The sequence below is a fragment of the Rutidosis leptorrhynchoides genome, chromosome 7 (genome assembly GCF_046630445.1).
Source record: "Rutidosis leptorrhynchoides isolate AG116_Rl617_1_P2 chromosome 7, CSIRO_AGI_Rlap_v1, whole genome shotgun sequence".
NCBI classification, from domain to species: domain Eukaryota; kingdom Viridiplantae; phylum Streptophyta; class Magnoliopsida; order Asterales; family Asteraceae; genus Rutidosis; species Rutidosis leptorrhynchoides.
The window spans coordinates 365,615,542-365,687,630 of record NC_092339.1 but is presented as its reverse complement, the minus strand read 5'-3'; the positions used below and the strand labels follow the sequence as shown (position 1 = coordinate 365,687,630).

At 33.3% G+C, this 72,089-nt stretch overlaps 4 protein-coding genes and 3 long non-coding RNA genes across 10 annotated transcripts; 2 read left to right on the top strand and 5 right to left on the bottom strand.

The window, feature by feature from the left end:
• Positions 1 to 13,116: 13,116 nt before the first annotated feature.
• LOC139858487 (uncharacterized) lies at positions 13,117 to 15,949 on the bottom strand. Its single transcript, XR_011762966.1, has 3 exons — positions 15,782 to 15,949; positions 15,425 to 15,466; positions 13,117 to 15,190 (listed from the first exon to the last, which is right to left on the bottom strand). It is a non-coding gene; the product is annotated as an uncharacterized lncRNA (long non-coding RNA).
• Positions 15,950 to 19,102: 3,153 nt separating this feature from the next.
• On the top strand, positions 19,103 to 21,514 carry LOC139858254 (uncharacterized). 2 transcript variants are annotated; one of them, XR_011762866.1, is made up of 5 exons: positions 19,103 to 19,218; positions 19,300 to 19,416; positions 19,921 to 20,017; positions 20,199 to 21,067; positions 21,274 to 21,514. It is a non-coding gene; the product is annotated as an uncharacterized lncRNA (long non-coding RNA). The 2 variants fall into 2 exon arrangements; XR_011762865.1 differs by having other exon boundaries at positions 19,300 to 20,017.
• A 3,389-nt stretch (positions 21,515 to 24,903) lies between these two features.
• LOC139858281 (uncharacterized) lies at positions 24,904 to 27,841 on the bottom strand. Of its 3 annotated transcripts, XR_011762878.1 has the most exons (5): positions 27,601 to 27,841; positions 27,422 to 27,477; positions 26,598 to 26,648; positions 26,085 to 26,149; positions 24,904 to 25,996 (listed from the first exon to the last, which is right to left on the bottom strand). It is a non-coding gene; the product is annotated as an uncharacterized lncRNA (long non-coding RNA). The 3 variants fall into 3 exon arrangements; XR_011762877.1 differs by lacking the exons at positions 27,422 to 27,477; positions 27,601 to 27,841 and having other exon boundaries at positions 26,598 to 27,307; XR_011762879.1 differs by lacking the exons at positions 27,422 to 27,477; positions 27,601 to 27,841 and having other exon boundaries at positions 24,904 to 25,948; positions 26,598 to 27,307.
• A 9,382-nt stretch (positions 27,842 to 37,223) lies between these two features.
• On the top strand, positions 37,224 to 40,855 carry LOC139857830 (heat shock protein 90-6, mitochondrial-like). The gene is made up of 10 exons (XM_071846668.1): positions 37,224 to 37,239; positions 37,306 to 37,417; positions 38,038 to 38,136; positions 38,258 to 38,331; positions 38,580 to 38,705; positions 38,888 to 38,978; positions 39,112 to 39,180; positions 39,810 to 39,956; positions 40,056 to 40,175; positions 40,390 to 40,855. The coding sequence occupies exons 2-10, from the start codon at positions 37,307 to 37,309 to the stop codon at positions 40,459 to 40,461; spliced, it is 909 nt and encodes a 302-aa protein (XP_071702769.1). The 5' UTR covers positions 37,224 to 37,239; position 37,306; the 3' UTR covers positions 40,462 to 40,855.
• Positions 40,856 to 61,155: 20,300 nt separating this feature from the next.
• LOC139860486 (heat shock protein 90-6, mitochondrial-like) lies at positions 61,156 to 62,672 on the bottom strand. Its single transcript, XM_071849240.1, has 5 exons — positions 62,565 to 62,672; positions 62,201 to 62,293; positions 61,785 to 62,014; positions 61,595 to 61,695; positions 61,156 to 61,367 (listed from the first exon to the last, which is right to left on the bottom strand). The coding sequence occupies exons 1-5, from the start codon at positions 62,670 to 62,672 to the stop codon at positions 61,306 to 61,308; spliced, it is 594 nt and encodes a 197-aa protein (XP_071705341.1). The 3' UTR covers positions 61,156 to 61,305.
• Positions 62,673 to 62,847: 175 nt separating this feature from the next.
• LOC139857451 (heat shock protein 90-6, mitochondrial-like) lies at positions 62,848 to 67,449 on the bottom strand. Its single transcript, XM_071846204.1, has 17 exons — positions 67,321 to 67,449; positions 66,718 to 66,843; positions 66,518 to 66,591; positions 66,134 to 66,259; positions 65,941 to 66,037; positions 65,723 to 65,788; positions 65,485 to 65,631; positions 65,266 to 65,379; positions 65,114 to 65,152; positions 64,958 to 65,038; positions 64,722 to 64,826; positions 64,444 to 64,587; positions 64,220 to 64,312; positions 64,025 to 64,102; positions 63,652 to 63,903; positions 63,199 to 63,304; positions 62,848 to 63,014 (listed from the first exon to the last, which is right to left on the bottom strand). Exons 1-17 carry the CDS (start codon positions 67,432 to 67,434, stop codon positions 62,863 to 62,865), a joined length of 1,914 nt encoding a protein of 637 aa, XP_071702305.1. The 5' UTR covers positions 67,435 to 67,449; the 3' UTR covers positions 62,848 to 62,862.
• Positions 67,450 to 68,536: 1,087 nt separating this feature from the next.
• LOC139860485 (uncharacterized) lies at positions 68,537 to 71,646 on the bottom strand. The gene is made up of 2 exons (XM_071849239.1): positions 71,108 to 71,646; positions 68,537 to 68,684 (listed from the first exon to the last, which is right to left on the bottom strand). Exons 1-2 carry the CDS (start codon positions 71,644 to 71,646, stop codon positions 68,537 to 68,539), a joined length of 687 nt encoding a protein of 228 aa, XP_071705340.1.
• Between the last annotated feature and the right edge of the window lie 443 nt (positions 71,647 to 72,089).

The following is a 72,089-nucleotide window of genomic DNA, read 5'->3' as shown; positions in this document are numbered from 1 at the left end:
GAGGGAAGATGGGTTTCGGTGTAGGAATATAGTTTCTACCTATATGTTGGCAATGAGCTATGATCTGGTTCTGATGAACTTGCCAATCTTCAAATGCTCTCTGTCTAGCATTTTCGTATTCCTGAGAAGCTATAAACCTATGCATTTCTTGCATCTCATTCCCCCCTCCTACATTACCTTGCTGCTGGTTTCTCTCCACCTGTGGATGTCTACCATGGTATCGTACTGCGGCGTTATTTCGTCTCTTCAAAACTTTCGCACCATGGTATACATTTAAACCTATAGTGTCGCGGGGTTCCGGCTCTTCTAGTAATAATCCCCCCCCGACTTATATCCACACCGAGATATTCACCAATCAAAGTAATAAAAATACCACCTCCTATTATGCTATGTGGTCGCATCCCCCGAACCATAGCTGATAAATAATAACCCACACAATATGGTATACTTACAGCGCTTTGTGGGTCTCGAATACACATATGGTAAAACAAATCTTGTTCATTTACTTTTTCTTTGTTCTTACCCCTTTGTGTAATCGAATTAGCTAAAAACCTATGTATCACTCTTAATTCGGCTCTATCTATATCCAAATAAGAGTAATTTCCCCCTTTGAAACGGTGATGGCTTGTCATTTGACTCCACACACCGTGTGTATCAAAATTCTCATCTATCTTTCTACCGTTTAGTATCAATCCTCTACAATCGGCAGATGCTAACTCCTCAGGCGTATATATACGTAAAGCCTGAGCCATGTCCAGTAAAGACATGTGGCGCATCGAACCGCCTAACAAAAATCTAATAAAAGAACGATCGGTTAAACTAGCTACCCGATCATTCAACTCTATACTACATAACAATTCTTCACACCATACTTTATATACAGGTCTACGTATGGTGAATAAACATATCCAGTCATTAAAAGAAGAATTACCATACCTCTGTACAAGTAATTCCCTAATTGGCCCGGCCAATTCTACAGCTTCTAAGGGTCCCCATTCTATGACCCTCGGTACCTCAACAACCTTAGAGTGAAGAGTATGCAAACCTCGTTGATATTTTGGATAATCTATCCAAAGTCTGTCAAATCTCAGGTTCGGGTGCAACTCTTCCAAGTGCATATCGGAAAAGGTCATGACTGGATGAGGTACATCCTGCTTGTAGTAGTTATCCACCTCCTGTTGTTCCAAATTCTCAGCAGGAGCATTGCGGGCTTGGGATGAAGATTCACCCCTTTCATTCTGCAAAACACATCAAACACAAATTTTGTGCATCCAAATATGCATTAGTGTCAGCAAAATCATCAATCAAAATAATTACAATGACATTATCAATTTATATCAAACTTAAGCTCATTTTCACATTTTTATCAAATCTACACTTTTTCAAATAAGCATATACGAAAATGTTCGCCAAGTTCATAAGCATTCAACTCAAATAACATGTCAAAATAATCATTACTAGCAATCAAACAAGTCTCAAATGGCATTATCTTTCAAAAATCAAGTTCATGAATTTTAGACTTGAAAAGGTCCACTTTAATTCTCAAAATCATGTTTAGGCTCAAAGTTTGGATCATTTAACTACCTAGACATGTTACACTACTTAATTTAGCAATAATTCATGACAAAAATCGGCCATAACCTGTTTATATCAAAAAGCCCCAAATTTGCTCAAGAACACAAACCCTAGATTATTCAAAATTTGAAGTTTAAGGCTTCTAATCATGTTAAACAGCATCAATCTAGGTTATACAAGCATAATACATAAACAATTTAAGTCTAATTACACTAAAAAGCATCAAAATCAAATTGGGGAAAAAATGACTCAAGAACACCAAATTTCGAATTAAATGGTGTTTAGGTGTAGAAATTTACCGTTTTTCTTGAGTAATTCTTAGATAGCATCCTTCTCAACATGATTTTAGCAAAAAATTTGGTGATTAACGGTTAAAAATTGGGATTTTTGGGGTTTTTTCTCGGGTTTTTCGGGGTGTTTTTCGCAGTATTTTTTCTGTGTTTTGGGTTTTGGAGTGCACTGATCGTTCAGCTCTTTATATATTTTTTTTTTTTGATTTTCGGTCCCTCCGCGAGTCGCGGAGATTTTCCTTTCAAACTCCGCGAGTCGCGGAGTTTGCTTTTTTTTTTTTTTTTTTTTTTTAATGTTTTTGGCATACTTTAAATCAATAAGATTAAAAATAATGATAATAAAAGTTCTCGTCCCTCCCTCGGGTAAAGCAATTTCGGTTTAAAGACCTAGTCTTCAACTTACGACGAATTTTAAAAATCATATTCTTAACTTAATGAGATAAAGTAAATTTTTGTTTTTAAATTCACACAACTTAAATATGAAATTCAAAATTAATATTAAAAATTCACACCAAACTTAAAATTTGAAATGCATAAAATTAAAAATTTATATTTTAAAAATTAAAAATTCACACCAAACTTAATTTTAAAAATTTATAAATTCATATCAAACTTATATTAATTTTTTCAAATATTTACAATTTTAAATATATTGTTTTTACAAAGTTTACAATATTAATTTAAGATTTAAATATTTATTTTAAAAACATGGTAAAAATAAAATTAAAAATCTTTTTGGCTTTTTATCCCACTTTAATCAATCAAATATTATCAAAAATATGCGCCCCTCTTTTCGGTAAAGTAATTTCGGTTCCAAGACCTAATTTAACTCATGACGAATTTTTGAAATATTTTGGGTTGATTGATTAAAGATATTTATACCTTAAGAATAAACGTTAAATTTCGCAGTGATGTAATAAATTTTTGAATGATATCAATAATTTCGGTCGCCAAACCTAATTTTATTCAATACCAATTTAATACTTTTTAGCGAACAAATTAGCGTTTATTATCAAAAGGTTAAAAATAAAAATAAAAATAAAAACTGTACAGACATACCTGTGAAATAGATTTCTTAGTTATATGATCTATTCCATTCATAAGATAGTCGGTTTAATTGATTTTCCATGGCTACATAGGCGTAACCTCGAGCATTCAGTGTCTTTTCTTCTAAACATATGAACGGTCCGTCTCTGCATAAAGTAACAAATTCGGTATTTGAATAGGTTTGATTATTTGAACATTTACCTCCATGTGACCATTTTCCGCATTTGTGACATCGTTCTAGGTGTCGTGCTCTTCTTTTCGCTGCGGATTTTGATTTTCCTTTACCAAATTGTAACTTATTATCTTCGCATCTGGATTCTTTTCTAACTCCGTCCATTCTTTCTCTGATTACTGATACTATTTCACTCGGTAGTATGTCATTATTACGTTTAGTGATCAAAGCGTGTAGCATTAGACCATGGTTTAGTTCACAGGCAGTCTTCATTTTGTAAAAACCTAAAAAAAATAAAAATTCAGAATGGGGGGAGAAGACTAGTTCTTTAGGGTCTGCTAGGGAAAGACCATACGTGTTCCATTTTCGAGAACTACATGAAAACAGACAATCTAACTCTAACAGAAATACATATTATCCTTTAAAGACTTGATTCTCCCCACACTTAGTTAGTTGTGGTGTCGAAATTGTGATTAACTTCGCTGTCGACTTCCATCGGACCATGTATGTAATGTTTAACTCTGTGACCATTAACTTTAAATTCAATCCCATTTGAATTTATCAATTCTATCGTTCCGTATGGGAAAACTCTTTTGACTATGAATGGTCCAGACCATCTTGATTTCAATTTTCCAGGAAATAGCTTGAATCGTGAATTGAAAAGAAGAACTCTGTCTCCTTCTTTAAATTCTTTTGAACTTCTGATTCTTTTATCATGCCATTTCTTCGTTCTTTCTTTATAGATTAACGAATTTTCGTATGCTTCATGTCTTAATTCTTCTAATTCGTTTAGTTGACTTAATCGTAGACGTCCAGCTTCATATAAATCAAGATTACATGTCTTCAAAGCCCAAAATACTTTGTGTTCAATTTCTACTAGAAGATGACATGCTTTTCCATAAACAAGTCTAAAAGGTTTGGTTCCAATTGGAGTTTTGTAGGATGTTCTAAAAGCCCAGAGTGCATCCTCCAATTTAATGGACCATTCCTTCGAATTTGATCCTACGGTTTTCTCTAGAATACGTTTTAAAGCTCGGTTGGTATTTTCAACTTGTCCACTTGTTTGTGGATGATATGCGGTGGAGATTTTATGAGTTACTCCATATCTTTTAAGAACTTTCTCAAGTTGATTATTACAAAAATGAGTTCCCCGATCACTTATTAAAGCTTTCGGTGTTCCAAACCTTGCAAAAAGACGTTTTAAAAAGTTGACTACAACTCGTGCATCGTTAGTTGGGAGAGCTTGTGCTTCCGCCCATTTAGATACATAATCAATGGCTACGAGTATATATAAATTATTATGAGATTTTGGAAATGGACCCATAAAGTCAATACCCCAAATGTCAAATACTTCACATACTTGGATGACATTTTGTGGCATTTCATCACGTTGACTTATTTTTCCGGCCCTTTGACATGCATCACAGGATTTGCAAAGAAGGTGTGCGTCTTTGTAAATTGTAGGCCAATAGAATCCAGCTTCATAAACTTTTCTTGCTGTTAGTTGAGGCCCATAATGCCCTCCTGTGGGTCCTGTGTGACAATGGTTTAAAATTTTACTAGCTTCATTTCCAAATACACATCGGCGTATTATTCCATCGGGACAACTTTTAAACAGATGTGGATCTTCCCAGAAATAGTGTTTTATATCACTGAAGAATTTCTTTCGTCTTTGGTACGATAATCCTTTTTCAAGGAATCCACAAACTAAGTAGTTTGCATAGTCTGCAAACCATGGGATTTCTTTATAATCTATCTTCAATAGATATTCATCAGGAAAGTTGTCTTGTATGGCCGATTCATTTAGAACTTCTAATTCGGGATTTTCAAGACGTGAAAGATGATCAGCGGCGAGATTTTCTGCTCCTCTTTTATCTCGGATTTCAATATCAAATTCTTGTAAGAGTAAGATCCAACGGATTAATCTTGGTTTAGCATCTTGTTTTGAAAATAGGTATCTAAGAGCAGAATGGTCGGTATAGACCACCGTTTTTGCTAGAACGAGATATGATCGAAATTTGTCAAAAGCAAAGACAATAGCAAGGAGTTCTTTTTCAGTAGTTGTATAGTTCGTTTGTGCTCCTTGTAACGTCTTACTAGCATAATATATAGGTTGAAATCGTTTTTCAATCCTTTGTCCTAAAACGGCTCCCATTGCAAAATCACTTGCATCGCACATTAGTTCAAATGGTAGATTCCAATTTGGTGTTATCATGATCGGCGCATTAGTGAGTTTTTCTTTAAGAATATTAAAAGATTTGATACACTCATCTGAAAAGATGAATGGCGCATCCTTTTCTAGGAGTTTATTCATAGGAGTGGCAATTTTAGAAAAATCTTTTATGAAACGTCGGTAAAAACCGGCATGCCCTAGAAAACTCCTAACTCCTCTAACATTGGTGGGATGTGGAAGTTTAGCAATTACATCTACTTTAGCTCTATCCACTTCAATTCCTTCTTTTGAAATTTTATGTCCAAGAACGATGCCTTCTTTAACCATGAAATGGCATTTCTCCCAATTAAGTACTAGATTTGATTTTTCGCATCTAATTAGCATTCGTTCCAGATTAACTAGACATGATTCAAATGTATCACCGAAGACTGAAAAGTCATCCATGAAAACTTCCATGCATTCTTCTATCATGTCATGAAAAATCGCCATCATACACCTTTGAAAGGTTGCAGGGGCGTTACAAAGTCCAAATGGCATGCGTTTGTAAGCAAAAGTACCATAAGGGCACGTGAATGTGGTTTTCTCTTGATCTTCGGGTGCTATTGGAATTTGAAAATATCCGGAAAATCCATCTAGAAAACAATAGTAACTATTTCCGGCTAATCTTTCCAACATTTGATCTATGAAAGGTAAGGGAAAGTGATCTTTTCTGGTGGCGTCATTTAATTTTCTATAATCAATACATACACGCCATCCTGTTACAGTCCTAGTAGGAATAAGCTTATTTTTCTCATTTGTAATGACAGTCATGCCACCCTTCTTAGGTACGCATTGAACTGGGCTTACCCATGGACTATCAGAAATTGGATAAATTAAACCTGCATCTAGCAGTTTAATAATCTCTTTCTTAACTACATCTTGCATATTAGGATTTAGTCTTCGTTGGCGTTGCACATACGTTTTATGACCTTCTTCCATAAGGATTTTATGTGTGCAATACGAAGGACTTATTCCTTTAATATCATGAATCTTCCATGCAATGGCTGGTTTATGAGCTTTCAACACAGAAATGAGTTGAGATTTTTCATTTTTAGTAAGAGAAGACGATATTATTACAGGTAATTCAGATTCACCATGTAAATACGCGTATTCCAAATGGTTTGGAAGTGGCTTTAACTCTAATTTCGGAGGTTCTTCTATCGATGATTTATATCGATATCTGTCTTCTTCTTTTAGCATTTGAATTTCTTCTGTTATTGGTTCATATCCATTAGCTATAAGTGTAGCTAACATTTCAGCTTCATCAATTGGTTCATTACCTTCTCCTAAAGAACATTCTCCTGTTCCTTGTAATTCTGGAAATTCTTCTAATAATTCTGCATGTGCATCTATAGTTTGAATATAATAACATGTATCATCTGCAGATTGTGGTTGTTGCATTGCTCTATCAACTGAAAAGGTAACACTCTCATCCTCTATACTTAGGGTCAGTTTCTTACCGAACACGTCTATCATTGCTTTAGCCGTGTTTAAGAATGGTCTTCCTAATATGAGAGGAACTTGAGAATCTTCTTCCATGTCCAAAACAACAAAATCTACTGGAAATACTAAAGTACCAACTTTAACTAGCATGTTCTCCATTATCCCTCTAGGATATTTTATTGATCTATCGGCTAGTTGTATACTTATTCTTGTTGGTTTCAATTCTCCAAGGTCTAGTTTAGTGTATAGTGAATACGGCATTAGATTTATACTAGCACCTAAGTCTGCCAATGCTTCTATTGAACTAAGACTACCCAGAAAACATGGAATTGTGAAACTTCCTGGATCAGATAGTTTTTCTGGTATCTTATTCAACAGCACTGCTGAACAATTAGCATTCATAGTAACAGCCGAGAGTTCTTCCATTTTCTTTCTATTTGAGATTAGATCTTTCAAGAATTTAGCATATCTAGGCATTCCTGAAATCACATCAATGAAAGGAAGATTTACATTTATCTGTTTAAACATATCCAAGAATTTGGATTGCTCGGCTTCAAGTTTCTCTTTCTTCATTTTACTCGGGTAAGGAAGTGGTGGTTGGTATGGTTTAACATAAGGTTTATCCTTAACTGTGTTATTTTCATTAACCTTTTCAACTACCGGTTCTTTTTCCTTATCTTGATCAGGTTGTGGTTCTTGTGGAGTAGGAATAGTTTCATCAGAAGTTACAGGTATTTCAAGTGGTTTAAGTGTTGTACCACTTCTTGTGGTAATAGCTTTAGCTGTTTCATTCCGGGGGTTAGCGTTTGTATCACTAGGTAGACTTCCCGGTTTTCTTTCACCTATCAACCTTGCTAGGTTACTTACTTCTTGTTCCAGATTTTGAATAGAAGCTTGTTGATTTCTAAATGCTTGAGCATTTTGTTCATTGGTTTGTTTTTGAGATGTGAAAAACTGCGTTTGAGTTTCAACTAGCTTCGTCATCATATCTTCTAAATTCGGCTTTTTATCATCGGTTTGTTGTGGTGGTTTGTTTTGAAAATTAGGTCTTTGCTGATTGTAAGTATTATTGGATACTTGTTGATTGCTAGGACCTTGTTGGTTGTTGTATGGAATATTTCGGTTATAATTCTGGTTTTGATTGTAAATCGGTCTTGGCGGTTGATAATTATTCTGATAATTATTTCCAGGCCTTTGGTTTATGTATGAAATATTCTCTCTTTGTTCCATTGTTAATTCAATACTGAGACAATCTTTTGTCAAATGTGGTCCTCCACACTGCTCACAACTAATTCGTATTGAGTGAATATCTTTAGTCATCTTTTCCATTCGTCTCTCCACAGCATCTATCTTTGCGGAAATGGAATCTAAGTCATGGCTAGAATCGGCTCTAGCTGCTTTAGATGATCTAATGATATCTTTTTCTTGGTGCCACTCATGTGAGTGGGAAGCAGTATTATCAATAATTTTGTAAGCATCAGTTTCGGTTTTCTTCATAATAGAACCACCAGCTGCTATATCTATGTCTTTTCTTGTAGTGATGTCGCATCCTTGGTAGAATATTTGTACTATTTGACAGGTGTCTAAACCATGTTGCGGACATCCTCTTAACAACTTTCCATATCTAGTCCACGCCTCATATAGAGTTTCATTTGGCTTCTGTGTGAACGTAACAATTTCTGCTTGAAGTCTTACGGCTTTAGATGCAGGAAAGAATTGTTTAAGAAATTTGTCAACTAAAACGTCCCATGTATCGATCGCCCCTTCAGGTAACGATTCCAACCAATCTTTGGCTTCTCCCTTTAAAGTCCAGGGAAATAACATGAGATATATCTGTTCATCCTCCACTTCTCGGATTTTAAATAGTGTGCAGATCCTATTAAAGGTACGTAGATGTTCATTTGGATCTTCCTTCGGTGCACCACTAAATTGGCATTGATTAGTCACCATGTGTAGAATTTGTCCTTTGATTTCATAATCTGGCGCATTAATGTCTGGATGAGTAATTGCGTGACCTTGGCCAGTGCGTTTAGCTCTCATTCGGTCTTCCATACTTAAAGGTTCCAGATTCTCCATAATTGAATTTGTTGAATCGGTATCACTAGATGATTCTGATTTAATGGTTCGTTCCTCAACAATCTCTGTTTGAATGATTGGTGGCTCCGGAGGAAAGTTTAATGGTTCAGGATCTATGAACCGTTCCTGAATATTCTCTGGATTCTCAATTGTGAGGTTGGGTTCAAAAAATGGATTATCGGAAATTTGAACTGAAGTACTTGGTTGACTAGATGACGATTCTAAAGAAAAATCAACGGCGGTTATATTTGCTAAATGTCTTGATCTAGTTACAGGTGGTGAACGTACAAAAGGTGGTGAACGTCTTGCTCGGTGCATTCACTGAATATCTTATTAGTTTTAAAAAGGAAAGAAAAATTATAATAAGTTATCCAATCAATAGACTTTTCTGATTTTGCCCACGTTTCGAATAGCCAAAAGATGCAGCAGAGGGGCAGGATTCGTTTGGTCTCAATATAATTGAGGACTGTTTGGCTCCAATAACCCGGGTCCACGTACAAATCCAACTATTACTACGAACCAGAAAATTTTGATGTCTATTAATTTAACCACTTAAAATAAATTTTCGTAATTTTAAGAAATTTAGATAAGAAGTAGAAAAAAAAATTCTAAGTCCTAAAACTAGAATAGCGAGAAATAAGAAAGAAAAAGAGTTCGTCGCAAAAGGTAGAAAAAAAAAATGGTTGAAAAATAAAAGGTGACGGAAAAATAAAAGAAACTTTAAAAATACTTAACTAACCTAACCTTATTACTACAACTAACTTAAAATTATAATCGCAAATTGAAATTACTAATTGGAATGATAATTGGTACATAGTAAAAGGTGTCTAAAAATATTAGAGCTTACAGGAAAAACTAAATCCCAAATGGAAATAACTTAAAAAGAAACTAAAACTTAAAAAGGCATCGCAAAATTCTAAAGCACCTAAATCTTAGTCTAAAGAAAAAGCACTTAAGGAATTCTACGGCAAAGCCTAAAAATCTAGGAGTAAAAATAACTATGGCAAAAACTAAGTTTAAAATTAAATATGAGCGAAAAAATACAAATATTACGCTACAGCGATTAAAAAGGTACAAAATATAAAAATATACAAAAAGTTGTAAAAAGTACAATTTTTATAAAAATATTATTTTTATATTATTTATTTAATAAAACTACTAATTTTACAAATTAATTAAACTAATTAATACTAAATAAAACAAATTAAATAAAAAGTAAAAATAAAACTAATAATAATAATAATAATAATAATTAGGTTTTAATAATAATTAATTAATAATTAACCGTAATTAATGCTGAATTAGGGCTTCCTGTCGCCTGTCAGAAAGGCTCCGCGAGTCGCGGCAATTAAAGCTTTAAACCCCGCGAGTCGCGGGGTTCAGAAATTCAGTTGACACCTTGCAATATTCGACGCGTTTTTTCTTTATTTATTTATTTTTTTTTTTTATTTTTTTTTTCTGTTTTCTGTTTTTTTTAAATAAATAAAAGATTTTAAAATAAAACTTATATTTTTATAAACTAAAATAAAAATAAAGAGACTTATAAAACTTAAATATTTAACAAAATCTTAAAAATACTTATATTTTTGTTTTTCTTTTTATATTTTTCGAATATTTAAAAAGTATTTTTACAAAACGAATTTTAATAAAAGTAAACTAAAATTTTTTTTTTTTATATTAGCGTTGCGCTTCCGGCTTTTAAGATGATTTCCCCGGCAGCGGCGCCAAAAATAACTTGATGTCGTACGAGGTGTATATAAAATAGTTATTAATTTTAGCAGAAAACACTATTAAATACGATACAATTTTACACAAGATATTTATTTATTTATAGAATGGATATACTTAAACCTTGCTACAACACTTATAGGCAGTGTACCTAATCGTACAGTAGTGTAGTTTTTAGTAAGTCCGGTTCGTTCCACGGGGAAATCTTTAAACAAAGCTCAACGCTATATTAGTTTACTTTTATTAAAAATACAAATATATATATAAGTAATATTATTATTATAAAGGGGGGTTTTTACCGTTTAATGACCGGTTTGTCGATTTTAAAACTTTAGTCGCAGTTAAAACCTAATGTAAAATATAAAATAAATACAAGACTTAAATTAAAGCGTAAAGTAAATAACGATAATGAAATTGCGAATAATAAAAATGCGATAAAATAAAATTGCGATAATTAAAAATGCAATTAAATATAAAATAAAGGAAATTAAATATGAAATAAAAGAATTATGCTTATTTAAACTTCCGTAATCATGATGTTTGACGTGTTGATTTTAGTTTTATGCCCATGGGTTAATTGTCCTTTGTCCTGGATTATTTAATATGTCCGTCTGGTTTTTGTCCATAACAGTCCATCAGTCATAAATATAAATTGCAAGTGTCCTTGTCAAATTATTATTATACCCGAAGTTAAATATTCCAACTAATTGGGGATTCGAATTGTAACAAGGTTTTAATACTTTGTTTAATGAATACACCAGGTTATCGACTGCGTGTAAACCAAGGTTTTACTACTTTGCTAACAATTACACCAATTACCCTTGAATGTAATTTCACCCCTGTTTTAATTATTCTAGTGGCTATTAATCCATTCCCGTGTCCGGTTAAATGAACGATTATTCGTACATATAAATACCCCGCCCATCGTGTCCGATCGAGTGTATATGGTAATTTATAGGGACGCCCAATTGTAAATCTTTATATTAACATTAACAAACTTTCATTTAATTAAACAAATATAAAGCCCATTAATAGCCCATAGTCTAATTTCCACAAGTGTCGTTCTTTTGTCCAAACCCCAATTATGGTACAAAGCCCAATTACCCAATTTTAGTAATTAGCCCAACATCATGATTACTTCGTTTTAAATAAGCATAATAATAACTTAGCTACGAGACATTAATATAAAAAGGTTGAACATAACTTACAATGATTAAAAATAGCGTAGCGTTACACGGACAGAATTTCGACTTACACCCTTACAATATTCGCTAACATACCCTTATTATTAGAATTATAATTAAAATTAAAATATAAATTATAAATATATATATATATTTTACGATATAGATAGAGAAGAGAGAAAATAGATTATGAAAAATGATCAGAATTCGGTTTGCTTTATAGCCAGAGTTGAAATTTGGGGCTCCGCGACTCGCGGCAAAATCCCCTTCAAACTCCGCGAGTCGCGGAGGTTAATTTTACAGCTCAGTCCTTGGAGTTTCTCTGCCGACGGTTTTTTTTATTTATAAATATAATATATATATAATTAATATAATTAATTATATATTATATTATATTTATATACATAGTTAACTTGTAATTTTTAGTCCGTTGCGTCGAGCGTTAAGAGTTGACTCTGGTCCCGGTTCCGGATTTTCGAACGTCCTTGCGTACAATTTAATATCTTGTACTTTGCGTTTTGAATCTTGTACTCTTGTAATTTCGAGACGTTTCTTATCAATAATTGGAACCTTTTTTTATTGTCTTTTGTACTTTTGAGCTTTTTGGTCGTTTGCGTCTTCAATTCGTCGAATCTGTCTTTTGTCTTCACCTTTTATTATTTAAACGAATATCACTTGTAAATAGAACAATTGCAACTAAAAGCTTGTCTTTCTTGAGGAATAATGCTATGAAATATATGTTCGTTTTTAGCATTATCAATATGTTTAATACGAAGAGAATGAAAATACGTTTAGAAATTCTGTAACAGATGCACATTTAAGGTAATTAAATTAGCTACTCTATTCACACTTCATGACAAATCCTAAATTGATTACGTATTTTTGTATTTGATTTTTACGTAATTTTTGCAATTTATGACAAATTATAAATTAATTCAGATTAATGACATCATCATGGTGCTTTAAGAATTTTTAATTTAAAAATATTTATTTATTACATCATCATTTTAGAGATATAATAGAACTTATAGATAGATAGATTATGCTTGGCCTTTAAAAAAAAATAAATAAAATAAAATAAAAACTTGAGGGACTCGGATTGCAATTTTGTCTATAAACGAAGGACCAACGGAGCAAAAAAGTCGAAGAAAAGAGTAAAAAGACGATTTACCCTCACATGCATGGCACATGTCAAGGGTTAACGGCTAATTTAGACGGCAAACTGACGGAGGGACTCGAATTGCAAAATTTTGCAATTTTAAGGACTCGAAAATCAAAAAAAAACTTGAGGGACTCGGATTGCAATTTCGTGTATAATTGAAAGACCAACGAAGTAAAAAAGTCTATTATAAATTAAACCATATAATTGTTAAGTAAAACATCGCTACTAAATTTACAACTATTAGCCATTGAATTCCACCAAGATACGTTCTATAACATAATCTTCTTAAAACTCATGATAATGACATATTTGAAGCATTTCGAGACTCCTCGCCAAGTCCCAATATAGTAACCTTAACAGTATCATGTAAATCCTTAAAGCTTTAACAACCTTGATAAACACTTGGTGGCTTATAATATTAAATCTTATGTAGCAAAAGAAAGAAACTCTGTTACTCAATCTCAAGCAATCTATTGGTAAATATCGGAATTAGTCCATATATAAACCTTCAGCTATGTGAAATGTTAGTATGACCAAAAACCCCTTAACTGAAAGTAGTTTCAAATAGACATACATAATTATACATACTTATAGATCATTAAAATATCAAACTTTCCCCTATTTGAATGAGGTTTAGTATTTGATTGATCAGCACTATTTACAATATCGTCATAAGGCCGAAAGCAAATAATCCACGCAGTGTAAAGATTTTAATTGATAAATGGACATTGAAGAATATCCCGAAAGTTTCTTATAAGGAGAAAAATAAAGCATACCACATTGTTTATGTTTGTCCAAATATCTTTGACACCACGATGAGTCATTTAGAGTTTTTTTTTTTCTTTTTTTTGGCAATACTAATACTTGTTTGACCATAGGGGGATGCAGTCCCTACATTGTGCATATGACCAGCAAGTAAGCTTATTAACGTAGACATGAGTTAAATAATGGTGAGATTAGAGCATGTGCAACACACCTTTATGTTATTAATAATGTTTCCAAACCAACTGGTAGAGAAAAGATGAGCTGCCAAGAAAGCTCGACCGTTTAATATTGAAATTTTTTAATCACATAGCTCTCGAAGCCCTTAGGTAGTGAATCACAAATCAGTCACAGGGTTAAAAATATTGACAATTTCAATTAAATCCAGAGTTTCCTTGTCTAGCCCGAAAGATTGCAAATTATTCAACCTGTATTCACCGAGTTCATTTTAAACAATAAGAAATGGGTCAAATAAGTAGCAGTTGACTTCGGTTGCTTAAAACTTCATATAATGAGATACAAAAAATGCAACCTATATACTGAGATGTAATGGAGTAAAAATGACCCATGTCAACCTATATACTGGGTCAAATAAGTAACAGTTGACTTCCGTAATAGTCTCGGTATATAAACTTTTCCTAAAACTTTATATACTGAGATCTAATAAACACACAAATTTAGTAGACCAGATAATATGTAATGGTGTAAAAAATACCCATGCCCAGCTGCATGAATAATTTAAAACCCATCTCAGATATGCAAATTTTTGACATCAACTGTTGGCACTTTTTTGTAACTTTGAACTACAAAACTATATCATATTAAATTATCAACCATTCAAACCCATTTCAAAAGTACTCATATATAGTCTGTCTATTTTATAATAGAATGTCATACCAACGACCTTAAACCCATGATCAGACTGAATTTGTAGACTGCACTTACATTGATTTATCAATAAAAAACTGGCATGAATACTCTGACCCAAACAAATATGTAGAGGCAAACTTGACCCATTTCTTGAAGACTTCAAAATTGTCGAACCAAATCACTGATATAACATCAAACATCATCCCAGCCGATTTTACAGTAGTAATCTTGACCAAATCATAGATAATATAAATTGTAGATGTATCATTAAAAGTTAATTTTAATAAAATCATAAATCCCAAAAGTAGTAAGAGAAAGGTTAATTGTATAATAAATTCATTCATATAACCTGTTATTAACTTTTACCTTGGTAATAAATTCATTCATATGAGTAATATATATTGATAATATAAACAGAAACCAATCCATCATGAAAGGTGGAAGTGTATATATACCTTATCAAGGTAGAGAAAGGTGGAAATGTAATTAACTGAAGCCGACCATGCGATCTTATTGTTGGTTCTCGAAAAGCTCTCTATTGTGAAGAGCATATTCTTTAAGCTAACCATTCAACCTCAACTCTCGAGCAAATCCATCAACCAAATCCTTTTTACTTGTTATAAAAGTTCAGTATCAATGTGTACTGACCGCAAAGAAAAGAAAACATACCTGAACAAAAGCTTAAACCGTTTCATCAAAAAGACAAAATCTTTCAAATTAAAGGCCCCGAGAATTTAAAACACCAAAAACACAAATTCAAACAAAAAAGTGAAAATCACAATACCAATATAAAACTTTAATAAGAAGCATTAACACACAAAAACTCGAATGAGTTTTCAGTGTCAATAATCAAGCATACAAATTAACATGAAAGAGTGCACGAAATCAGATAAATTGAGTTACCTTGAAGTGTATAAATAAGAATCAACATGAAAAGACGATAACCTGAAAGTGTATGTATACATAAAACATCAGGACAAATTAAAGCCAAAATGTAAATAATTATTTGCAGAGCATTAGTTAAACTCACGTAGCATCCATCTAATCACCAATAACCTTATTTTATTGCATAATCACATGGTAAAAAATGTATTGAAGAAAGACAACAGTTTTCACATAGACATTTAAGTAAACAGTTGGCATACATCAATCGATTGCTCATTTAACTAATATAACATCATTTTAACACAACTATTTGAATCTAAGAAAGGAAAAAAATAAAAATAACTCAGTATATATAAAACCAACTCATAGTCATACCTTATTAGGTCTTCAAAATCCAAAGCCCAACTCAGCAAATATTCATCATCCAATAAGAAAGCAAACATGATTTCCTTTTAGCTAATTCAAAATAAAAATTAAAGACGCATAGGTTGGTAGAAATGAGAAACAAATAAAAATAGATAATGATTAACACCAAACCAGCTGCTAAGTATAGATTTGAAGGAAAAATGAAAAATAAATCCACCAGCATCAGCCTGCAACTCTGTAAGATGAAAACATAATAGTTACGTAGCTTTAAAGTCATGACATAAGGACATAAATTCGAAAAACTACGGATTAGATGAGATTAAATATTTTTGTATTCTTCAACGAACTACCTAAAAACTAAACTAATATCGTGATTTATAATCCATAAAGACCATAAGTTCGATTAGGTATGCGAATTTGATTTAGGTGAAAGAAGAATCGGATCTCAATGCAAGTCGTGTGTTATTTTTCAGAGGAAATTAGCTTTCTCTGTTTTTGGTATTTTTTGTTTAAGAAATTTTGGTTTTGAAGGTTATTAACAATTGAAGGTTAGGATTATGAGGTCATAAGCAATATTAGAAAAAAATTAAGGATCTAGATCATTTATGATTAATTTAATGAATAGTTAAGATTAGTTGAAGCTTTTTTAAAATGATCTATTTTAGCTTTTGTTATTATATATAAATATATAAAACTAGTGAAAATGGCCCGTGGAATTACGAATTTGTTTTAACGAAACAATTTAATGACATGTTTTAGGTATTAAGTAAATGTAAATGCTAAAGTCATTTATTTTAATGACTCGTTCGACTAAGAAACTTGTCGTTGTTTTTACAAATATACAGAGACATGTATTTTCGCATACATATGTAACGTAATTATGTAACGTAATTAATCTCGTAAACAGAATACATATTTGAATATTAATAATACAATAATTATAATTATAATTATTATAATAAAAATAAATAATAATAATAAGAAATTTTGCTAAAAGTTGAGTATTTATATTTTTAATAATAATTATTAGTAATAATAATAAATGCCTTTAGAAATTTTTTTAGAAAAATTAAAATACAATTATTATATTTATATGTTTTAAAATTTATAAATGTGAGATTAGTATTTCCTTTTATAAAAGATTTCCTTAATTATTTAATTTTAAATTAATTAAGAATTATGACATATGTACATGATCTTTAAATTTTTCTTTTTCTTATTTGATTTTTTTAAATGAAAGAAAAAATTTATTTATCATGTTATCATTTTAGGATTTTAATAGAATTTATAGATAGATAGATAGATTTAACAATTTATAGATATGGATGAGTGGCATGACGCGATATTTTAGAAAAATGAAGCATTGATGGAAGAATGAAAAAAATTAATATGAGATTGGTAAATGAAGAAATGGATTATTTGGACCACCAAATCATTTGCTCCATCACGCTTTTTTTCTCATAGCCTCTGGTTCCCTATAGCCTCTGGTTCCCTATAGATATACAAACTCATTTTTTTTCTTTTCTTTTTAGTTGATTATTAAATCAAATTATTAAAAAATAAATTGGTTCATTACCTTCATAGTGGTTAGAGGTCATTTTCCAATGTTACTGGTTGAATGATCTTCTGAATACCTACTCTTTAACTTGGGTTATATAACGAGTCTTTCTACCCTTTGGGTAGAAAAAATGTTTATCATCATATTTCTTTCTCATTCTTTACGTACGCAATATTAAGTATTGTTATTAATGTAAATTAGTTCTTATTCTTATTTTGTTTTAAGATTATAAATACTTAGTCGACTTACATAGTTACATGAGATCAATGAAGAGAGACTTTTGAATGTGAAATTACATGATGTTCTAACTTCTATTTAATGCTACTAGTGGATCTACTACTAGTAGTCACAAAATCACTTACGTAGAAAGGTTGACTCGACTAAAGATGGAGAAAATAAAAAAAATAAAGCTTTGAAGGAATATCGAGAGTGATACGAAAGATGATAGGCCTTCACCGATTTTGATTGGGCGTAATGGTAGGAATTTATTGTGATTGCGAGGATCCCTCGTGTAAGGGTTTTTGCAAGTCGTCTTATAATTTAAAAAGAGAAGTTCCTAGGGATCAATTCGAAGACGTGAAGAAGCGCTCAAGAAGGAACGGCGCTTCCAGTGGCAAATCCAGTGGCGGAATTTGAACCCGACCACAGATGGGGCAGATGCAAAAATTAGTACATTTTTCATTTACATCTGAGGCAAACACTAAAAAAACCTTATGTTTTAGTAATTTTTTTTAGCGCACAGTCTACACTATCCTCCGCCCCAGGGCAAATCATAAATTGACCGACGAGGCATTTGTAGCTTTTGATAATATGATGACGTGTATGGATGAGAGCGAACCAATTACGGTTAATCTAATTAACTCTGGTAAAATCCCGCGTGCGCCGGTTTTGAACAAGAAACACCAAAAGCATAAGCAAAAAGTGGTTTAAGGTGCGGAATGACAAAGTTTGGCATGCTCATTAAGGATATTTGAGCTCTTTTTATAGGTTTCATGTCTCGTCATAATCTTTTGTACTCGTAATACGTTGTATTCGTTTGCTTTTAGTTTCTTGGTTTTGTTTCGGTTTAGGATATGTGAGGCCCGGTGTAGATAGCTCGTTAGTTAGCGGTTTTGTAGGTACGAGCCTCATCGAAAACCTCGTTTGTACTTCTTGTTGAATTCGTTTTCTTCTCGAGAACATTTTTCGTTTTCATAAAGTTTTTGTTAATTTCGGCAAAAAAAAAGGTAGTCACATAATCAAATATAGTTGTCTGGTTGGGATGCAACTAGAAATATAGATAATAGTTGGCATTACTAGCGGTGTAAACGAGGCGATCCGCATCAAATATGTCTTTAATGTGATGTATATATAGTAGGAACTTTTATGTAATATGAGAGATGATATTTCTAATAGTGATTTTGATAGATTCAATTAAATTATTAAATTATTAACTTACCTTAAGGGGATGATTCTCACACACACTTTTTTGATCCTCACACACCTATTTTAACATTTTGCTCTTCTAATAATACTCAATTGGTGTGTGAGGATCAAAAAAGTGTGTGTGAGAATCATCCCCTTACCCCTTACCTTAATGATGCGTGTGCACAAATCTTTTATTTGTATCTACCGGAGAGTATTTCAACATTACCCTATATACTAATTAGCTTAATTTTATCTATAATTTTATTGTCCGAACACCATCAATTCCACTGTCATACTGTGACGGGTGTGTTTTTTTTTTTTTTTTTTTTTTAAAAAATAAAACCCCCCCGCCCTTCTGGTATCTTCTTCCCTATATCACATGATCGACTGTTTCTGCTTGCGCACTTCCTCACAATGTATTTAACACAATGGACCGTCGCCGCCACCACCGCCGCTCATCTCTGATGACTTAATTGATTCTGTAAGTGTTGATATGTTTATAATTTGAGACTTTAGATTTAGGTGTTGTAATTTGTTTTTTTTTCTCCCTTTTTTGTTTCAGCGTAATTTTTCCGACTTCTAATGATGTTGTTTGAAGGTTTTAGACGGATGTGTACAAAGATCTAACCTGCTAACTTAAATTTTTGCTGGTAAAATCTCTGATGTTAAGAGCTACAAGGTATATAATTTATATTTTGACTTATGAATAATAGAAGTCGCCTTAGATGATAGAAATTGTTGATAATTTCTGTAACTTTTACACTTCAGCAGGATGGTATGCATCTTTTGATTCCTGTTTTTATTTGTTATTATTAAGTCACTATGTATTTTTTTTGTAGAACCTTATAAATCATTATGAAGAGGAGCAAAGTTTTGATTTTTGTTAATTTATAAACTGAAAGATTGAAATCTTTTCTCTGTATGGTGGGAATGGGTGAAGAAAAAACAAAGTGTTTGTCAACTATTTTTGTAACTGCAAAACATTGGCAATGGGTTAAGTAGTCAAAACATGCTTATTGGGTCATGTAGTCATGTGTACTCTTAGATCCTTAGCAATAAGTTACCTATAATGTCATTGAATTGAAACAAATTATATGAAATACCCAACTATTTACAATAAAAATATAGTTTATAAAGAGTTGCAAAGTACGGAGTAGCATAACTTTTGTAAATGACTATGCAGTTCTTATACAAAAATCCAAATCAACATTAACTTACTGAGTTACTACAAGTTCAAACCAGTTGCAGCAGAACGATTATCAGAACGTACTTTTCACTCTGTAAGTTTTAACAAAGTTATTACAGTATCGCATCTATTACACTGAACATGTAGTATGTTCAATATTGTTTTGTATCAAAAATTTAGCTTCAAAACATATTACTTTGTAATATGTTTCTCCATTGTACTAGTAGACTTTTTATTTGTCATAGATAGACGACTTATCCCACTATTATTTGCAGCTAAAACGTATGCTGTTGTGGAGTTTCTCAACGCTCTGTAGTTGCTGGACTTTAAATTTTGTGTGTGTGTGTGTGTGTGTGTGTGAAGGTATTTATAACTTACTACATCCCTAACATGTTAACTAACAAAATGTAGTATTTTGTGGAGTTGATGGTTAAATAAAAGTGTTAAACACGGTTTCAATCTTTCGACCACAAATTATAATAGCCGCTGCTTTTATATCAGGTTGAACTCTTTGTTTGTTTTGCCTTTTAAAAAAGGTAAATCTATGGGTTTATGTATCACATCTAGAATATAAGATATTGCAATAGTATGCTTGATTGTATAGCATTTTTTTTACTATCCCCCTATATTACCTTGAACCTGTTTTTTTGGCTCATCCATATATTTCTATTCTCAGACAAGAGCTACTACTCCCTCCGGCCCTATATTATTGTCCACTATACTATTTTGGGACGTCCCATTTTAATTGTTCACTTAGTATTCCAACCAATTAAAAGAGGTTATAGTGGAGAGAGAAGACATTTTATTGGTGTAGAATGAAGTTAGTGGGATTTTCTAAAACTGTGTGTTTTTTGTCTGGTGACAATTAAATAGGGACGGAGGGAGTATATAGTTTCTTTAAGTACAGTAGTTATCAGTATATTAAGATATTTTGTATTGTAATATTTTTCTTAATAAATTAATTTCTATAATGCTAAACACAGGTACATGACATGTAGCAATAATCAACAGAAAAAAACTGGGTTCATGGTTGAATATGGTCTGACCCGCCCATTGGGTATTGGATGATCACTTCCGGTAACGAGTTCTGTACTGCTGATCCAGTTAAGACCTCGCCTCTCATGCTGGTCCTATAACTGTCTCTGTAAGTACACATGCTAGACATTTCTTCAAACTATTCTTATCTTGAGTTGATGAACTGATTCGGGTTGTGTATCCAAATGTTGTATTAATGAATCCGATTTAAGTAGTTTAGTATATATGAATAGCAAACTTATTATCCCGAGTACGTCGTATATGATGCCTGCACCTCTATAGTATTAGTTTACATTATGTGAATGTGAACTGCAGATTAGATTGAGGAAAGGAGAATTGAGAGGGAGGGCTAAAGTTGTACCAATTCACTTGACCAGGTGACTATATTCATAATTTTGGCCTTTGTTGAAGTTATAATTGTAAAAGTGCACCCAATGTCAGATTATGTTAATAGTTTATACTGTGGTTAGAGACAAATGTTTTTTTTAAGTTTCGATGAGTGTGAAACCGAAAACTCTGTACATATTTTCACTTTTCATCTTTCACAATTTCATTAATAGTGTAAGTAAAGTTTCCATTTTTTTAATCAGTTTCTTTCTTCCAAATTTAGTAGCAAACATCAAGTCTTTCAAATATGTACAACAAGATTTAGTAACATACTGCTTATAATAATTAACATTAGTCGCAAAATGCCGCCGCAACGCGCGGCCCATTACACATAATTGTTGTGGACCTATCAAAACAGAAAGTGAAAATATCACCTCTTGTAATATATACTCCGTATATTTTATTTTTATTTTTTTTGGAAAGGGAAGGCCCCACCTAAAGTATAATAATTGTAATTATCTATATAGACTAATACACAAAACACTAATCAAGGTTTTATCACTTAAGAGCTAGTAATTGTATAAGCTAAACAAATGGTGTGGGTTTTGAAATTTGAAGTTGAAAGTAGTTTATACTTTATGATGGTCACGTGCATTAACATCATAAATCAATAACTAATTTCTATTGAGTTCGATCTAATAAAAAGGGCCTAATAAAATCCAACTTAACCCATTTCCTGTATCTCAAAACTGACAACTCAAAGGGATAACTTCAATAATTTTTACTCACAACTATAAAGGGATAACTTCAATAGTTAGTCAATCGCTCGAAGAAGTTAACGCTCGACTGGAACCAATGGCTCTTTAAACCAAGTGTTTACGATGATCATGGTTAATATGAAGGAAGCTGTTATTTACATGATATCCTCGAGTTTGTTTTTATGACAGGACAATTTCTTAGTTATAGGGCCTTGTTATTTTCATTGAGTCGCTGCTGTTGTAAGCATATCTCCTATATGCTTGACTTGTATCTCCTTTGTTTTAATATATATAATTTCTTGCCTTTAAAAAAAAATAGTTTGTATAAAATATTAACTAGTTTATAACCCGCGCATTCGCAGGTATTTGATCATAGATGATTTTAAAAATATATTCTTAATAACTTATTTATTTTGATATTTTTTTTAATAATATATTCTATATAGAATATATATGAATAATAGTACAAATAAAGTTCAAATATAATATATAATGTGATGTGATTTTAAAAATATATTCTTAATAACTTATTTATGTTGATATTTTTTTTAATAATATATTCTATATAGAATATATATGAATAATAGTACAAACAAAGTTCAAATATAATATATAATGTACAAAATTGTAATTGTCAATCATATAAAAAGACCACTTTAGATACTTCCTAAAACTTGCAATTTATTGACACATCAAACAGGAGTGATAAATGACTGGAAAAGGCAACCGTCTCAGATATCCATGTACAACTTATATCGTTGATTAAAATGAAAAGCTTCTTCATGACCTGCATTAGAATTGCATTGATGATGGGATCACTTATAATTGAACAAAAGTTAGACAATTAAACACATGAATAACCTTCTTTATAACGTAATGTGACACGAGACAAATTTATTACCTTCTAAAAAGATATACATTTATAATGTAACAGGTTCTATTGTTTCAACATGTCAAACGGGTTTAATACATATATGCATTGGTTGCCAGTAACAACTTTGTCGTAAGGTCATTAATTGTCATAAATTACTAATGCAAGTAACTATCCAAGTTTGTAATAGGAGTAAAAACCCTTATACAGGATTAAAGATTAAAGGTTAAGAAAACTTACAATCACTCCAGCTAGTGCACATGTTTGAAGTATTTAATTAAAATGACTTTCTTAGTGTTATCTATTCTTCTTTATTTAACTATCAACAAATATAATATACCCACATAAGTCATATAAGATATAATTAAAAACACCTTATTTAAATATCGATAACTAACATTAGTTCTAGTCACGTTGACTTTGTAATGTTATTCTAATGTTGAGAAAAATTTTAGTTAAGGTACATGATTCAAGTATAACAATTACACATACATACTTTTATGAGATTTCGTCATCAAATTTAAAATTTTTGATGACGAAACACATGAAACTGAATGTAATTTAGTTCTAACAACATACCGAAAAACCCGGTTTTCGCTCAACAATGTGATACAGACGACCAGGGGCATAAAGTCTCATACAATCTTTGATATTTCGGTCTTCGGATGTGAAAGTGTCTTTTATGCATCTTAAACATAACAAACATGGTAAACTGTTGAAGTAAATATCACGATCAAGCACATAATCAGAATAACGATAAAAAGTTAAATACCAAATCATGGTTTTCATACATCAAATCAAATTATACTATTACCAGAAAAGCGATTTGAAAATGTCTTCCAAAGGTGTGCCTGTTCGAGGCAAGAAATCAACAAACTTCAACCAACCTTGTGGTCCAGTGTTTCACCCCAATACTTTGGTGTTGGGAGGGGGGAAAGGTCTCAAGTTCCCCTTTCTTTAATAATACCCAGGGAATATATCTAGATAAGCCGGTTTGCCCCATGGTAGGTTTTACCAACCATATTCAAGATCCAGATCCGACCCGCATGACCTTCGGGATGGTTTAAGCTTCGGATCCCTGTAATATGGTTCGGGTTTCCGCCCGAAAGCGCGTGTGTGCGTGGCAAATGTGAGTATTCGATGCCAATTATTGCCATATATATATATATATATATATATATATATATATATATATATATATATATATATATATATATATATATATATATATATATATATATATAGTGTGTAGGATCAAGTGGGAAGTAACCAATCGGTGGAAAGCGGGGGGAAGCAAAAAAAATTTTTTCGTTTTTTTTTAAAAACTTTGTTCACGAACATTATAGATCGGATGAAAATATGAACATTTACTAAAGACACTTTGTGATAAATGTTTTTATTTTGGCGGAAAAACGCTCGAAGAAGTAATATATAACAATTATCGTGTTTTTCGAGCGTATGTTCCGGTTTTAGATATTAGGGTTTAGATATTAGGGTTTAGAAATTTAGGGTTTAGGGTTTAGATTTAGGATTTAGATTGAGTTTTTAACACGAACGGTTTTTAGTTTAGGGTTTGGTGTTTTGGGTTTACCCTAAACTCTAAATCAGGCTAAATTTTACTTCACAAAACATGAAAAAAAAAATGTTCACATTCTTCACGAACAATATTATCTTGAATGTTATTTTTGTCGATCGTTTTCCCGCCTAAACAATAACATTCATCACGAAGTGTCTCTTCTAAATGTTCATATTTTTGTGTGATCTTGATGCCGGAAAAAAAAATTCCAAAAAAAACGAAAAAAAAAAGTTTGCTTCCCCCCGATTGGTTACTTCCCCATTGATCATGCCCCTATATATATATATATATATATATATATATATATATATATATATATATATATATATATATATATATACATGATCAATGGGGAAGTAACCAATCGGGGGGAAGCAAATTTTTTTTTTTTTTCGTTTTTTGAAAAAGCTTTGTTCACGAACATTATAGATGAGATGAAAATATGAACATTTAGTAGAGACACTTTGTGATAAATGTTTTTATTTTGGCGGGAAAACGCTCGAAGAAGTAATATATAACAATTATCGTGTTTTTCGAGCGTATTTTGAGGTTTTAGCTATTGGGGTTTAGATATTAGGGTTTAGATATTAGGATTTATAGGGTTTAGATATTAGGGTTTAGAAATTTAGGGTTTAGGGTTTAGATTTAGGGTTTAGATTTAGGATTTAGATTGAGTTTTTAACACGAACGGTTTAGAGTTTAGGGTTTAGGGTTTGGTGTTTTGGGTTTATTGGGCTAAATTTTACTTCACAAAACATGAAGAAAAAAAAAACGTTCATATTCTTCACGAACAATATTATCTTGAATGTTATTTTTGTCGATCGTTTTCCCGCCTAAATAATAACATTCATCACGAAGTGTCTTCTAAATGTTCATATTTTCGTGTGATCTTGATGCCGGAAAAAAAAATTTCAAAAAAAACGAAGAAAAAAAAAATTTTGCTTCCCCCCGCTTCCCCCCGATTGGTTACTTCCCCATTGATCCTGCCCCTATATATATATATATATATATATATATATATATATATCAACGTTTAAAAAACCATCTTATCGGATTCAACTTCAAACTAAACAATAAAAAAACGACTTACCTGAAGCACAACATAATGATCAATTTTTAGAACCAATATCTAAAAAAATTCATTGAAAAAAGTACAGTTAAAAGATACAGCGGCATATAACATTCAAATAGTTTAATAACTTACCTGTATCAATTGAAGGTATCTGAATATTCCTTTCACATTTCTTTCCACGCTGATCACCTATCGATGCTTTAGGCATAACTGGACTTACTCATTAAGTGGGTAGATAAATGCTTTGTACAAGGGAAAATACATCCGAAAATTGTAGACTATTAAAACTGAGAAATCTATAAAAGTAAACTGACCATAGTAAAGTGTAAGTTGATGCTACATATAGGATGAGACATCTGTAATATACACGCTTTCCACTTCCATACCTTCCATCTCAATACAAAAACTATGAGACATCCAAAAGAGTAAACTAACTGCATTGTATGATATTCAGGTAAAGTTATTATAAAGTATCCAACAAAGAAATATACAAACCAATAAATAAAAATATACAGTTCTTACAAAGCTTAAAGCAGCAGAATCCAAGTTTCTTTATGCTTGTTAATCGAAATACCCCTGTCTTGATACTGCCATCATTTGATAATGCCATCAAAACTAAGTCATCACAAGTCATTAAAGTCAAAGAAGTTTTATTTTACATACTTTTCATCATATTTACCATGCATATAAAACAATACAGTTGGATTAAAGGAGAAAAATAATATTTTCTACTGTCGTGGCTTATGCTTTTGACCAAGTTAAAGAGTTGATGATTATAATTACATCACTTTACAATAAAAAAGGATCAACATTAAATTTTGCAATATAATTTGCTTATACCGAAACATGTAATCAACAGTGCGGCAGTGCCATTTTAACAAAGTACCAACACAATGTAATACATAGTAATCAATTCAATTACATTCATCATTGTTCAAATCCAGATATAATTCATGATATTGTTACTTATAAACGTCACCAAAGATTCAACAAATGTATAATTCAGAATGAGAGTAATTAGGTTTCAGTACAAACCTTCAAGATAACTATAACTGCAAGAATTACCAGCTAAGATAAACCATAGACCTGTAATCAATGAAGAAATTTTTTAATCAGTTTATAATAAAATATACGTTTTGATGGAAAATACAGAGTTGGTAGAGGCGTCAAATGGATGGGCAATTGGTTGAAATATCGGGTCAAAATGGGGTTTTCTTGGTACAGGTTGGGTTAACAAACGCAGAAAGTATTATCTACTGTTACCCTTGATACATCATAAGACCGGAGATGGAAATTGCTACCCGAAAATCCACAATAAAAAGATATCAAGACCGGGAAAAAAAATTCATTAGTAAACATCAGCCACTTCTTCTGTCAGGTCTGGACATAAATATTACCGAAAAAATATAAGAAATCAACACTTCAAACAATTTCATACAAACTTAAACCCAAATCTCAAGTTAATCAAAGTAATTAATAAACCATATATCCACATAATTGTTTGAAACACGTTACCTGAACACGATAAGCACAATACACCCATCCCTCTTTTAAAGAACAACAGACATTTAGAAACTCAATTTTGAGTTTCCAAAAACCCAAGGACCACAAATAACATAACATTGCAAACTCAGAAAATACATTACTGGATAAATTGACATTTTAAAATAACTATTTCAAAATCTGTATCATAAGCCCTATTTTAAAATCAACACTTCAAACAATTATATTACTTGAACTTTAACTTGAAGTTAATCATTGTAATAAATATACCATAAATTCAGAAAAAACTGACCTGAATATTCCTACTTCTCAAACACCAAATAACTGTACTTAAACGATGAAAATGTTTGATATACCATGCCATAATGTTTGACATGGGCCATGACTTCATTCCCAACGATGAAACAACGACCTGATATGTTGAATTGAAGAGGGAAGATCATAAATTTAAGCAAATATGGTTATTTTAAATCGAAAGTAACAGACTTGAAGGTCTTTTGCTGATAGGTCAACCTAATCGACAATCGTGACTTACATATTACAGATCGATTATCGATATGCATCCTGTAATTCAACACGTCTTCATCTCCGCAACCCGTATTTTTCCATGTCTTCGTAACCGCATCTCAAATTATCGATATGCATCTGATTTGAAGAACCTTAATATTGATTGGAGAGGGAAAAAGGCTTCCTGGTTTCTATTTGTTCCTTGATCTATCAGAACCGTATATGTTGGTCATACTGAGAGCAACTTCATTGAAGAGCAGTTGATGAGAGAAATTGCAGCCCTAATATGCGTTTGGAGATAGTTTGTATCGTAATAAGGGTACTGGGGTAATTGTTTTCCTTAACTACCGAGTAAAATGCTAAATGACGACATAACCTATTTAAATGGATAAGATTAGATTTAGGGAAATGGATTAAACGGGTGAGATTTTGCCATGTAGATTTTTTATATAAATAATGATATCATAATAGTTTTCTAATTATATTATATTATATTATAGTTAAGAGAGGTGTTATTTCAATAGTTTTCACTCACAAGTCACAACTATAAATTTTTGTCATTAATTTTTGTTTCTTCAAAAGATTATTATAGTTTTTCAGAGGTCACGTGCATTACTTTGCTTAAGGTTAAGTTCTATATCGAGAGATCGCTTGAAGCTGCAACCTGCATGCAGACGGGTTAGTTTATTTGTAAAAAAAAGCCCATACGCCTGAATTCATCATTTATAGTACATATCTAATTTAATTAATTATTATAAACTATGTGATGGCTACCAGTTAGAAGATACCATTAATGTTATATCTAAATTGGAGGGAAAGCATTTGTTGGCTTTGCTTGCCACTAAACTAAGATTGATTGTTGAAAGAGCACCGACCGCCTTTTCAACTATCTTACGACAATGGTGTTCAGACGGTTGCTGATGTACATTTGCACCACTATTATGGCAAAAAAAATGTTTTCTTTTTTTTATGTTCAGTCAAAGTTGTCATAAACTAGTCGGGAATTTGACTTGGCTGATTTATTTGATCAAAGCCGTCAAAAGTCCAATTTAATCGGTCAAAGTCAGGTTTATTAGTCCAAAGTCGGTTTTACTCAGTTAAAATCAGTCAAAATCGGACAAATACAGTCAAAGTTAGTCAACAACTGACTAGTCCCCGACTTGGCTGATTAAGCTCTCCCGATCGACTAGTCCCCGACTAGTGACTTTTACAATCTTGCTTTCTAGTTGAGAAGTTGGCAAATTGTCATGTCTATGGTTACAACAAGATTCCGCAAACTTGTTAATTTGTTTATTCTGATTTTGCATAAACCACTTTTAGATGATGCATCCCTCTCGAACGATGCAATTAATATCGGTGCTGTCAGCTGCTCAGCGTTTGGAACATCCATTGCTTCGAGCTCTTAAGACTGAAGAGGAAGAAAATGGTACTGGGTTGTTTTTCATTTGTGGTACTGATTTGTACCAGGTTAATTAGTGAAGTGTTGAAAAACTCGAAATTACTCGGCCATTACTCGTTTTACAGAGGTCCGAATGTCAAAATCCAGGCTTTTGTAGTTTTGTTTACTAATTTACTTCTAAGATCTAATACTATTTATTTGCGTGTTACTTCATTGAGACAAAGGCAATGCTGCTGCTCGATAAGGCAAACCTACAAGTGCAAAAGGTTTTGTCGGCTGACTATAACGAGGAGCTATTCAGACAATCTAATGTGTTTGATTGGTGAAAATTTAACTGAAAGAATATTTAGCTCAAGTTTTTTAACCTCAAGTTTTTGTTATTATTATTATTTTTTGGTTGTATCCTATTTTCAGAAGCCATATTTCTTGTGGAGCCTGGTTTTCATGGGCTTGGCTGTGGGAACATATCATTCAGCTGGCACAGACAATGAGGTCAAGCAAGGTTTGTTCGCTAACTATTTACGGAATGAGTCATTTATGGTGCCTCACTTTAAGTGTTACTAAACTGATGTATGTGATTAGTCGGAAACTTCTTTTTGTGATGAGTTGATAAAGTAAAGATTCGTCAATATTATGAGTTGGCACTTTGTTGGTCATTTCACACTCCTTTGCATAAGAAAATACTAGAATCTACTAAGATATTTTCTTTACCAAATTCATAGTTGTAAAAGCCCCCAACTAGTTGGGAGTTTGAAGTAGTTCGACTCGCCTCCGACTTGGCCGATCTATTCGGCGGAAGTCAAAAGTAAAATTTAGTCGGTTAAAGTCCAAACTATTAGTTCTAAATCGGATTTATTCGGTCAAATATAGTCAAAGTTGGTCAACGTCCGACTACGTTCTCGACTTGGCAAATTAATCCCTACAAGGTTCCAAACGAGTAGTCCCCGACTAGCGACTTTTACAACCTTGACTAAATCCTTCTGGATAGAGAAGGCAAACAATGCCCGAAAATTCTCATATTGTATGAGTACCACTATGGGCGATACATAATTTTCAAAAAAGAATCGGAACCAATATCAAAACCAAAAGATGATACGAGTCTCGAGGCCTATCCTAGCACAAACCAAAATCTGGCCTACACACCAAAAAAACAACTCCAATTCAAACCAACGTAAAGAATAATAATAACATCATCAACATTATCATTTAATAATTTATAATAAATAATTAATAATAAATACTCTCCTTCCACCACAAGTGCTCACATTACTATTTTAGGATGTCCAATTTCAAATGTCCACTTTGTATTTAAACCAATCAGAAGAGAAGGTTAATCTGGAGAGAGAAGATTTCTTATAAGTGTAGAATTAAGTTATTGAGATTTTATATAACTGTGTGCAAAAATTAAGTGAACACTTGTAACGGGACAGATGTAGTAATAAATAAATAAATAAACAAATAAGGAAAACATCAAATATGTCTAGATTAATTATGACACCCAAAAGGGAGGAATTCGAAAGTAAGTTAGTTCTGAGGATCAACCTGCAGAAGTATGTTACTATGTCTATTACTACTAGTAATTAATAAGAACGGGTGCAACGGGGTACACCCTAAAGAGCCACCAACTTTATAAACTGTTCCGTAGCATTTAACCTCAGAAGAGTCGCAACAAGTGGAGGAAGATTAGATCCGTAGTCTTCACCGCTCATGTCAACAGAAACGCAAGCCGAACTAGAAAAGACATCTTCCTCCAAGTAGCATAACGGAATCTGATTGACATCATCTACTACACTGTCCGACAAGAAACCGCTTCGTTTCATTCTAATAAACATTCTTTTCGCATCCTTAACCATACCTTCTTGAAAAAAACCGCGAATAATCAGAGTATATGTCACCTCATTGAGTTCCAAACCTTTAACACATAGTTCATGGAAAAAAGGTCTAGCAATATCAAACCTTGTGCATTTGTTTGCACCAAATATGAGGAACCTTCTGCATTTGTTTGCACCAAATATGAGGATATTGCATACTTCAATCTCTGAATTTAAGTTATCAACATCATTCTCCATGAAATAGAACAAATCTAGTGGCTGATCATATGAGTTATCGTGCAGATACTTGATATCTCAATATCATGTTGGGATCCATAACGATAATGACTAGTCTTAGTGATTAGCCCTGTTAACAAGAAGTGAGCCAATTTATTGAGATGTCTTTTAGGTAGCAAAGTAAAGATTTTGATAGCCACGTCTTCCTTCATATGATTTATAAACCCGTCTAATAAAATGTTGCTGGCAACCGCATCAAATTTCATTTCCATTCTCACTATCTTCAACAATCAATAATATTTCCACGCACGCCTCAAGTCACCTCGAAAACATAACACTTGAAGAACTGATTTGTATGTGATTAAGTCAGGACGCAACTGTAATGACCCGAAAATTTGCGACTAAATTTAAACTTAATCTTTAAAGGATTAATGATTTCGACACGATAAACAAAATCTGTAAAACTGAATCTCAAAATTTTTGAACTATTCAAGTACCCTTCGATTTTCTCAACGATTCGCGAACAATTATATGTAAATAGATACATATATATACTATAACTTGAAAACGTAACAAAGTTTTCATTGCATAATACCGTACATTAAACTTATTGGTTTATATATCTAATTGAATATATATGATTTCAAGTTATTTAGTAAACGATAGTAACATTCGATTATTGATTTGATTGATATTTAGATAAGTTAACTAAAACGTTTAAGATGAACCAGTAAAACACTAATTTGATAAAGTATTTTCAAATTGCTACAGTACCCAAAATGCTACAGTATTTTCGAAAATCACTATTTGCTACAGTAAAATTGACTTTGCTACAGTGAATTGCTACAGTAAAAATTGACTTTGCTACAGTAACTTTGCTACAGTAAACCACTATTTTAAAAATGTATTTTAACAAATAGTGAGACGATGATTTATAGAAGTAAATGACCAAAATACTCGAAAGTTTAAGATATACTTTGAGTGGTATAGTTTAGGAATAATTTAAGGCTATATTTTAACAAAGGTACGAGTCACGAAATGTAAAATGCAAGTTTTCTCAGCGTACGAAAGGACATTCGAGAAACCGGAACCGGGACATAAGTCAAGTAACAACGTACGACTTATCGGAACAAAAGTTACAAGTTAACTATGCACGTAAATATAATATAATATATAAATAATTATATAAATTAAATATAATATATATTATATTTAAATATGTCGACAAACTAAAATACAAAACAATGTGAGCTGTCCCTGGTCCTCATGCGAGTCGCATGGCCAGAAGGCCATTTCCATGCGAGTCGCATGACTCCAGATTTCAGGCCAGGTTCTATAAATTGCAGTTTTTGGCTCGAGATAATCACACACATAAACAAATATAGATATACTCCGTAATATTATTTATTATTATTATTATTATTATTATTATTATTATTATTATTATTATTATTATTATTATTATTAATAAGATTATTATTAATCTTATTATTTTTATTATTAATGTTATTATTTTTGCGATACAAAAATAATAATGTACATAAAATATTACGACGGAGTGCTGTCCAAGTAATTTTCAAAACGTGTTTCCAAGCGAGCTAGAGCTAAGGAAAATATGGGTTATTGCCAAGGAAATTATGGGTAATGTTCGAGGGTATTTTTGTGAATCAAACCTCGTGTTTATCATCTCCGATGCGTCTACGTGCTTTTCTACAATATTGTATATCAATATTAAATGGTGAGTTTCATAAGATCCCTTTTACTCTCTACATTTTTGGGCTGAGAATACATGCAAATGCTTTATTAACCGATATACAATATTTATATGTGTGAGTTCATTGATCCCTTTTTATACATATTTTTGGGCTGAGAATACATGCGCTGTTTTATAAAATGAATACAAAAACTAAAACTGATTTGAGTGAGTTTCATATGATCCCTTTTACCCTTTACATTTTTGGGGCTGAGAATACATGCAAATGCTTTATTAACCGATATACAATATTTATATGCGTGAGTTTCATATGATCCCTTTTACTCTCTACATTTTTGGGCTGAGAATACATGCAAATGCTTTATTAACCGATATACAATATTAAATGGTGAGTTTCATAAGATCCCTTTTACTCTCTACATTTTTGGGCTGAGAATACATGCAAATGCTTTATTAACCGATATACAATATTTATATGTGTGAATTTCATTTGCTCCCTTTTTAATTGCTTTTGCAATATACATTTTTGGGCTGAGAATACATGCACTTTATTTTAAACGCAATGGATACAAGTACATACTAAATTCTACACTGAGTTTGAACCAAAAATCCCTTAGCTTTGGTAACTAGTAACTGCCGGTTATAAGAACTGGTGGGCGCGAGTAGTTATATATGGATCCATAGGGCTTGATATCCCCGTCCGAGCTAGAGCACTAGCCTTTTAACGGACGTATGCTATTTGAAAAGCGTACACGTTGGTTTGCGTGTATTATTAAGATGATTATACAAAGGGTACAAATTATATATACGTTAAAGTTTAGTTACCAGGGTGCTCAATTTCGTAGAATATTTTGATAAACGTTTCTGGATGAAACAACTGAAATCTTGTGATCCACTTTTATATAATCTATTGATAAACGTTTCTGGATTAAACAACTGAAATCTTGTGATCCACCTTTATATACAGATTATGAGCAACATTAAAACTATGAACTCACCAACCTTTGTGTTGACACTTGTTAGCATGTTTATTCTCAGGTTTCCTAGAAGTCTTCCGCTGTTTGCTTAGATGTTAAACAAGCTATGTGCATGGAGTCTTGCATGACATATTTTTCAAGGAGACGTTGCATTTACCAAATCATCACCATGTATCTTATTTTGACTGCATTGTCAACAGAAATGATGTTGTAAACTATTATTTATGGTGATTGTCTATATGTAGAAATCATCAGATGTCGAAAACCTTTGATTTAAATATTCATTTATGGTGTGCCTTTTCAAAAGAATGCAATGTTTACAAAACGTATCATATAGAGGTCAAATACCTCGCAATGAAATCAATGAATGACGTGTTCGTCCATATGGATTTGGAGCGATCGTCACAGCAACTTCTTATTTGTAAACCTATATTTAAACATAATTAATACAATAGGCACCGCATCCGGTAAGTTACATTGTTTGCAAATCTCACGAACTATTATATTGAATATTTTCCTATCCATACTGATACTCTCATCCTCCATTTGTTTTAGCATCTTATACACCTCATCCCAACGACCCAACATAGAAAAGGCGAAAATCAATGACTTGTACGTTTCCGCATCAGGACGTATACCTTTAATTAAAAACATTTAGTAGAAGAGCTTCAAAGCGTTACGTATCGTATTTACTACCCCTGGGTCGCTACAAAAACAATCCATGACGGTATTATACGAAACTATATCGGGTTTACAACAACCACCTCTTCCGTCCATTATTCTAAGCAAAGCAATGGCAGTAAAGTTATTACCAACCTTACAAAGCCCTTTAAGCATTGTGTTGTAGCTGCCAATACTAGACCATTCGCAACGGGTAACAACGAAGTGATTTCATTTCCCCACAACAACCACAACAGTCATTGTGCGGCCGTTGTGCCAGGAATCGTGGTGCCGTTCTTGGTTCAAACCACGGAGACTTCAATGGAGAAAAAGGCTACATGTCACTTGTTGATTGGTTGATGCTATTTGTTTTTGTTTTGACTTTGAATAATTATCTGCTGTTAATTTCAATATGTTGAGTGTAAGGGAAAATTAAGAATTAGGGTATTAAAGTTACTGAAAGGTTGTGTTGAAGAAGACGAAGTGTACAGATTAAAGATCTTATCCTCTATATCTAGTAGTGCAGTTTAAGTCCTCAAATTTATTATTTATAAACCCGTCTAATGAACATAGCTGCCATGTCAAATAATGACAGTAGCTCAATTAATCAAACGAGCTGCAACAATTTCAGCATACAAAGTATGAAACCCGAGCAATTAAGCGTTATTAAAAATAGTTACCGGGATGTTCTTTGTCAGCCATTAAAACAAAACCAGCTACTTTCATAGCCAATACAGAAAACCACCGCAAACCACCGTCGTCCACCAGAACAGCCGCAATGTATACACCGCGGTATGTCACGACACACAATCATTCAGTGTTTTGAGCTTATCGGTTATCCCGAATGGCGGAGAAAACAAAAACGTGGCAAAGTGGTGATGACAGTGGCAGCGGCAACCGTACGGCTACCAGCAATGGCACCGCAAGAGGTAACTCAAACCCCAATCTATTTTTTCGATCGCATAAACCATTAGAAAGGGTGGGAGAGAAACCCTCAAACCAAAAAGTACATCAAACGACCAGAACGAAATTACTGGACTCAAACCTTGTTTTTTGTAAATCAAAAAAGGAATACGCTAATCAAGGTCCTATTTCTGGAAATAAACGAAAAAGTGAATTTAGATCCTATTTCTGGATCTTCACATATGACCGACAATACCCAGATGGCTGGGATGAATTGTAAATTGAAACACGCAACAAGTAACCAAGGGCCAAAAACTGGTACAACCCTTCAAGTAACCAAAGACCAAAAGGGTGTTGGTCAAATGCCCTTTCAAGAAAAGGGGATTTATCCAAGGAAAATGGATTTAAAAATAAAGATACCCTTTCAAGAAAAAATCATGAGTGTAAAAACAAAGGGTTAAATTTTCTGTTGAAACCCTCTAGTTTCAATAATATACACACTAGTCCCTCCAAGACTAAGACTCATGAATCTGATCAAAAAAGGTGTTACAAAAGTTTTAAAAATTCAGATTTTGACATTAAATGTTTTAGAACTCCTATTTTTGATACTAACACTTTAAATGGTAAATATAGTTTCAAATAACATAAAACGAAATGAATGGATTTTTGACTGTGGTGCTACTCACACCATGACTTTTGAGAAAACTAATTTTTATTTCGAATTAAAACCTCGAGTAAATAAAATTCAAACTACCAATGGAGGGGTTGTACAAGTAAAAAGGGTGAAAAAATTGAAATCACTTCGACTATTAAATTATCTAATTGTTTGTATATCTCTGCCATGTCTCATAAATTGTTATCGGTTAGCCACGTTACAAAAGAACTGAATTGTTCTGTTTTATTACACCCTACCTTTTGTATCCTACAAGATATCAGGACCGAGCTTATTATTGGGCGGGGCACTGAATGGGGTTGGTTATACTATGTCGACGAAGTAACCCAACAAGGTACTGTGATGCTTGCACACGAAACACCTGATAGGGAGGCATGATTATGGCATACGAGATTGTGTCACCCTTCTGCCGGATACTTGCATGCTTTATCTCTTAGTCTTTTTCCATCCAATGTTAATATAAATTGTGAAACTTGTATATTGGTCAAAAGCCACCGAAGTACATTTAAACCTAGTAATACGAGAAAAGATGTGCCTGTTGCTTCAATTCAATCTGATGTATGGGGTCGTGCACCGGTTATTTGGGGGGAAATTTTTTTGGTATTTTGTCTTATTGATTGATTTTTTAAGGTTTAGCTAGTTTACGAAATGTATTTGTTGTTATTTTTAAATTTCTTTTTCTTATTTAATTTATTATATTTATAATATCTATATATCTATCTATCAATTCCAATTATATGGCAAAATTACACTCCTTGTCGTATACCTCAAAAATTACTACTCATTTTTTTTCTTCAATTTTTCTACATTCCTCATCTCTATTGTATTAACTTACTACATTCCTCGTCCTTAAGTTCAACTGTTGTTAGTTTTAGACGTTAAGTCAAGTCATGTGCAAAGCATGTTTTGCACATGACTTGACTTAACGTCTTAAACTAACAGCAGTTGAACGGAAGGACGAGAAAGGTAGTAAGTTAATAAATAGGGATGAGGAATGAAAAAAATTGAGAAAATGACTCGGAGTGATTTTTGAGATAGACCACGTGAACAAAAAATGTATTTTTGTCTAATTATGTTTATAATTTATAATTATAATAATAATAATTATATATATAAATTAGTAAATAAAAAAAAAATATCCGCATAAATAAAAGTAAAAGATAAAAGATTCGTTTCCTTTACCATTACAAAGAAGTAAAAATCTTTTTATTTCTCCAAAGTTACATCCATGATTCTATCTCCCACCTTTACAGTTTACAATAACAAAACAAAATAACAAGTACACAATAATCAGTTAGGATCTTGTATTTGATTGATCACACGCCTTGAAAAATCACTAACCTTTCTACCGTATTACAGTATGCACCGGCTATCAAGGCGTTCCGTCAACTCTCTCCTCCGTTACGCCGCTCATCGCCGCCGTGATGCCGTTGCCGCCGTGTCCGTCTGTTCTCTCAATTTCAACCAAATGGTATATTATTCTTCATTTTTTTTTATATGTATCTTTTTTCAATTTCAGTTGTGTATGTATTTACTGTTAGCTTTATATCGTATTGGAATTATTGTTTTTTATTTTGCTACATATATGCCGTTGCTTCGATTTCCTATTTAAGTTAAACTATGTTTATTTTGACGTTTAAAGGATTGTTTTATCAAATTTTAATTAAAAAGAGGAGCATAGTTATTTTTTAGTTAGAACCCCGTCAAACAATTAACGTGCAAAATGATGATTCTTATGAACGAGATATTTACTTAATTTTCGTTATGTTCGTAATATGAGCTGTAATATGAGCGTAGATAATTAACGGCACGCGTCTGTGCCAATTATCATGCTTGCATATGTTGGTTGTCTTTAGGTATGTCAATAATCAGACTTGCATATGATTTACTTAGAAAAATGGAGTATGGTTATTTTTTTGACGGCGTTCTAAATTAAAAGTAACGATAATCCTCTTTTTGGTTAACATTTGATAAAACAATCCTTTAAACATTAAAATAAACATAAGTTACCTTAAAATAGGAAATCGAACCAAAAAGGTTACCTTTTAATGGAATTTCCCCTTGTCTTAATTATACTTATTACATGAACAGATTGGAGAGAAGAATGCTAATGTAAGATGGTATGAGTCGACTGCCTCAAACTTTAAGACTACCGATGTTCATATGGAGAAGTATGAGTATCATTTCAAGGTGTGCAATCACTGACTTTCGCATTGCATTTTACTCTCTTTTTTAGTATACAGTTTTAGAGATTTTTTTTTTTTTTTTCCAAAGTAAATCACTATCAAAATGTCTCTATTTGATGCTGTAGAAAAATGGGCTTATGGACAACATTTTTAACGGTGGATATAGCAACCAAGGTGTGTTCCTTCGTGAATTAATGAGGCAAGTTTGAAACTTTTTTAACAAATAACAAATGTAGTTGCCTTTTTGGTTCATGTCTTATGCTAATATCAAAATTCCATCATGGAATCAATATTCAAAATTAGTTTATGTAGTGTGCAAGAATAATGTCTGATGGCAAAGGTATGAAAAAAAGTCATACTTATACATGAGAAATTAGAGATTTATGAATTTTGAGTGCATGATTGTTGATTAATCATGTAACTAAAAACACTTGTTATATATTTCAGCAATGCAAATGATGCGTTGGACAAGTTACGGTTGCTAAGTGTTACTGAGCCACAGCTTTTGGAGGGTGGTCCTCAACTTGACATACGCATTGAAACTGATCCACTCAATGGAATAATTACTCTCACGTAAGATTTAGATTTACAACAGCTACTAAGCATATATATATATATATATATATATATATATATATATATATATATATATATATATATATATATATATATATATATATATATATATATTTTTTTTTTGGTTTAATATATTTATTATATTACTAATGTTTTGACATATGTGTCCTCCTATTCAGGGACTCTGGTATTGGTATGACCCACAATGAACTTGTGGATTCTCTAGGAACAATTGATACTTGGCCTGCAAAGTTCATGGAAGCTTTAGAGGTTAATTCCCACTTCTTTTACCATTTAGATATTCAATTAACATCTAATTATTATTATTATATTATTCTTTTTAATGCATAAACATTTAATTAACTAAAAATCATTTACTAATGCAAACCTTTGTACACGACAGGGTCGCAAAGATGCTAGTGATGAGTTTAATGGTCTTGGATTTTATTCAGCCTTTCTGGTTGCAAATAAGGTGTGTTTTGTTTTCAGAAATATGATTTAAAAATAATATAAAATTTGACCGACTTATACCCGACCCGGCCACGATTTTTTTTTTTTTTTGACATCAGTTTGGGATCACCCAGGGGGACTTAACCAACCACCCACACGTTCATCTCCTGTAGTTGCATAGCCAGCCCCCAACTACTGTCCTGGTTCCTCCAGACCAATCCGAAGGCATGGCCGGTAAAAAGACCCCTCCCGCTGCCCCCGCACTAAGCGAAAGGCGGCCTGGGTGGATACTTTAGGTCAAGGAATAACATTGAGTGCAATGTTGCAGCCCAGCGGAGTCGAACTCATGACCTCTCGCTAAGAGAGGCAGCGTATGTTGGGTGTCTGATCGTTTCATGTCCACCAACATGTACAACATATAAGCTCACGAATTTCATATTACTCTAAAACCAATTGGTGATAGAGAGAGGTCCTCCTAAGCTTATATGCATACATTTGGTTCATTCTTTTTCCTATGTGAGACAAACGTGCATTTCCTTAACCGATTATCTCCAACATTGGGTGACTCAGGAATGACTAGTCCCCAAACTGATTCGTCGGCTGGCCAATTACAATAGTGATCTTATTTTATATATATGTCATAAAAAATAGGTTGTGGTGTCAACAAAGAGTCCCAAATCTGATAAGCAATACGTTTGGGATGGAGAGACTAATAATTCTAAGTCTAGCATTGTCCGAGAGGAAACTGATCCCAAGAAATTCATTCCTAGAGGAACTTCAATTACATTGCATCTCAAGGTCGGTCTATTTGAAAACCAATTTATTTTATTTTTGCTTCTAATAATCTTTAGAAGTTGATTGATGAAAATACCAATCTATGTTTTTATTTCCCTGCAGAGTGATCATAAAGGTTTTGCTATTCCGTATATAATTCAGAGACTCATTGATAAACATTCACAAGTTGTTTCGTTTCCAATTTCAATTTACACGTGGCGAGAAAAAGGCTACCCAAAAGTGGTAATTCTAAACTTACTGGGCTTTAGTTTTTAGTTTTTAATGATGTAATGTTCCCGTATTCTTTGTGGATGAATATTACGTTTCGGTGTCAACTTTATTTGCTTCGCAAACAAATCGACGCTTGCTGTTGACTCGATTAATAGCGCCAGAAAATAAGCTTACTAGATCATGTACTAATAATTGTTTACACAATTGTTTGATTATGTAACTGCAGGTGAAGGAAAAATTGATGGGAAGGCGGTTTCATATGATACAAGAAAATTATATAATGAGTGGATCAAAATGAAAGATGACGTGACAGATGACTTAAATGTTTTTAGAAGATTAGACATATGGTGAACTGAGTAAAGAATGATTTAGAATCATGGGTATCAAGCTTTCTTTTTATTTTATTTTACACAATTTTGTCGTTGGTCCATGAACTTTGTACCAAACGTTGTAGGTGACCTTAAACTTTTTTTTTTTTTTTTGACTTCGTAGACCTCCAACTATCATCATATCTCATGGATGACCTTGGGGATAACGAAAGTTAAAGTTTGGCTATTAAGTTAAAGCGTGTGCACAACACGTGAGTGTCTTTTAGTCAGTACGTAATATACAACTCGTAATAGTACAACTACCAATCTCAACTTTGTTAATAACACTTGGGTTTTAATCCGAATGACTTCTTGTTTTTCTTGAAACAAAAATAATAATAACAGAAGCTTATGAAGTCTTTCTTTCATTTTTTTGAATTCGTTAACTTTATATCTTTAAAAGTTCATCAACAAATAAAACCCATCATGATGTTAAATAGAATTTGACTGTGAAATGTATTGCTCCTCAGTCCTCACTATCTTAATGAATCATTGTGATATTTTAATGAATACTTTTCGAATTCTGTATTGTTCCTATTTTAATGATATTTTTTGATAAATAACTGATGTTTGAAAAGGCATTAAGGTATTAACTGATGTTAAGCTATTGATGTTCATAATTCATACCGTATCATAATTTACCAAAAATTACTGCCATATTAAATTAGCATTAACATTTCATTTTAATATACAGGCAAATGTTAATGCAGTGCAGAAACAACAAAACAATTTTGATGATAGCCATAAAATGACATACTTCTTCACAAGAATTGACTGTGAGCACTTCCTCCATGAATAATCATTCCTAAGTATGAAATACTTACTCATTATTGTTTTTGAGAGAGGAAATCAGGATGGTTTGTTTATAAATGCACATATACAGCGACAGAGGATATAAAGGGCAGGGGGTGCCATGGTCTCCCAACAAGTTTTGTCCTTACTAGTAATTTTTATGATTTTAGAGATTACATATGTAAAATTTTAATCTTGGCCCCACCATATTAAAATTTTGACTTCTAGCATACGATTTTTCAATGAAAGATTGTGTATCCTCTTCAGTTAAACGTATTTTTCATGAAATTTATGGATTTTATTTATATATAAGAGACTACATGTTTTGATTGAGTTTTTTTGCCCCCTCCATGTTGGTGTTCAAGCTCCGTCGCTGCACAGATATACAGATAGATAGGGAGACAGAGTAATACACATGATATAGTGGAAGTAAGACCGATTTTGACCAATTCGTATTATAACGTTGACCCTTTCTAACCAACTAAATCCGACTTTGACCTACTAAATTCAATTGTAACCCATTGACCGGTGTTGATTGATTATGTGGAGGGATATTGAAAAATCGAATCGGGATACATCAGTAAAAGGGTTTATCAGGGATTGTTGAAATTTTTTACAACAGTGAATTAAGAGGTACATAAACAATCAATCTGTGGATGTAAATTTTCCAGTCGAGCTTCTTCAATACTATGATATAAACGGAAAAGGAAAGAGTCACTTAAAACCCATTATGGTTTTTACTTGAACAATACCATGGTGAGATGGTATTAAAAGATACTAATGTTCATCAATCTTGACTTGTCAATACTTGTTTGTAACTTGAAATGTTGAATGTGCTGTTATTGACTGAGTTAGATGAATTATCTTGAAGATTGAAGGTTAAAGATGTAGAAGGGCCAAAACCTTTGTGGATCATGTGGAGTATTATTTGGTTAACATACCTAGTATGGGGGCTAAATTGTACTTTCACAAAGATGGGACATATTTGGTTTTGGTTTACATAACTTGAAGGACAACTTCTGTAAATATTAATGGTCAAATGGTCGTTGGAGTTGGTTAAAGTATTAGCAGATGGTTCTGCCTCAAGTTATTCATTCAATCCATTCATTCTTTCATCAAACGTTCTCTCTTTCTTTTTAAAATCCTTAGTTAGGGTTTATGATTTCTAATTCATCTAGTTGATAAATCTGTACAAACTGTTGTTTGATTAAAGTGTTTAGTTAACACTTTATTGTTGATTCAAGTTTAAATACAAGACGTATTTTGTGTTCTTCGATTCATATCATATTTGATTTACAAAATTGTTCAGATGGTAATATATAATGCACTTTTTACTAAATTTAATAAAAAAATATGATAAAACATGAAGGTCATCAACTCACCAACTAAGTCACATATTTTTTCTGATAGCATTAGCTATTGAATCTGTGATGGTATCAAATGTGGCTATAAATAGATCATCATAATATGACATGATAGAAGAAATGGCACACCTGCATTTGAACTTAAATTGTTTTTCCACATAATATGACCTGACCTGATACGTCTTCTATCTCTCCTATTTTTTGAACCGGTTAAAAAATACATTTCCAGACCATCAATAATGCTCAAAATTAAGCTAACAAACTATAAACCTACATTTGTTAATTCAAAGTTATGAGTAACTTTACATAACATATGATAAAGAGATGAAACATAAAGAAAGAAAACATAAACTGATGCTAAATGATTGAAAGTTCTCAAGTACTGAAAAAAGAGAGTCTGTGATGATGAATAAGTGGGAAATCAATTAAGTTAGTGAAAAATAATGGAGCCATATCTTGACAAGAGGGGTCCATGCTTAGAGTCTTTGACTTTATAAACTGTTCAGGAAGATTTAATGTCAGAAGAGTTGCAATAACTGGAGGAAGAATAGATCCGTACCCTACCCCGCTCATGTCAACAGAAACGCAAGCCGAACTAGAAAATGTGGCCGACACACCAAAATTCAACTCCAAATCAAACCAACGTAAAGAATAATAATAACATCATCATCATTAACAATTTATAATAATAATAAATATAAATACAATAATAATTATAAATAACAACGTAAAAATGTCTAGATTAGTTATGACACCTAAAGAGATTTGAAGTTGTTGCAACTTGAATTCGAAAGTAAACTACGTGTGAGCTGGTGACTTCAAAAACTGTTCCGAAAGATTTAACGTCAGAAGAGTTGCAACAAGTGGAGGTGGACTAGATCTGTACCCTACCCCGCTCATGTCAACAGATACGCAAGCCGAACTAGAAAAGTCATCTTCCTCCAAATAGCATAACGGAATCTGATTGACATCATCTACTACGTTGTCAGAAAAGAAACCGCTTCGTTTCATTCTAATAAACATCCTTTTCGCATCTTTAACCATACCCTCCCGACAAAAACCACGAATAATCAGAGTATACGTCACCTCATCGGGTTGCAAACCTTTAGCACTTAGCTCATGGAAAAGTTTCCTAGAAATATCAAGCTTTCCACATTTGTTTGCACCAAAGATGAGGATATTGTAAACTTCAATATACGAATTTAGCTCCTTATGTTGACCATCCATGAAATAGAATAAATTTAGTTCTTGATCGAACGAGTTGTCATGCATATATAAATGATATAAATAAATGCATCTGATGTCTTGATTGTATTCTCTTTCGGATGGAGAATGAACAGGGGTAGTCCTAGTGATTAGCCCTGTTAAAAAGGAAGTCGGTCACTTTATCTACATGTTTTTTAAGTATCAAACTAAAGATTTTGATAGCCACGTCTTCCTTCATATGATTTATAAACCCGTCTAATAACATGTTGCGGGTAACCTTACCGGGTTTCCTTCCAGATTTCTTCAACCATTGATAGAGTTTCCACGCATAGCTCATTTGACCTCGAGAAGATGCCAATTGAATAATCGATTTGTATGTGATTAAGTTAGGATGATACTTGTCACGTCTAGTACTTTTATAATTATGTATAAGTAAGAAAACACCCAACGCGTCTTTATTGTTACCTTGTTTGCATAGTTCACGAATTATTATATTGACTATTTGCATATCTACGGAGAGACTCTCATCCATCATTTGTTTTACCATCTTATGAGACTCATCCCAACGACCCAACTTAGAAAAGGCGAAAATCAAAGACTTGTATGTGTCCGCATCAGGACGTATACTTTTAATAAAAACCATTTCATTACACAGCTTCATAGCGCCATCTATCATATTTACTACCCCTTTGTCGCAACAAAGACCTTCAATGACGGTATTATACGAAACTAAATCGGGTTTACAATAACCACCTCGTCCGTCCATTAGTCTAAGTAAAGCAATGGCAGTAAAGTTATTACCAACCTTACAAAGCCCTTTAAGCATTGTGTTGTAGGTGACAATATCAGGCTCACAAAGTAGTAGTTGATCTGCTAACTCATCGGTGGTGGTGTTGTTAAAGATGAAAATCTTTTTAAACAATCTTTCAGCCTCGTGAGTCCTATCTTCATCGATAAACCCGTCTAAGATGATATTGTATATCGACACATCTGGTAGTACGATACCTAGTTTAAAGCAACAACCTAGGACAGTGAAACTATGTTCGGTTTGTTGGAGTTTAGAATAGCAGTATATTACATGTCTGGCAGTGGAAGTATTAATAGGAATTCTAACTGCAGACATTCGTTTGAACCTATCACGAACAAGGGTACGAGAATCATATGTTTTTTCTGCAAGAATATCTTCGAATAAGAAACCAAAATCTTCAACAGGTGGCAGAGGTCGAGCCTGTATCATATCATCAAACACACTGAGATACTCACCAATTCTACCATCATATGAATAAATCCAGTGATATTTGTTTAGAGCAGAGAAGGAACGACAATTGGGATGATGATTATGAGTGAATGTGAAACTACCTTTTTTAATTGCAGCTTTCATAGTAATACGACCATTGAGGATTCTCAAATTCGCCATCTCTAACCAAAACATCATAAACTGAAAAATATACTCTAGTGATTTGTGTTTGCTTTTAATTTCAAGTTCTTTTGTTTTTGCGTTTGGAGTTCGGGTTATGTATGTTAGCAATTAAACAACAATGAGATCACAATGAATGCGGATTTGATTGATCGAAATAGACTTTATTCGATAATCATTGATTACAAACGATTACAATGTAAACTATGAAAAGTGAATTGTAAAATTGATGAAATGTTATGAACTAACTTTCTACAGAAAGACTGCTATTTATACAACAGGAATTAAAGAGTCAATGAAAGTCAAAATTCGCCAGTCTGGAGAGGAGCGTATAACAACCTTTTGTAACGATCTTGATCTTCATTTTTGACTATTGACAGAATCAATCCCTGGACTTAGAAACTATGCAGAATTGTCACATTACTACCCTGTACTTCATAATCTCCACCTTCATGTGAACATTCTGCATCAATGTTTAATAGTTTTAAACATAACTTGAACTTTGGACCAGGAACAGATTTAGTGAGCATATCAGATGGATTACAACCAGTATGAACTTTTAACACTTTTAGTTCACCTGATTCAATCACATCTCTTATGAAATGCAGTCTGACATCAATGTGCTTGGTTCTTTCATGATACATTGGATTCTTTGACAAATGTATTGCACTTTGACTATCACAGTTGACCATGACTTTTGGTTCAACTAAACCCAATTCAGTGATGAACCCCTTAATCCATATAGCCTCCTTAACAGCTTCAGTGAGAGCTATATATTCAGCTTCTGTTGAGCTTAATGCCACAACCCTTTGCAATGAAGCTTTCCAACTTACAGTACACCCAAAAACTTTAAACGCATAACCACTTAGAGACCTGCACTTGTCTCTGTCTCCTCCATGATCTGAATCTGAGAATCCTTCAATACATAAATCATTAGAATTAAGTGCACTGTATATCAACCCTACATCAGTTGACCCTTTTACATATTTCATTATCCATTTTACTGCCTCCCAATGATTTTTACCAGGATTAGCCATGTATCTACTAACTAGACTCACACTATGAGCTAAGTCAGGTCTAGTGCACATCATAAGATACATCAAACTACCAACCACACCAGCATAAGGTATTTTCTTCATATACTCCACCTCACTTTGTGTAACAGCAAAATCACCCTTTGATAATTTGAAATGCTAAGCTAATGGGGTAGATACAGGTTTCAGCTTACAGAAATCATACCTCTCAAGTATCTTAGACATGTAACCTTGTTAAGATAACTTCAACCATCCCTGGCTTCTGTCTCTTTTAATTTCTATACCCAAAATCTTCTTTGCTTCTCCTAACTCCTTCATTTCAAATTCTTCTTTCAACAATTGCTTGGTATGTTCAATTTCAGACTTATCTTGACATGCAATTAACATATCATCTACATACAGTAGCAAGTAGACGTATTGACCACCTTTAACTTTCTTGAAGTACACACAATTATCATATGCACTTCTAGAAAACCCTTTTTCTAGCACATACATGTCAAATATCCTATACCATTGCCTAGGTGATTGCTTAAGCCCATATAGGGATCTTTTCAACAAACACACTTTCTCAGGTTGACCAGGTTTGACTTTAACTTCAAACCCTTTTGATTGACTCATATAAATTATTTCTTCCAAGTCTCCATGGAGAAAAGCTGTTTTAACATCTAATTGTTCTAACTCCATGTTAAAATGAGTATTTAAAGCCAAAATGATCCTAATAGAACTGTGTTTAACAACTGGTGAGAATACTTCATTATAGTCTATACCTTCCCTTTGTGTGAATCCTTTTGCAACCAACCTAGCCTTGTATCTAGGTGGTTCTACTTCAGGTATGCCTTCTTTTAGTTTATAAATCCATTTGCAGCTCACCAACTTTTGCCCTTTTGGCTTATCAACCAATACCCAAGTACCATTCTTATGTAATGAGTCCATTTCTTCATTCATAGCTATCTGCCACTTCTTTCTATCTGCAAAATTAATGGCTTCCATATAGGTAATTGGCTCTATAACATCACTCTCTTCTGCAACTGCAAATGCAAATGCTGTGACATCAGCATGACCATATCTCACAGAAGTCTTCTTTGGTCTAATTGCTCTGTCTCTAGTGAGCTGGTAATCACTAGTACTTGGACATTCATCATCTGAGCTATCTAAAACCACCTTATCTTGATCTAGCATAACTGGCTCCACCTTAATTTGAACAGTCTCAGTTTTCTGTTCTGAGTTACCTTTTAATAAATCTTTGTAAAATTTAGATTCATTAAAAGTAACATCCCTGCTAATGATCACCTTAGGCCTATCACCATACATTCTCCATAATCTATAACCCTTTACTCTTTCTGGATATCCCATCAAAACACATTTTATTGCTCTAGGCTCTAGCTTTCCTTGTTTGACATGTGCATAAGCTACACACCCAAACTTTCTTAAGTGATCACAGTTTGGATATTGACCAGACCAAACTTCTAAAGGTGACTTATATTCAATTGCAGATGAGGGTGACAAATTGATCAAATATGCAGCAGTGGTGACTGTTTCTCCCCAAAACTTTTTGGGTAACCCAGATTGTGACAGCATACACCTAACTTTATTCAATAAGGTTCTATTCATTCTTTCAGCTAAACCATTCTGTTGTGGTGTACCTGCAACTATTTTGTGTCTGCTTATACCACGAGCTTTTCAGAACTCATTGAACCTTGAATCACAGAATTCAAGTCCATTATCTGTTCTCAATTTCTTAACCTTTCTTTCTGTCTGATTTTCTACTAGGGTTTTCCACTCTTTGAACTTCTCAAAGGCATCATTCTTATTAGCTAACAAGTATATCCATACTCTTCTTGAGTAATCATCAACTATGGACATGAAGTATCTGCAACCACTCATTGTTTCTACCTTAGCAGGCCCCCATAGATTAGAATGAACATAATCAAGTACACCTTTTGAATTATGCCTTCCTTTACTAAATTTTACTCTATGAGCCTTACCATAGACACAGTGTTCACAGAACTCCAATTTAGTTTCACTCATTCTACCCAAAAGATTACACTTGTTTAATTCTTTTAAGCCTAATTCACTCATATGACCTAATCTGCAGTGCCACTTTGTAGCTAAACTTTCTCCACCTTCAGAAACTGCTACAACACAACTTTGTGCTTTTTCTTGTAAAGTGTAAGTGTTATACTTACCCTTAATACCCTACAGGATTAACTTTGACTTGTGATAAATGGACATAGTTCCATTCTTTATCTTTAAGTCATATGGTAGTTGATCAAATAACCCCATTGAAATCAGATTTCTTCTAATATCAGGCACATATCTGACATCATTCAAAGTAAATTCACTGCCATTATTGCCTTTGAATGTGACATCACCAACTCCTACAATTTTACATGGCCTATCATCTCCTAACAGGACAATACCACCATCTTGAGACTTATAGTTGCCTAAAACACTTTTATCATTGGTCATGTGATAAGAACATCCAGAATCTATTAACCAGTCCAACTTGTTCTTTTCTAAAGAAGCAACTAAAACTTCTGCACTATCATAGCCACAATCAGAATAAGATCCATTAAATTTTACCTCTTTCTTCTTCTTCTTTGCAAACTTGCCTTTTTTCTTTGCAGCAAAGTTTGGATCAAAATCAGGGCAATCATTCTTAAAATGATCTTCAGACTTGCAGATGAAGCATCTTCTCTTGAACTTTGGTTTAGACTTGTTATTGTTCTTGGAATCCTTCCTTTCTTGTTTTCTTACCACCAACCCTTCACCATATTCATCACCAATATCACTTCTGTTCTTGAGTTCTTTTGAATTGACTGATGATAACACAGTTTCCATAGTTAATGTATCTCTGCCATATAACAAGGTGTCTACAAAATTACCATAACTCTCAGGCAATGAAGCCAAGAATAAGTGTAGCGACCCGACAAAATCATCATTGACGGCGCCGCTAACTTAGGTCCCGTTACGTGGTCGTAGTCCCTATATGAGACTCGTTTGACCAAAATTATGTCGCATTCATTTGAAACGTATATAAGACTTACAAAGTTTAGTTTACAAACGGTTCGACAACAAGTTTAAGTTTACAAAAGTATAAAGTATAAATGAAATAAACTTGCGACATAATATAAGTTGAAAATCACGGTTGCTATAAATAGCGTAAGTATGTATGCTTTAAGTTTGAATCTAAAAGTACTATCGCTAGCGTATGCATGTATGCTTGACTCCAAGCAAGTAATCAAAGTGTGCGGAAGCATGTATCAAATAGCCAACTATGAAATCGAGAAAACATGTAGAAAACTGTCAACGAAAAACGTTGGTGAGATCATAAATGTATTTGTAAAAGTAAGTTTTTGAATCACAAGGTTTAGTATCAAAGCGTATACATCTCTAAAGATGCGTTTGTATCAAAGCGTATACATCTCAAAAGATGTTGTTCGTAAACCATAAGATTTAGTATAAAGTGAATATCAAGCGTATACATCCCAAAGGATGTTGTCTGTATCACGAGCACCTAATTACCAAAACTTAACTGAATCTTACCTCTGCATAATAGCGTTAGAACCTACACTATACACCGAAAATACGTTTCATCCGTCAGATGAGGGTTCGTCAAACCCGTATGGCCACACAACATAATTTCTCGCTCACACCCTACAAGTGTAACTAATGGTAATTGAACTTGAGGATTTTTGTTCTAACTCGTATGTGTCTTTGCTCTTGTATTCGTATTTGTGTTCAAAGTATGAAAGTATAAACCATATAAAATGTATATAAAGTATATGTTTCTCAGCCCACGATTTAAAAGTATAAAAGTTATTGAAAAGGTGGGACTATGATCTCACCTCGAGTGCACGAGTATAAATGTACTTCACAAAGTAAACGTGCGGATGAAAGTTGTTTAGCCTTGACCTAAACAAGTAAGTTATATCAATACCGGGTAAGACACAAACAAGGTCGGTCGAAATGTGTTCAATTAGTCCTATGGCTCGTTACGACTCAATTGTATAGCATGTGAATCACGTTGTCAAGTTTCATGCAAGAATCAAGTATAAAAGAAGATTAGAACGATTGCATAAGCGTTTTGTTAAGTTTGACTAAAAGTCAAACTTGGTCAAAGTCAACGAAAAAGTCAACGGGGTCGGGTCGGGTCCCGAACTATTTTTCTGTGCTAATTATTCATATATAAGCATGTTAGAACAAGTTACTTGTGAATCGGAGGTCCATAGCATAGCAAACATTTCGCGTGAAATTGAAAAGTGAAACAGATTCTGGAACAAGGCATATGCCGCGCCGCGGCCAGAGGTGTCGCGCCGCGCCACTTGGCGTGGCCTGATGCCTGGTCAGTTTCAAAAGTTCAAGTCCTGATCTAAAATTCTTTTTAGCACAAAATACAAAACGTAAACACTTAGAATGCGTATCTTATATCGTTGGAAAGCTCTTTTGACAAGGAATACAACTAACCACTTTTCATCAATCAAAAGCATCAATTACAATAACCGAAATCTCGTCAAGTGATCATTAAAGGTTTGTTTTCAAAGTTTCAAGTTCATCAAATGCATTTTAAGTTTCGGGAATCCAATTCACACATATGATATGCCGTTTTGAAGGTAATGAAACATACATTACAACTATACATTTACAATTTACATTTTATGGCATTCAAGCATCAAAAAGTTCGTTTTAAGACTATCAAACCCTAACCAAAATCCACAAAAATCAATATTCATGTTTTTGAAGTTTTCTTAATCAACCTATGCATCAAAACGGAGCTAGTGATACTAGTAACAACAATTATAACATGAACTTTAACAATTTAACAACATTAACTCATCCAAAATACAAGATTAAGCAAACCTATTTCAAAAGTTCAAACTAGTTACTAAAAACAATAAATCGGGCAACAAATCATATATTCATGTTATACACGAGCCATAGACACTAACTAACACCATTTCAAGTATATAAAACGAATTTAGAGAAATTTAGTGTTTTTAGAAAGTTACCCAAACTTGATGAAATTGGTAAATGTAGAGGATGAAGAGAGGATCACGAAAATATAATTTATTTTGATGTTTGCTTCTTGATTTGGGTTTAGATGATGATTCTTTGTGAAGATCAAAAAGATGTAAAAAAAAAATGGAAGTATTAGTTGAAAGGAAAAATGGAAAAGAGAAAAAGAATTAAATGAATGGAGGAGGTGAAGTGGTTGACTAGTTGACCTAGTCACCACTTTTCCCTCTTGACAACATTGGTCCCTCAAGTTTCAAAGCTGGTGCGGGAATTAACCAAACGAATATTTTAAAAACGCTCGAGTAAACGAGTGATGTTATAATTAAATAACGGGAATATTATGAACGTTAGTCAACGGAAAATACGAGTTTAAATAACGAAAGATATTATTAAAAAAAAAAGATAGTGTTAAAAATAAATTTAACGGAAAAACGCGGGATGTTCCATTACCTACACCTTAAAAGAAATTTCGTCCCGAAATTTTGTTGGAAGTAGTAGTTGTTGTTTCTTCTTCAAAACCTTGCGTTGCAAATTCTACGGATATGTGAAAGTACTTCCTTGGGCATTTCAACGAACTTTGACAGTCGGGATTTTACGTTGGTTTAAAGTTTGGTTTCACGATTTACAGTTTCAACCGGTCCTCCTAGGAAGTGAAGTTTATCATTGATAGTAAGTTCATCGAAGAGGATAACAAGTTCTTGTTTCGCAAGATACGCCTTTAAGTTTGATACACAGAATGTAGGATGAACGGAGTTTGTTTGAGTCGAAAGTTCGAAGTGGTAAGCAACGGGCACAACACGCCCAAAGATTTCAAAAGGACTAAAAATATCGCGGATTTAGCTTTCTACGTTTCCGATGTAGTGACCCAAACTTTTCCATGTTTATATATATTAATTGAGATTGATATTTACATAATTAAATGTTTCCAACATGTTAAGCAATCAAACTTGTTAAGACTTGATTAATTGAAATATGTTTCATATAGACAATTGACCACCCAAGTTGACCGGTGATTCACGAACGTTAAAACTTGTAAAAACTATATGATGACATATATATGGATATATATATAGTTAACATGATACTATGATAAGTAAACATATCATTAAATATATTAACAATGAACTACATATGTAAAAACAAGACTACTAACTTAATGATTTTTAAACGAGACATATATGTAACGATTATAGTTGTAAAGACATTTAATGTATATATATATCATATTAAGAGATATTCATACATGATAATATCATGATAATATAATAATTTAAAATCTCATTTGATATTATAAACATTGGGTTAACAACATTTAACAAGATCGTTAACCTAAAGGTTTCAAAACAACACTTACATGTAACGACTAACGATGACTTAACGACTCAGTTAAAATGTATATACATGTAGTGTTTTAATATGTATTTATACACTTTTGAAAGACTTCAATACACTTATCAAAATACTTCTACTTAACAAAAATGCTTACAATTACATCCTCGTTCAGTTTCATCAACAATTCTACTCGTATGCACCCGTATTCGTACTCGTACAATACACAGCTTTTAGATGTATGTACTATTGGTATATACACTCCAATGATCAGCTCTTAGCAGCTCATGTGAGTTACCTAACACATGTGGGAACCATCATTTGGTAACTAGCATGAAATATCTCATAAAATTACAAAAATATGAGTAATCATTCATGACTTATTTACATGAAAACAAAATTACATATCCTTTATATCTAATCCATACACCAACGACCAAAAACACCTACAAACACTTTCATTCTTCAATTTTCTTCATCTAATTGATCTCTCTCAAGTTCTATCTTCAAGTTCTAAGTGTTCTTCATATATTCTACAAGTTCTAGTTACATAAAATCAAGAATACTTTCAAGTTTGCTAGCTCACTTCCAATCTTGTAAGGTGATCATCCAACCTCAAGAAATCTTTGTTTCTTACAGTAGGTTATCATTCTAATACAAGGTAATAATCATATTCAAACTTTGGTTCAATTTCTATAACTATAACAATCTTATTTCAAGTGATGATCTTACTTGAACTTGTTTTCGTGTCATGATTCTGCTTCAAGAACTTCGAGCCATCCAAGGATCCGTTGAAGCTAGATCCATTTTTCACTTTTCCAGTAGGTTTATCCAAGGAACTTAAGGTAGTAATGATGTTCATAACATCATTTGATTCATACGTATAAAGCTATCTTATTCGAAGGTTTAAACTTGTAATCACTAGAACATAGTTTAGTTAATTCTAAACTTGTTCGCAAACAAAAGTTAATCCTTCTAACTTGACTTTTAAAATCAACTAAACACATGTTCTATATCTATATGATATGCTAACTTAATGATTTAAAACCTGGAAACACGAAAAACACCGTAAAACCGGATTTACGCCGTCGTAGTAACACCGCGGGCTGTTTTGGGTTAGTTAATTAAAAACTATGATAAACTTTGATTTAAAAGTTGTTATTCTGAGAAAATGATTTTTATTATGAACATGAAACTATATCCAAAAATTATGGTTAAACTCAAAGTGGAAGTATGTTTTCTAAAATGGTCATCTAGGCCTCGTTCTTTCGACTGAAATGACTACCTTTACAAAAACGACTTGTAACTTATTTTTCCGACTATAAAACTATACTTTTTCTTTTTAGATTCATAAAATAGAGTTCAATATGAAACCATAGCAATTTGATTCACACAAAACGGATTTAAAATGAAGAAGTTATGGGTAAAACAAGATTGGATAATTTTTCTCATTTTAGCTACGTGAAAATTGGTAACAAATCTATTCCAACCATAACTTAATCAACTTGTATTGTATATTATGTAATCTTGAGATACCATAGACACGTATACAATGTTTCGACCTATCATGTCGACACATCTATATATATTTCGGAACAACCATAGACACTCTATATGTGAATGTTGGAGTTAGCTATACAGGGTTGAGGTTGATTCCAAAATATATATAGTTTGAGTTGTGATCAATACTGAGATACGTATACAATGGGTCGTGGATTGATTCAAGATAATATTTATCGATTTATTTCTGTACATCTAACTGTGGACAACTAGTTGTAGGTTACTAACGAGGACAGCTGACTTAATAAACTTAAAACATCAAAATATATTAAAAGTGTTGTAAATATATTTTGAACATACTTTGATATATATGTATATATTGTTATAGGTTCGTGAATCAACCAGTGGCCAAGTCTTACTTCCCGACGAAGTAAAAATCTGTGAAAGTGAGTTATAGTCCCACTTTTAAAATCTAATATTTTTGGGATGAGAATACATGCAGGTTTTATAAATGATTTACAAAATAGACACAAGTACGTGAAACTACATTCTATGGTTGAATTATCGAAATCGAATATGCCCCTTTTTATTAAGTCTGGTAATCTAAGAATTAGGGAACAGACACCCTAATTGACGCGAATCCTAAAGATAGATCTATTGGGCCTAACAAACCCCATCCAAAGTACCGGATGCTTTAGTACTTCGAAATTTATATCATATCCGAAGGGTGTCCCGGAATGATGGGGATATTCTTATATATGCATCTTGTTAATGTCGGTTACCAGGTGTTCACCATATGAATGATTTTTATCTCTATGTATGGGATGTGTATTGAAATATGAAATCTTGTGGTCTATTATTATGATTTGATATATATAGGTTAAACCTATAACGCACCAACATTTTTGTTGACGTTTTAAGCATGTTTATTCTCAGGTGATTATTAAGAGCTTCCGCTATCGCATACTTAAATAAGAACGAGATTTGGAGTCCATGCTTGTATGATATTGTGTAAAAACTGCATTCAAGAAACTTATTTTGTTGTAACATATTTGTATTGTAAACCATTATGTAATGGTCGTGTGTAAACAGGATATTTTAGATTATCATTATTTGATAATCTACGTAAAGCTTTTTAAACCTTTATTGATGAAATAAAGGTTATGGTTTGTTTTAAAATGAATGCAGTCTTTGAAAAACGTCTCATATAGAGGTCAAAACCTCGCAACGAAATCAATTAATATGGAACATTTTTAATCAATAAGAACGGGACATTTCATCCGAAACGGACTACACTTTTCCAAGGTGCGATTTTTAACGTTACGCGGTTTCCCACATGGAATTCGAAAGGTTTACGTCTAACATTGGCATAGCTCCTTTGACGACTACGGGCCGTCTCGAGCCTTTCTCGGATTGGAACGATTTTAACGGTTACTCCATGAATGAGTCTGGGTTCGGTGATTTGATTATCATTTACTTGGTTCTACAAAAGGAGAATGACGTTTTCGGTCATATAAGATTTCAAAAGTTGTGACGTTAAGACTTGAATGATAACCATCGTTGTAAGAGAATTTGGTTAAAGGCAAAAACTTTTTTCAAGTAAATTTGAAGTTGATAACGCAAACTCGTATTATGGTTTCCAAGGTTTGAATCGTATGTTTGCTTGGTCCTTCGGGTTGTAGTTGATGTGTTGTACTCAGGTCTAAACGTGGTCCCGAGGCTTTTTGTAAGGCACCCCGAAATTTAGAAGTGAAAAGAGGATCTCGATCCGAAATGAGGTACAGTTCTTTTAAGATACCTTTGAACAAGATTGTTAGGACTTGAAATGTTTGTTGGAACAAGTTTCCGTTTCTCAAGAATTTCACGCATCGAAAGATTTATCGGTTTCTGAAAACGTTCGTAGAGACTATTCACCCTCGTGGCGAATGTTAGTATAATGTGAAGAGCCTCTCTCTCCATTGAGAATTTAGAATAAGGATTTCCTTAAATAGAAGTGCGAGTGTGATGCGAGAGGAGTTTCCGCCTCGATGTGAGCATGACAAGCATATTGTAGTTCGTCGATAAAACTGTGCGAAAACGAGATAGTATACATGTGTAACATATGGTTGAAGTTGAAAGAATTCGTCATTCATTAGGAAGCATAATTATGGTTCGACAATAATCGAAAGTGTGTCCCTGGTATGGTTGTTATCAGTATTCTCGGAGTTTTCGGATATCCAATCAAGAAGAAATGAAGTCATGTATATGGCACATGGTGGTGATTAGGTTGATCGAGTCCAACCACCATCACGTGTCATTAGAACTTTGGTATAAATTACCGTAATATAACCACGTTGATCGAGGATCGTTATATTACGCTAACTCATACCTCCATTCCCACATCACTCCACAGATTCAAGTTCGTGTAACCGTGAAGATCTAAAATGAACAACGTGTAATGACGTCTCAAACGTGACTCGTATTGAATCGAAAGAATTAGTTCAACTCTGAAGAAGCGTTCCCGAGGGAAGTGTATAAATGATTGTTCACGTCAATGCGGTTCAAGTCAAACAATAATGTCTTTAGGCGCGAAAAGAGTAACGAATTATGACAACAAATAGTACGCAACCGTAGTGATAAGTAGTGATGACGATACTCACCTAGAGTAGTGATGGTAACTTTACAACACTCGTGGATAGTAAGATGAGACGGTGGTGAAATAACAACCTCGGAGACAGTGTTCCCGAAAAAGTATGACTAATGAAGTCGTCGTCGTCCTTATGCGTATGAATTTTGAATTTACGTGTGTTACCAGAAAGTTGCAGAATACGAGTTCGTATGATGAAAACTTGGTACCATTAAGAAGTTTTCCAAAGAATGATTCAAGTATAATGCACAAGTAGTCAAGTAAGTGCTATCTATAGCAAATGTATGCCAGAATGCAATGGCTAACTATCCAGTTGTAGTCTAGACTCACTAATGTGTCCTAACGACTCTGTCAGACACACTAATGCACATCCTAAATCCCTACAACCAACGCTCTGATACCATCTGTAGCGACCCGACAAAATCGTCATTGACGGCGCCGCTAACTTAGGTCCCGTTACGTGGTCGTAGTCCCTATATGAGACTCGTTTGACCAAAATTATGTCGCATTCATTTGAAACGTATATAAGACTTACAAAGTTTAGTTTACAAACGGTTCGACAACAAGTTTAAGTTTACAAAAGTATAAAGTATAAATGAAATAAACTTGCGACATAATATAAGTTGAAAATCACGGTTGCTATAAATAGCGTAAGTATGTATGCTTTAAGTTTGAATCCAAAAGTACTATCGCTAGCGTATGCATGTATGCTTGACTCCAAGCAAGTAATCAAAATGTGCGGAAGCATGTATCAAATAGCCAAGTATGAACCTGAGAAAACATGTAGAAAACTGTCAACGAAAAACGTTGGTGAGATCATAAATGTATTTGTAAAAGTAAGTTTTTGAATCACAAGGTTTAGTATCAAAGCGTATACATCTCTAAAGATGCGTTTGTATCAAAGCGTATACATCTCAAAAGATGTTGTTTGTAAACCATAAGATTTAGTATAAAGTGAATATCAAGCGTATACATCCCAAAGGATGTTGTCTGTATCACGAGCACCCAATTACCAAAACTTAACTGAATCTTACCTCTGCATAATAGCGTTAGAACCTACACTATACACCGAAAATACGTTTCATCCGTCAGATGAGGGTTCGTCAAACCCGTATGGCCACACAACATAATTTCTCGCTCACACCCTACAAGTGTAACTAATGGTAATTGAACTTGAGGATTTTTGTTCTAACTCGTATGTGTCTTTGCTCTTGTATTCGTATTTGTGTTCAAAGTATGAAAGTATAAACCGTATAAAATGTATATAAAGTATATGTTTCTCAGCCCACGATTTAAAAGTATAAAAGTTATTGAAAAGGTGGGACTATGATCTCACCTCGAGTGCACGAGTATAAATGTACTTCACAAAGTAAACGTGCGGATGAAAGTTGTTTAGCCTTGACCTAAACAAGTAAGTTATATCAATACCGGGTAAGACACAAACAAGGTCGGTCGAAATGTGTTCAATTAGTCCTATGGCTCGTTACGACTCAATTGTATAGCATGTGAATCACGTTGTCAAGTTTCATGCAAGAATCAAGTATAAAAGAAGATTAGAACGATTGCATAAGCGTTTTGTTAAGTTTGACTAAAAGTCAAACTTGGTCAAAGTCAACGAAAAAGTCAACGGGGTCGGGTCGGGTCCCGAACTATTTTTCTGTGCTAATTATTCATATATAAGCATGTTAGAACAAGTTACTTGTGAATCGGAGGTCCATAGCATAGCAAACATTTCGCGTGAAATTGAAAAGTGAAACAGATTCTGGAACAAGGCATATGCCGCGCCGCGGCCAGAGGTGTCGCGCCGCGCCACTTGGCGTGGCCTGATGCCTGGTCAGTTTCAAAAGTTCAAGTCCTGATCTAAAATTCTTTTTAGCACAAAATACAAAACGTAAACACTTAGAATGCGTATCTTATATCGTTGGAAAGCTCTTTTGACAAGGAATACAACTAACCACTTTTCATCAATCAAAAGCATCAATTACAATAACCGAAATCTCGTCAAGTGATCATTAAAGGTTTGTTTTCAAAGTTTCAAGTTCATCAAATGCATTTTAAGTTTCGGGAATCCAATTCACACATATGATATGCCGTTTTGAAGGTAATGAAACATACATTACAACTATACATTTACAATTTACATTTCATGGCATTCAAGCATCAAAAAGTTCGTTTTAAGTCTATCAAACCCTAACCAAAATCCACAAAAATCAATATTCATGTTTTTGAAGTTTTCTTAATCAACCTATGCATCAAAACGGAGCTAGTGATACTAGTAACACAATTAAAACATGAACTTTAACAATTTAACAACATTAACTCATCCAAAATGCAAGATTAAGGAAACCCATTTCAAAAGTTCAAACTAGTTAATCAAAACAACAAATCGAGCAACAAATCATATATTCATGTTATACACGAGCCATAGACACTAACTAACACCATTTCAAGTATACAAAACGAATTTAGAGAAATTTAGTGTTTTTAGAAAGTTACCCAAACTTGATGAAATTGGTACCAAAATGTTGAGGATGAAGAGAGGATCACGAAAATGTAATTTGTTTTGATGTTTGCTTCTTGATTCGGGTTTAGATGATGATTCTTTGTGAAGATCAAAAAGATGTAAAAAAAAATGGAAGTATTAGTTGAAAGGAAAAATGGAAAAGAGAAAAAGAATTAAATGAATGGAGGAGGTGAAGTGGTTGACTAGTTGACCTAGTCACCACTTTGCCCTCTTGACAACATTGGTCTCTCAAGTTTCAAAGCAGGTGCGGGAATTAACCAAACGAATATTTTAAAAACGCTCGAGTAAACGAGTGATGTTATAATTAAATAACGGGAATATTATGAACGTTAGTCAACGGAAAATACGAGTTTAAATAACGAAAGATATTATTAAAAAAAAGATAGTGTTAAAAATAAATTTAACGGAAAAACGCGGGATGTTACAATAAGATTGCCTGATCTTCATCATCTATCTTGATGTCTATTTTTTCAAGATCAAGCATGACTTTGTTGAAGTCATCTACATGATCTTCTAGCTTTTTGCCTAGCACCATTGAGAAAGTATACAACCTTTTCTTCAAGTATAACCTTGTGGCCAATGATTTTGTCATGTAAAGACCTTCCATCTTGGACCAAATACCCTGTGCAGTCGTTTCTTTAGAGACTTCTCTTAAAACTCTATCACCCAATGATAAGATGAGTGCACTATGTGCTTTTTCCATGTTTGTCTGCTTATCTGCATCAGACATATCGTTTGGAAAAGCATTAATGCCTTCAAGAGCTGTTGCACAGCCATTCTTGACCAACAATGCTTTCATCTTGACCCTCCATAGACCAAAATCATTCCTACCATCAAACTTTTCTATATCAAACCGTGTATTCACCATTATCCCCAAATCAGACTCGCCGGAACCCTAATTCTCTTCTTGATCTTTCTTTGATTTCTTGTTCAATTGCTTCGTTCCAGTCACGATTAGACCAGCTCTGATACCATTTGTTAGCAATTAAACAACAATGAGATCACAATGAATGCGGATTTGATTGATCGAAATAGACTTTATTCGATAATCATTGATTACAAACGATTACAATGTAAACTATGAAAAGTGAATTGTAAAATTGATGAAATGTTATGAATTAACTTTCTACAGAACGATTGACTGCTATTTATACAACAGGAATTAAAGAGTCAATGAAAGTCAAAATTCGCCAGTCTGGAGAGGAGCGTATAACAACCTTTTGTAACGATCTTGATCTTCATTTTTGACTATTGACATAATCAATCCCTGGACTTAGAAACTATGCAGAATTGTCACATTACTACCCTGTACTTCACAATGTACTACTCTCGTACGTGAAAGAGTTTGAGTATCATTATTATTATTACTGGCTTTGATTTTCTTTCTTAATTTATTGCATATTGATTTTCTTTATTATTTTGTTATACTTATCGTGCCAGTCACATATATCTACTAGAATGGAAAACGTAATTTCATTGCAATGATTTTGTAGATGATTTAAGTTAACAATAACCGGTATCATATAAGGTAACAATATTAAATGATACAGACACACAGAATCTCTGTATTTTTTAAAGTTATTTTCGTTGACTGAAACTAGTTATTTTGGATTATTTTATATGATTGAATACAATAGAAATTTTACAACTCAGTATTCGAAAACATTATTCATTAGTAAAAGTTAAAACTGCATGGTTAAGAGGAGAAATGGAAGGGGGATTACCAAACAAAATATAGACCAGGGTCAAAATAACATACCCAAAGATTAAAACTTTCTACTATCCAAAATAACATCCATCAATATCCAAAATAACATCCATCAATAGCCGCCATTTATAAGAAACATGAAGTTTTGAATCTACTAGCTAGTACTTAGCAATAAAGTTTGATACCCATGGTTCACCATATGTCTAATCTTCTAAAGTTAACAACGTCTCTTAGCGGGCCACCATCTTTCATCTTGATCTACTCATTATATAATTTTTTATTATCATATGAAACCGCCTTCCCATCAATATAAACTTCCTCTGCAGTTACATAATCAAACAATTGTGTAATAAACAATTATTAATACATGACCTAGTAAGCTTATTTTTTTTGGAACACCAAAGTCGCAGCACACACACACATATATTATGTCATGTAGTAAAGAAGCCCTTTAATTGGTAGTAAACTTAATATTATTATTATTATTATTTTATTAAAAGCAAAGAACACGTTTCACCAATTAAAAAGGTTATAAAGAAGGAATTACCCCTAAATTGGCGTTCATCTTCAGACACGAGACCCCCGTAAGCATAAGCACATGAACCTTTAGTTGAAACCCAGAAAATCTTCATCTTCATTGTATCCCATCTACAAACACACACACACACAAATAAAAATAAAAAAGAATCAATAAAAAAAATCAAGTAAAAATATTCCTAAAAAAAACCGTTTCTTACCTGTCAATAGCTTTAATGAGTGAATGGAGGTAACAAAAAATGATCTCATCAGCGGTTGGTGGGTTTTCATCTTCATATGTTTCAACCACCACAATGCAATGTTTAAAAGGCGATGCATCATCAACATCTTGTTGTTGAGTCATCGTCCATCTGTTCAACAAAGACTTGCTACTCTCCTCATTAAAATAGTCAAGAAACTCCTTATACAGCTTCAGTGTTGGAATTTCAGTCTGCATCAAATCAAACCAAATAATTAAATTACATTTTTTATATATATATATATATATATATATATATATATATATATATATATATATATATATATATAATATATTTTTAACAGACATGATAGTAAGTTAGTAACACCATTTTTCTATTAAGATTTCAAACTTGAATATAGTACAAAGATCACGTACTGTGAAACCACAGATAATCATACTAGTAGCATATAAATCATTAACAGCATTCAAGGCGTCTTCATCATAATATTTCTTGGTCTTGAAAGCAGCCTGCATCACATATTTACAGATGAAAAATATATATATTAATTTAGAAAGACTAGTACTATACACCAAAAATTGGGTCCATAGGGTCAACCATTTGGGTCCATTGGGTCTCGAACCATTTGGACCCGAACCGTTTCAATTTTGGGACCGTTTGACCCGTGTCCCGCTTGGGTCTCGACCCAAACCCGACCCGTTTGCCAGGCTTAAGTCTATTCGTATTCACGTTCCTACCAAAAGTAGATTTTGTTTATTAAAAGAAGAAAAAAAAACGTACACTCAATGCATGAATAATTCCATGTTCAGGGTTAATCTCAAGCACTCTCCTACTACTGCTACTCACGGAATTCAGATTTGAAGAGTCACCAACCGTCTGTCCCTTCATCAGCCTGAAAGTTTAAATATATATATATATATATATATATATATATATATATATATATATATATATATATATATATATATATATATATATATATTTATATTTATATATATATATATTTATATTTATATAAATAAATAAATAAAACGTCTTGATTAAGAAAACAATTCCATATTTTCTTCGACAAACCAAATTACCCGGATACGATAACACATGGAGATACTGTTAAACGGTTTGAAACTTGGACGTCATCAACCTTATCACCCAATATTTTCTTCATCCATATACAAAATTGTTCAAATTCCTGCTTCATCTCTTTTTCCTTCTCCTCGTTCTTGTTGTCACCTAAACACATAACATATAAGTACATACATTTCAGAACAATAAAACCAAAATTTATTTATTTATGTATGTATAATACCAACTAAATTGTCCTCATACACTAAAATAAAACTGAATAATACTGTTTGTTTATCATCATCCAATACAATCATTTTTGCCAAACTTGTTTTCAAGTCTGAGGACTAACCCAATATAAAGTCTTCCTTGCTGATGTCAACAAAGTTTTTTCCCTTGTACCATTTGAGTTCCCTGACAGCAAATTCATCAATAGGATCATCAACAAGAAAGAGTACCTGCAGAAAAGCAGCCCATAAATATATAAATATAAAATATTAAATAAATAAATGTTTTAAACAGAAACGGAAATTTGTAGCGACACTATATTCGCCAATCAAGACCTATCCACCAAATATTGGGTCCATTGGTTCTAGAGAAAACAAAGGGAATGGGTCCAATATGGACGACCCATCTTTAGTCCATTAAAATAAATTAATTTTACTCAACCCAACCCGTTTGGACCTGACTGGTTCGAACCATTTGAATTTTGAGACCTGTTCCACCCATGACCCGTTTTGGCCCAACCCATTTGGTTCTCAACCCACGCCGACCCGTTTTCCAGGCTTACATATAACTAACTTACCTGGAGATCCTTGTCACATAGTCTCTCCATTACAGGATTAACCATTGCACTCTCTACATTATCAACAGCAACGTAATATATATCCTTTTGGTCTGGTTTCATGTTTTCAACATATTCATCCAAACTGATCATTTTACTACTGTGTGACGAGAAAAACCGTAGCAACGGGGCAAGACGATAGTGATTTTCATGGTCTTCAATGCATCCCAACTTCAAATGCTTCCCAAAGTTGTCCCAAAATTTCTCATAGTCCTAAAAAAAGATAGAATACTATTAGCAGGCAACAAATGAACAAAAAAACAGAAAAAAACATATGAACAGAATAATAGGTTACAATGAATGAATGTTTAACGACAATGGAAGAGTAAATTACCTCTCGGTTTTCACCCTTGGATAGCAAAAGAATCATGTCAAATGCCTTGTGCACCAATCGTTTCCTCATTATCCGAACCTTTTCAAATATAAATTTACTAATTTAGAATACATATTACATATCCACCTTTATATAAATAATAATAATAAAATAATAATAATAATCAAAGATGAATGAATGTGAGATTGTACTTACAATGGGGCTATCTTGGAAAATTTCACGTGATACATTCAACGGAAGGTCGTTAGAGTCGACAACACCTTTAACAAAGCTTAGGTATCCTGGGAACTACACCCACAAAACAAATAATACAACAAGACAAAAACCATGAACAACTATTTCAAAGGTTTCAAAATGTCTCTATCATCAAGTATTATTTATTAGTATTAGTATAGAAGATAAAGAAAGATTGAATTTACCAGTTCTGTGTCGAAATCGCTAGAAATGAAGACATGTTTAACGTAGAGCCTTATATTCTTAGTTTTTATATCATCAACAATCTCTTCCTCCTCCATTGGGATAATTGCAGGCACATATAGAATTGAGCTAAATTCAACATCTTCCTGCAAAAACAAATTTTAAAAAATTTCAAATCTCAATATACCCATTTCTGCTAACAAGGTCAACACAATATATATAAATTATTATATGACCCACAGCTAAACTGTTCATGCTCAAATCATCATATATTTCTCACCTCGGTTGTAAAGTGAGAGGATGCTAAAGGTTCTAAGTAGTCATTGAACGCCTTCTTGTATAATTCATTATATTCGGCTCTTGTAACTTCCTTTGGGTTTCGAAGCTATTAATAATAAATAAAAATATAATAAATGTAAGACTTATCATCCTGAACATGTTGTTGCACAATACTCATATCAACACACACACACACACACACCCACCCCCATTATAAACAACATTCAACTTACTTACCCATATTGGCTGAATCTCGTTAGTGATGAGTTCCCAATCCCAGTATTTCTCAACAATCTTTTTTTTGGTTTTCTTTTTAATCTGTAACAACAAAAGAAGTTGATAATATAATATTTACCATGCTTTGTTCAGTAAATAATAATAATAATCTCTCACCTCAACGTCAACCTCAGCTTGATCATCGTCAACCTCAACCTGTTTTAGAAAAATAGAAATAAAGTTGACACAAAAACAAAATACTCATCAACAACAAAGGATACAGGAACATTGCATCACTATAAACTAAATCCCAGTAAGTTTAGAATTACCTCTTTCGTGTAGCCTTTTTCTTGCCACGTGTAAATTGGAAACGAAACAACTTGTGAATGTTTTTTAATGAGTCTCTGAATTATATCCGGATTAGCAAAACCTTTATCATCACGCTGCAGGCAAATAAAACATAGATTGGTATTGTCATCAATCCACTTCTAAAGATTATTAGACAACAAAAATAAAATAAAATAAATTTGGTTTTCAAATAGACCGACCTTAAGATGCAATTTAATTGAAGTTCCTCTAGGAATGAATTTGTCAGGATCAGTTTCCTCTCGGATAATGTAAGACCTAGAATTATAAGCCTCTCCTTCCCAAACGTATTGCTTATCAGATTTGGGACTCTTTGTTGACACCACAACCTGTTTTTTAATGACATATATAAAATAAGAATCATGAACAAATTATTAATAAAAAAGAGGAAGTTTCCTAAACGTATGAAACAAAACACACCTTATCTGCAACCAGAAAGGCTGAATAAAATCCAACACCACCGAACTGACCAGCATCTTTGCTATCCTGTCGTGTACAAACGTTTGCATTAATAAATGATTTTTAGTTCTCTAATCCTGTCAGACACTATAATTAAATGTTTATGCATTTTAAAATAATAATAATAATTAAATATTAATTGAATATCTAAATGGTAAAAGAAGTGGGAATTAAGTAACCTTAAAAGCTTCCAAGAACTTTGCAGTTCCAGTATCAGCCACAATTGTTCCTAAAGAATCCACAAGTTCATCGTGGGTCATGCCAATACCAGAGTCCCTGAATAGGATAGGACACTTATGTCAAAATTATCATTATTATGTAAAGATTTAACCAAAAAATGCTTAGCAGCTGTTCAGTAAATCTAAATCTTACGTGAGAGTAATTATTCCGTTGTCTTGATCAGTTTGAATGCGTATGTCAAGTTCAGGACCACCCTCCAAAAGCTGTGGCTCAGTAACACTTAGCAACCGAAGCTTGTCCAACGCATCACTTGCATTGCTGAAACATATATATATACATATAAGTGTTTTTAGTTACGTGTTGCTCGGCGAGTACTCGGTCAAACTAAGTCAAACTCAGAAAATTGGTCAAAAATCAGTCAATGTCAAACTTGGTCAACTTCCGAGTACTACTTAAAAAGTCCTGACCGAGTAGCGAATTTTGAAACACCATTCAGAATATACAGATTATTATTATTATACTAATCAACCAACAATCATGCACTCAAAATTAATAGATCTCTAGTTTTAAACTTGCCTGATTAGCTCACGAAGGAACACCTCTTTGTTGCTATATATACTGTTAGCAATGAGGTCCATAAGCCGACTTACCTAAAGCATCAAATCAAATAGAGACATTATGATAGTGATTTACTTTGAAAGAAGAAGAAAAATTAAAAAATAAACTCAAAAAAGTGTATACTAAAAAACAGAGTAAAAAAGTTCCTGATTGCACACCTCAGCTTGATACTCATACTTGTGCACAGGATCAAAAATGTTAGTCTGAAAATTTGAAGAACTCGACTCATACCACCGATTCCATGTCGGAATCATTCTTCCCGGTTTCCATCTGACGTCAGCAACCTGTTTATTTCAAGTACAATCAACACAAAACGATAAATACTTTTAAGCCAACTCACGCCCTAACCCTAAGCCGATTAGCAATAAAAACGTCATGAAATTGATTCAAACAAACGGCACTACTATATGTGTATTTTCAGTTATAATTTGACCGACTTCACGATCTAGTTTAGGTTTTGAATCTAATTTAAGAGTTACATATACTGATATACATAACATACATTGTCCATATATCTATCATCATTCATCATCATCGTCATCCTCATAGAACACGAATTCGTAGCTTGAATCGTTAATTAATACGATTACGTATATATATTTCTTATTAATTTATATATTTCATCATTCGTCATCGTTATCCTTTTATTTCAACTGTCGAGTTCGATTTTAACGTACAACACGAATTCGAAGGTTGAATGAGATATTTACAGCTGAAATTGTAAAATATAATACTCCGTAAGAAAAATGAAAGAATAATACCGTTTGGTTAACATGAAGAGAATATACGGACACTGCTGCAACGGCAACGGCACGGCGGCGATGAGCGCCGTTATTGAAGAGAGAGTTGACGGAACGCCTTGACAGTCGGTGCATTGTAGTAGAAAGGAGAGGAGAGTGAGTGAGTGAGCGAGCGAGCGAGTGAGAGTGAGTGAGTGATTAAATATTTTTTATTTATTTAAAATGTGAATGTGAAAATGAAATGTGAATGTGAATATGTGATAATAAGCAACGGTTTTGGCAGGAAGCTTCCGGGAAGGAAACATTTTACATTTTATTTTACTTTTATTTATACGGATACGGATATACAGGAAGGCTGTGTTTTGGGAGCCACAAATGATCATGTTTGTGTTGAGGCTAGTGGTGTTAATAATGGTGTTTCATCGACGCCGGATAACTTGATTTGTCCGGAGACAAATTTGGGTAAACCAAACGGGATGCAAGGTGAAAATGTCAAGTCGGAGTTGGTTGATTCGTGGTTACTCCTTATGTGGTGAACCAAAGAATTGAGGTGGACGTGGGTAGCTCGAAGAAGCCAACGCGAGACGGTTTGCTTAACAGCAAGGGTAAAGAATGTAAAAAAAAGGCGAATTGATGAGTTTTTGAAGTCAACTACATGTAACGGGACGACTTGATAATTTGGCCAATGTTGTTACGGGTAATAGCGCAGGTAGAAAATTATGTATTTGTGCGGATACGCCATGTAAAGGTTTTTGTCGTGATTGGCATGTTCATGCAGCAAATTTCGTAAAGACGAGGTGAACAATATTGGTGTTAAAGTTAGAGCTAAGACGAAAGATAAGGTCAAGAAGAAGAACGTGATGGATAGCTCGTTTTGTTTACAAGATTATAGTGATGATGAAGAAGTTGGGGTGACGATTCAAGAAACCTTCATTGACAATCAAAGAGACGGTGCTTGTAAATGGCCTTACGTGGGTTCGGGGTCGGGTTTTAGATAAAGGGACTTTTTTTGATGAGTTTAGGAAGGATGGTTTCAAAACCCTAAGCTTTATATTTATAGTTTTCCAAAATCTCCACGGCCAAGCGTCGCCTCCAAGAGTTAAGCGGCGCATCCTCGACGGATTCACACTCAAACTCTGGCTTTAAGCGGCTATTCACAAGCGCTTCATTACTTCAGGTGGCGCCTTAAAGCACCAAACGGCGCCTTGTTCATCATTCATCTTCAATTTCTGGGAATCTAAGCAGCGCTTTCCATCTCTAAGCGGCGGCTTCTATGATCTTCGAACTTTCCGTTTTCTCTGTTGAGGTTCCCAGGCGGCGCTTGTGATTTGTTGGTCTTCATTTTAAGTATTTTACAAGCAGTGCCTCGAACTAGCAGGCGACGCCTGTCTTTTGTTCAGCAATCCAAATTCCTTTGTATTATCGATCCCAGCTTCCTCCCGTCCATAACTTCATTCAAAACTATCCACATTCCTGAAATCAACTTGTAAAACCATAAGTACCGAAAGTGCATGTAATTGACCTGATTCCAACAAAAATACCAACCATAGTGCCTATAAATAATATTAAAAACATGTATAAATTAGGCACTATCTGGGGACAAGTTACACTTCATCTATTTTGGAGGATTCTCTATTTTGATAACTTGAATTACACATTAAGTGTAATAGGTTTTACACCACTTACATTTAGTAGGATTCTAATGAGTATGGAAAAGATATATATGCGTTGATATTTGTATTTCTATGAGACACCCATCTAATGTATTCTCATGTGAACCCGCCTTCGTGGCCCAGGGTAGAGGTCAGGGGTTCGATTCCTATCTCCTTAGAAGCCCCTAGGGAGGTTTTATCATCCTGCATCAATGAATTCGGCTCGATCCACATGCCCGTACGGATTGATGGATATGGTCCCTGAAGTGTGAGTCGGGTTTTCGCCCGAAAGTGCGTGCGTGCGTGAAAAATGATCGTTGATCACACCTAAAGGTAATTATGTGTTTAGAATTAGGTTTGAGTGCTTTAATTAGGACAACTGTGTTTGATGGATTGTTTTAACTCCAAAACTGTGCAAACCTCGTTCGAAATCTGTATTTCGAGGGCGTAAAACAGTCTATCGGATTAATGCACTCAATTGGATTGAGTAAATTAATATCTACGGTGACTGAACCACGGTAGCAGCCGAAATTTAGTTGGATTGAGCTTGATTGTAGTATCACGAGGTGATTGTGATAAAGTAACGTTAAGGTAAAAAAATGTTGTGTAATGAATGACCCATGGGGTGTATTTATAGGTGCCAAAAGTTTGTTAGAGAGAATGATGATGTGACATGTGTCCCTTTCATGATCGTAACAAACGAATCCTAACAAACTTTCCTTGATTTATGAGGTGACGTGGCATACACACTTCACTCCTATGTTTTGTCTTTTGAGGTGTCCGTGTACAGGCTACCAAATAGCCGGTACACTTGACCGGGTGGAAGGGCTTACATGTGATCATATCCTGTAGTCTTCAAGTATTTCCTCACGACAGTTTACACCCGGGTAATCTTCTAGACGGTTCACATGTCTTAAAATATTTATGGTATTCGTGTGTAGGCTACCGGGTGGTCGGCACACATGACCGGGTGAAATGACTTACATGTAATCATAGTCTAAAGTCTTCTAAGTATTTTCTCACGGTAACTTACACCCGGATAAACTTCTAGATGATTCAAGTGTCTGTGACAGCTTGTCATTGTATATATGTTTGTCTTATAGCCGGTTTGTATGACTTAATCATTATACACGGATAAATCGGTCTCACGGGTTTTGGTATGATTCAGTCTCACCATTTATCTTTGTCCCGGATCTTGGTGGCAGTGCCATTTACAGGCTTCATTTAGTGAATGTGTGGAGTCATATTGAAAATATGACTTTTTTAAGACGGAGTTAATATGCGTATAATCAATCGCAAATGTGGTTAAGTTCTTTTTGGGTGATGCTGACAACAACCTTTTCTCATAAAAGTGAGATGTGAGTGTGAATTGGTGTGTATTATACTTGTCCTTTATCCCGTTCGGCTTCCATCTATTTATAGGCAATGTACGTGTTATACTTTGAGAATACATTATATCTTATCATTTCAAAACTTTCTGTCCTTTGTTATCCATTCATTTCAAAACTCTAAAGCTTTGCTTATGAATTATATACTTTCGGTGGCCACATTTCTCTTTACCTTTTCTTTCATTATTGACTTTAGTAAATATGGTATCGTAGTAACCTTATTCAAATATAATGAGTAGTTTAGTATTATCAACTTTATATATTTTATATTTTATACTTATTCGTTCTAAAAAGTTGTCTACCTTACTATTTTTGTTTATCACAAAACTATTTTCTCTTAATCTAAATAACAATAAAAAAACTATCTCTAAATAACAATAAAAAACTATCGAATTTCTAATAATGCCATTTTTATTATTGGCAATGTGATATTCATCATAACAATTAATTTATTCACTACTTTTTATAATAACTTCCATTAATTAAAAAAAACTTATATAACTTATTAAGTGAGAGACAAATTAAACAATTCGTAAATATATCTAAAATTTAATAAAAAGTCAAGCGAACAGTTTTTTCAAGACAAAGGAAATATTACATATTCTATTAGTTATTTTGTATGTAATTCAATCATACTTTTTTTTTTTTTTTTTTGGAACGGCAGAAATTTTATAAAAAACTAACAAAAGTTAGCAAATATACAAAGATTAAAAAGAATACAAAGAATTTTGAAGCCATGTCGTCCAGTTTATTCTAGACTTATGATACCTAGAATACAACCAATTAAACGCAAAAACAACAATGTCATCAAATAGAACTGAATTCCGAGATCTTGCATCCTTGAAAATGATACTATTTCGCTTATTCCAAATGTTCCATAGAACTGAATGGGTAATCACTTTTAGAACGATTCTTTGGTTGTTCGTTATTGGAACACCGTCGACCGAAGCCCAAATATCATCCACCGAGTTCCAAGCTGGGATAGTCAAGTCGATCCATAACTGAATGCGAGCCCAAATAAGAGAAGTGATCGAGCATTTCGCAAATAGGTGGTCTGCAGTTTCATCCAAAGTGTTACAAAGGCTGCAACTAGAGTTACCCACATCAATGTGACGGTCAAGCAAATTACTCTTGGTAGGGAGACGGTTGAGACGGAGCCTCCAATTAAAAATATTTACCTTAATAGGGACAAGGTTGCACCAATCAGTAGGCCTTACAAAATTACCGAATTCATATGAGTCTATAATAGACCTGGCATGAGAAACACTGAAGTTGGAAGAAGGACCCACCCACATCCATTTGTCCATATCTGTCCCAAAAGAACACCCGTTAACGATGCTAAAAAGGTCGGTTAATTGTTGTTGTTCGTGACCACCTCTTGGTTCACGTCTCTAAGTCCAATTCCATGCATCGTTACAATGTTTAGAAGCAACCGTAGACATCATGTTATTATCGAGAGCAAGTAGTCTAGGGAAACGTGAAGCTAAATTAGATTCGCCAATCCAAATGTCAAACCAAAAACTAGTATCCTCACCGTTGCCGACTTTTTTAAACATTCTGGAAGGAGCAATAACGTTGCTCGAGTGTATAGTCTCAATGGTTTTGAAAATGGTAAACCATGTACCAGGAAAAGATGGTTTACCAGGCAGAACATTAAATTGATTCGGGCCGTGTACGTTCGTAATAACTTTCGCCCAAAGTGCATCTTTGTTCATATAAAAGCGCCATCTCCATTTGTATAATAAAGCGC

Bases quoted from the DNA above. Each gene is read 5' to 3' on its own strand.
- LOC139857830 (XM_071846668.1), top strand. From the start codon at position 37,307: ATGCACCGGCTATCAAGGCGTTCCGTCAACTCTCTCCTCCGTTACGCC. The intron at 37,418-38,037 runs GTATATTATTCT...TTACATGAACAG, and splicing joins CTCTCAATTTCAACCAAATG to ATTGGAGAGAAGAATGCTAA. The intron at 38,979-39,111 runs GTTAATTCCCAC...TGTACACGACAG, and splicing joins AGTTCATGGAAGCTTTAGAG to GGTCGCAAAGATGCTAGTGA.
- LOC139860486 (XM_071849240.1), bottom strand. From the start codon at position 62,672: ATGAAGGGACAGACGGTTGGTGACTCTTCAAATCTGAATTCCGTGAGT. The intron at 62,015-62,200 runs GTACGTGATCTT...GATTTGATGCAG, and splicing joins TGATTATCTGTGGTTTCACA to ACTGAAATTCCAACACTGAA. The intron at 61,368-61,594 runs GTAATTCCTTCT...ATGTAACTGCAG, and splicing joins AGATGAACGCCAATTTAGGG to AGGAAGTTTATATTGATGGG.
- LOC139857451 (XM_071846204.1), bottom strand. From the start codon at position 67,434: ATGCACCGACTGTCAAGGCGTTCCGTCAACTCTCTCTTCAATAACGGC. The intron at 64,827-64,957 runs GTAAGTAAGTTG...TATTATTAATAG, and splicing joins ACGAGATTCAGCCAATATGG to CTTCGAAACCCAAAGGAAGT. The intron at 63,904-64,024 runs GTAATTTACTCT...ATCTTTTTTTAG, and splicing joins CCAAGGGTGAAAACCGAGAG to GACTATGAGAAATTTTGGGA.
- LOC139860485 (XM_071849239.1), bottom strand. From the start codon at position 71,646: ATGGACAAATGGATGTGGGTGGGTCCTTCTTCCAACTTCAGTGTTTCT. The intron at 68,685-71,107 runs GTATCATAAGTC...AACAAAAGACAG, and splicing joins TTTAATTGGTTGTATTCTAG to GCGTCGCCTGCTAGTTCGAG.